This window comes from Puma concolor, chromosome A2 (genome assembly GCF_028749965.1).
Source record: "Puma concolor isolate L17-30 chromosome A2, mPumCon1.1.hap2, whole genome shotgun sequence".
NCBI lineage: Eukaryota > Metazoa > Chordata > Mammalia > Carnivora > Felidae > Puma > Puma concolor.
This window is the reverse complement of record NC_141668.1, coordinates 161,082,763-161,154,851: the sequence shown is the minus strand read 5'-3', so window position 1 is coordinate 161,154,851 and position 72,089 is coordinate 161,082,763. Positions and strand designations below refer to the sequence as shown.

At 42.8% G+C, this 72,089-nt stretch overlaps 4 protein-coding genes and 4 pseudogenes across 4 annotated transcripts; 4 read left to right on the top strand and 4 right to left on the bottom strand.

The window, feature by feature from the left end:
- Positions 1–1,096: 1,096 nt before the first annotated feature.
- On the bottom strand, positions 1,097–1,925 carry LOC147583710 (olfactory receptor-like protein OLF4; annotated as a pseudogene).
- An 8,972-nt stretch (positions 1,926–10,897) lies between these two features.
- Positions 10,898–11,726, bottom strand: LOC147583709 (olfactory receptor-like protein OLF4; annotated as a pseudogene).
- Positions 11,727–22,118: 10,392 nt separating this feature from the next.
- On the top strand, positions 22,119–23,045 carry LOC147583708 (olfactory receptor-like protein OLF4). The gene has a single exon (XM_086684776.1). It carries the CDS (start codon positions 22,119–22,121, stop codon positions 23,043–23,045), a length of 927 nt encoding a protein of 308 aa, XP_086540902.1.
- Positions 23,046–28,195: 5,150 nt separating this feature from the next.
- LOC147583707 (olfactory receptor 7A17-like) lies at positions 28,196–29,167 on the top strand. Its single transcript, XM_086682709.1, has one exon. It carries the CDS (start codon positions 28,196–28,198, stop codon positions 29,165–29,167), a length of 972 nt encoding a protein of 323 aa, XP_086538835.1.
- Positions 29,168–43,611: 14,444 nt separating this feature from the next.
- LOC112851459 (olfactory receptor 7A17-like) lies at positions 43,612–44,565 on the top strand. Its single transcript, XM_025914970.2, has one exon. It carries the CDS (start codon positions 43,633–43,635, stop codon positions 44,563–44,565), a length of 933 nt encoding a protein of 310 aa, XP_025770755.2. The 5' UTR covers positions 43,612–43,632.
- Positions 44,566–50,102: 5,537 nt separating this feature from the next.
- LOC112852330 (olfactory receptor 7A5-like) lies at positions 50,103–51,035 on the top strand. Its single transcript, XM_025915819.2, has one exon. It carries the CDS (start codon positions 50,103–50,105, stop codon positions 51,033–51,035), a length of 933 nt encoding a protein of 310 aa, XP_025771604.2.
- A 9,264-nt stretch (positions 51,036–60,299) lies between these two features.
- LOC147583706 (olfactory receptor-like protein OLF4) lies at positions 60,300–61,128 on the bottom strand (annotated as a pseudogene).
- Positions 61,129–70,219: 9,091 nt separating this feature from the next.
- Positions 70,220–71,048, bottom strand: LOC147583705 (olfactory receptor-like protein OLF4; annotated as a pseudogene).
- Positions 71,049–72,089: the final 1,041 nt, after the last annotated feature.

The following is a 72,089-nucleotide window of genomic DNA, read 5'->3' as shown; positions in this document are numbered from 1 at the left end:
AATTTCTGTTTCCGTGTAGACTCCACTGGCAGACAAGTTTTTGATAATCAGTGTTGCCAGTGACTAATGTAAGCACTGGGGACATAGAGCCTGAGAAAAGAACAGAATCCTAATTTGGAAAAAAAACCTAATGGCCCATTATGAAACACACTGGTTTGTTCATCAGGAAAAACAGTTAAGGCAGTGATAAAGGAATGACAGACTCAAAATGAAAAACTGTGGTCCCAGACTTAGAATAGAATAGAATAGAATAGAATAGAATAGAATAGATAGAATAGAGAATAGAATAGAATAGAGAATAGAATAGAATAGAATAGAATAGAAATGGCCTATTTACCTAATTGAATTTATTCTAACAGAGAGGTAACAAATGAGTATTCTTTTAGCAAAACTGAAAACATTATTTTGTGGAGTGATTTTGTCATTGGTGAAGAAATTATTCTTTTTTCTTTAAAAAATTTTTAATTTTTTTTTTTTTTTTGAGGGAGAGAGACAGAGATGAAACATGACTGGGGGCGGGGGGAGAGACAGAGGGAGAGACACAAATCTGAAACAGGCTCCAGGCTCTGAGCTATCAGCACAGAGCCCAATGTGAGGCTCGAACTCGGGAACCAGGAACCTGAGCCGAAGTCAGATGCTAAACCAACTGAGCCAGCCAGGTGCCCCTGTGAAGAAATTATTCTTAAGAAATCCAGGCAGTTCCATGAGACAAATGAGAACTCTTAATTTTCTCATATCACAGCTTGCGAATCAATTTAGAAATAAAAGAAAAAGATGAAGGAAAAAAGATGTGGATCACACAGAGGGAAAAACTTAATAAAATGAGGAACTAAATTGTACTGAGTGGTTGAAAAGATAAAAATTCCGGGAAATAAATGAGAGACACAAACTCTATGCATACAATCTGCTTAAAAAAACAAAACAAATTTCTGACGCTAAGACTTTGAGGCTTGCAATCCTGGGAAATTCTTCAACCGCAGGACAACTGGACCTTTTCTAACTGCCATCGCAGAGAATCTCCTCAGAGCCCCCTTTATATCTTTGTTCCTCAGGCTGTAGATGAAGGGGTTCAGCATGGGCGTGACCACCGTGTACATCACCGAGGCTGTGGCACTTGAGTGGGAGCTCTGGGTTGCAGCAGAGCTAAAGTACACACCTAGGCTGGTACAATAAAATAAAGACACAACCGACAGGTGAGATGCACAGGTGGAAAATGCCTTATGCTTGCGCTGAGCTGATGAGATCCCACGTATGGAGGAAAGTATCTTGCAGTAAGAGTAAAGGATCCCAACGAAAGGACCACCACCCACTAGGATAGCTACAAAATACATCACCAAGTTATTAAGAAAGGTGTCAGAACAGGCAAGTTGGATCATCTGATTGAGTTCACAGAAAAAATGGGGGATTTCCACGACTGTACAGAAGGACAGCCGCAACACCATTGAAGTTTGCAACAAGGAATGCAGGACACTCGTGATCCAGGACACCAGGACCAGCAGTCCACAGAGCCGGGGGTTCATGATGACTGTGTAGTGTAAGGGGTGACAGATGGCCACAAACCTGTCATAGGCCATAATGGCCAGGAGGCAGATGTCCAATCCTGAAAAGGTAATGAAAAAGTTCACCTGTGTGATGCAGTCCTCATAGGTTATGACTTTGCTCTGGGTCTGGATGTTCCAGAGCATCTTCGGGACGGTGGTGGAGGTGATGCAGATGTCTACAAAGGACAGGTTGGCCAGGAAGAAGTACATGGGGGTGTGGAGGCGGGAGTCAGAGCTGACGGCCAGGAGGATGAGCAGGTTGCCAAACACAGTGATCAGGTACATGGAGACGAAAAGCCCAAATACGAGGGGCTGCAGTTCTGGACCCTCTGAAAATCCCAGAAGCAGAAATTCTGATGTCCATGTATCATTTCCTGATTCCATGAGGTTGCACTGACCATGAGGAAAGACGATGGGAGACATCATTAATTTTCACCTGAACAGCATTACTCACATTGTTGCAATGGTACGATTTATATTTTGCTGTCAAGAAGTTGTAGTGAGGGTCAAACATATTCCAGGCATTGTGGAGGCAATGAGTCTGGGAAAAGCAAAAGCCAGTATAATCCAGTGATGGAGAAGGAACAGAAGGAAATCAAAATATCAATAGGACATCAGAGGGTGTCAAGTGCTGTGAAGAGAACAAGAGTAGGTGTAAAGGAGAGTGTGGATACAAGTGTCATTTTCTAATTGGTGTTCAGTCAAGAACAGTGAACAAGGCGACATCTGAACGGAGACCTCAGGGAAAGGAAGGCAGGAGCCACGAGGGAAGTGTGTGCTGGCTGAGGGAATGGCCTCTGCTAAGGCCCTGAGGATGATCCTACTTTGAGCTATGTGGGTCCCAAACAGGAAGCATGTGTAGGAAGGGGAGTGAACAGGAGGGAAATCAGAGACGGCGTGAGGCAGTTTCAAGGAAATGGGCTCTGCTGGTTAACCCGCAAGAAAACAGAGTCATTCACCCACACTATGTACTGCTTGTATTTTAGACTCTCCTTGCAAAGTCTCCTGTAAATTGACATCGAGCCCTCCTGAGTACTGTGTGTTGATTGAGTTCTGGCTTCTGTATTCACCTTAGAACATATTAGACCGTGTACCCCTGTTCTGAGGATGAATCCCACTCCAAAAAGCACGCACACACACACACACACACACACACCACAAATGATTGTTTCTCTGGCTGTGTTCTTACCATGACTTCTCACCCCCAGCCCCCGTGATTAAGTTTGGAGGGAGTATAACTCAAGCTGGCCAGATCCATAATCATTCCCCTAAACAATGTAAAATGTTACCTGAATTCCAATGAACAAGCTTCCCGTGAAGAAATAACATTGACAAGTCAGACTGGCATGTTCATTTTCTTTCCTGTATTTAAATTTTTTAACATTTATTGATTATTGAGAGGGAGAGAGACAGAGCGTGAGTGGGGGAGGGGAGGTGAGAGAGGGAGACACAGAATCCGCAGCAGGCTCCAGGCTCCGAGATGTCAGCACAGAGCCCGACGCGGGGCTCAAACTCATGGACTGCGAGATCATGACCTGAGCTGAAGTCAGACACACACCCGTCAGCCTTTTATAATACAGAAAATCCCACGCAGGCTCCACGCTCGGCATGGAGACTGATGCATGGTTTGATCTCACGAACCATGAGATCATGACCTGAGTCGAAAGCAAGAGTCAGATGCTCACGGACTGAGCCACCCAGGCACCACTGTATTCCAATTTAGTTGGTGAAGGTTGTTTCCTAAAGGCTGCCACAGGTGGCTATCCATCTGAAAGAAAATAAAGTTTCCCTAGTATGCACATCTTAAACAATTCAGAGGGATTAGAGATCATGAAGTAAATGGAAACAGTACATTTTCAGTGAACGTGCATAAAAACGCAGATACAAGCCATAGGTGAGCAAAATCATTGTAATTAAGGCAGGAAAGTCAGAAGTAAGAAGATAGATACATTTAGCTATATAAAATTTAAATCATTTTGTGGACATAATATCCAACCCAAGGCAATAAACTGTAATCCGTGAACTTCATGTGAAATGCTGCTAGCTGCGGAATAGGCATAGACTTTATGGACATATAATAACAACAGACATGTAACAATGAACCTGGTGATCAAACACGTACATATTGGCTCAAATTCAGTAACGGTTGATGAAAAGAAGATCTCTCGAGCTGACTGGGTTGAAATTTTTAAACAGGTAGAAAAAAGAGATTCTCTAATTTTTCTGGGAGGAATGTGAACCACTGCGATGTTGAGAAAACAACTGAAGACAGCGACAAATGTGAAAACACAGATATGCTTTAACTCAGAGATTCTCAGTCTTGGCACCCTTGACGTTCTGATCCAGGTTGGTCTCTGTGCTGTGTGTCCTGGGCTTTGAATGTGTTTAGAGCATCCCTGGCCCTTCATGAGCCCACCCCCCCAACCATGTGACACCCAAATAAGTCGTGTCCTCCTGAGGGACAGTGTTTCCTCCAGTGGAGAACCAGATTTTTCACATAACAATCTCAAAATATTTTTGTAGAATTGTCATAAGAGCAATGCATCGAGAAAAGCTAGGAAAAGCTTTCCAAGTGTGAGTAGCACAGCCGTATCATGAGATATTATGCAGACATTGAAATAAAGAATCAGCATTTCCCTAGTTGGTTGGAGACAAGTCCATGAGGTAGTTTTGAGGAAGAAGGAAGAGTGGACGCACGTAGAAGAAAAGACTACCCTAAAACCTAAAGAGCGTTTATGTTGCCCACAGCCCGCCTTTCATTCATCCGTCTGGTTATGAATGTGTATGTGCGCCTAAGATAGGAAGAGAAGCTTTATGAGAACTTCAAGAATAAAGACTTCCAGGAGGAGTGAAATTAGGGCAAGTTTCAAAACAACTGTGTGAAACAAAATTATGTGAGACTCTAAAACCGACTTACAAAAGGCATAAAATAATTTAGTGGTATCGAGGTGGGCCACTGATTTCAGATCACACTTCCAAACACATGGAAAGAAAAGAATGCGATAGAATCACCTTTATCACTGGGGAAGGAGCCGTATGTAAATGATAAATATATTCTTGTAAAGATACATGGATACAAATATGCTTATGGAGAGTAAGGTGATGTTCAGTCAAATGTAAAGCAGCCGTGGTAGTCAGAGATAACGCAACTTCCAGAAATAGACCATTTCACAACGGGCCAAAAGGAACTGCAGGGAATAACAGAGATGGGAAGGCACGTGGAAATGTGTACAGACAGTGATTTGTGAGCAATGTACAAATTACCACGTATACACCTTTTTGTTTATAGCAAGAATTTGCAAGTGAAGAGTATTAATGACAGCTCAGTATAGGATAATGAAGTCAGGCAAATAAATAAATATGTAAGTAAGTAAATAAATAAATAAATAAATAACAAGAGAGAACACAGTATAACCGAGTGACAGATTTGACCCCATATTACTAATGAACACAGTCCTATATGTCTATGTCACAGTGCATATATGTCTACATGTACACAATAGAACTCAATGGTAAAGGGCAAAGTGGGGAAAATAACACCGAACACCTCATCCACTTCCTTTTTAGAAAGAATGCAATCAGAAATGGAAGTAGCACCTCCTCGACTCCACTGTACAAATGCAAAGACCCGTTAGAGACAATGCGTAAATGAGGCAACCAAGGAATAACTAACCACAAATATAGTCAACGTCGTAGATAATGAAATCACTGCAAAGCAAAGCTAGGTAACCATAGTTTTTACTTATCACATCATGGCGGTCATACGAATACCCAGAGCAAGAGCACGCTGTGAAAAATATGTCTCATGAATTAATGTTGCGAGGTCGTATATGCAAGCAGTAAATTGGTCTAGATATGTCTCATCAATATGGAAAAGTAGCCCAGTATGCCCCATTTGTTTAATGTTTTGTTATTTATTTTGAGACAGCGTGTGTGACCGGGGGAGAGGCAGAGAGGGAGAGAGACACAGAATCCAAAGCAGGTTCCAGTCTCTGAGCTGTCAGCCAGAGCCCGATGCAGGGTGGACCTCACAAACCATAAGATCATGACCTGACCCGAAATCAAGAGTTTGCAGCTTAACCCACTGAGCCACCCAGGCACCCCCCAGGATTCCTCATTTACACACAAAAGAGAAATGTCCTGACTTCACTGCGCATCCCTCCATCCCTAATTTTCCTACTCCCTTCAACTGCAAAACTCATTGGACGTGTTCTACTTTTACTGGAAGTATTTCCTGCCTCCCCTCCCATCACTTCACTGGCAACAATCACCCATGTGTGGCTGAGTTCAATGTGCAATCCTTTCTATAACATCATCCACGAGGTCATTAAGTAATCAGGCAAGCAAATGACCATAGAGATCTCCAGGTTCTGGGCTAGGCTGGTGGCTGTGTGGTGACCTTAGGTAAATGCACCTGGCTTTGATTCTCCCTAATCTTTTCCTGAAGATCCTGCCGGGTCTCAGACTCACCTGGATGGGAGCTCTGAGGGAGAGGTCTCCTTGTGGCTGTCTGAATTCCCTCCAGATGGTTATTGGTGGCGACTAAACTCTGTCCCCACACAAGATGACAGGAAGGAGGCTAGCATGAATCTCCCAGCCAAGCTTCAGACTCCAGAAGCAACAACAGGGTCCCATCAGCCCAAGGTTGTACAGGCAGAGGGACGGCACACAGGAGATATTTATAGTTTCCTCTGTCTGTTCATGAGGCACGTTCCTCTCCTGCCTCTCCAACCTACAGCACATGATTTCCCTGGAGGACACTGGTCTGGAGACAAAGGAAAGATTTTTGGAGATTCCATATTCCCAATAGACTGTGACCCCAGTGTTAATCACTCCTTGCTCTTGAACTCTGCTCCTCCCAGAGGGCAGACATCCCCGCATCTCATCCCAACCCTGATTTCAGCTTTTCCCTCAAGTCTAGAACTGAACAATCTTTGTGGATTAGATGCCTTGGATGTCCAAACACATGGCCTGTGGTGGAGACACAGCTCCATTATCTATGGAACATTCCTATTTCCATTTCAACGAGTTCCTTTGATATGAACCCCAAGTACTACATACCTCAGCTTCATGACACATTTTCCAAACATTTAGGAATTCCATAATATGTCACAAGTTAACAGCTGCCATGTAGCCCCTCTGTGTGAAGCATTTGTCAGTTATATAAAATATATTTAGATCATATTTTGCACTATGATATGAGCTTGGGATAGAAAAGTAAACAGATTCTTCCCTGTAGCTTCCAGAAGGAACCAAGCCTTGCAAACATCTTCATTTGAGACCCATGAGAACGACATCAGGCTTTTGAGCCCCAGAATTGTAAGAGCATACATGTGTTTTAAAACACTAATGTAGTCATTGTACATTAGCATTAGGACTTGAACACAAACTTTTGTCCAATAAAATTTTGTTAAGAACCTGAGACTAAGCTTCTCCTTTCATGCACTATAGCTCCCCCTGGGTAAAGGCATTTTGTGTTGTAATCCCATCTTTAAGTAGAAGAATTTTAAAATCAATTGGGAGATATTCGTCCTCTTTAGCTGGTAGAGAATTTCTCAGGGCATAAATACAAACGTGCTCCAGATTTTATTGTCTTTGACGCATTAGCAGAAGAAAAGTAATTCATCATTTGAATGTATGTCTATTGTTTATACTAAATTCTTGTGTCTACATGTCTACATTCTCTCAATTGCATATTAACTCAAACATTTATTCTTTTTATGTCAACACTCTTCAAATTTCACTCATTTCCTTTCAACATAAAATAAGAGGTCATAAATGAGTCTGTGTTCAGTTTTTAAATTTTTGTTTGAGAGTAAGAACATGTGTGAGTGGAGGAGGGTCAGAGGGATAGATTGAGAGAGAGAGAGAGAGAGAAAGAGAGAGAGAGAGGATCCTAAGCAAGTTCCATGCTCAGTGTGGCGGGGAACCCAATTCCACGACCCTAGGGGAAATCAAGAGTCAGACATTCAGCCAAGTGAGCCACTCAGGTGCCCCACTGAGTCTGCTTAAAATGAATAAACAAGCATGCAAAACACCAGAATCCGATCCATAAATACAGAGAATAAACTCGTGGTTGTCAGAGGGGGGTGGGGAGGATGGGTGAAGGGCAGTGGGAGGTACAGGCTTCCAGTGGTGGAATAAATGAGTCACGGATATCAAAGGCACAGCAGACAGAATATAGTCAATGATATTGCAATGGCCCAGTTGGCTGACAGCCAACAGCTGCCTTTGTGCTGAGACCGCATAATCTACGGAGAAGTTGAATCTCTACGTCCTACACATAAAACTCGTGTAACATTGTGTGCCAAGTACACTCAGATAATAATATTTTTAAAAATGATTCTGTGTTGGATACCCATGTGTAGGTGTGTTTATTTGAAATAGAAATGTATACAGAGAAACACATATATGCATAATACAACTTTACAGCTGAGCATTTTCTTCGGACTCAACGAAATATGTCCGCACACTTCATTTATTTCTTGCAATATCCATTTGAAGTTACGTTTACAGTCCCAAGTTACTTTCAGAAATAAAGAAGCTAAGGCCAAGCGAGATTACATTTTAACAGTTGGATTAAGAAGTCATCAAGGTTGTGCATTTTCTTGAAGAACATCAAATAGGAATGTGCAGTAGGTACTTTAGTTTTTGTATGGCTCCCTTAATTCATCAAATCATACGTTCCGAATAGATGCAGTTTATAGCACATGATTATACCCCCACTAAATTGGTTAGAAGGGAAAAAAATCTAGCAGCGTACGCATCAGTGTGAAATATAGAGCGGAGGTAGCTGATTCATACTGAGTCGTGACAGGAGCTTTTTCTTCTCAGTAGGAAGAAAGCAAAGTGTCATGTATGAATACAGGAACAGTAGATGTAAATTAAAATCATTCACTTTTGATATTCTTTTTTTTTCCCTGTAAAACAGAAGATAAAAATGCACTCGGAAATCGAGTTAACTGATCATATACTTGTTCAAAAGAGAAGTGCCCCATGGTCACACATGACATCATGGATGAGCCTTTGGAACAATGTAGAGTCGGGGCGCCTGAGTGGCTCAGTCGGTTGAGCGTCCACCTTCGGCTCAGGTCATGATCTCACAGCTTGTGGGTTCAAGCCCTGTGTCCGGCTCAGTGCTGCCAGCTCGGAGCCTGGAGCCTGCTTCGGATTCTGTGTCTCCCTCTCTCTCTCTCTGCCCCTAACCCACTCGCATCCTGTCTGCCTCTCTCAAAAAAAATAAACTTTAAGAAAAAATTTAAAAAAAGAAAAGAAACAGTGTGAAGTCTCACAGCTCACTATAGACTCGCGAGGAGACAAGCACAGCTCAGAACAATCCCCAACATACAATATCATTTGGCAGTAAAAGCATTATATTAAATCATTTTCTTTTAAATGGCTTGTTATGCAGCCATGGCTAACTGATTCAACCATCACGGTGAACAGAGGTAAGGATAATTATCATAATCTGCTGCTGACTGTTCTTGGTATTTATTCTTGTATTTGAAGCCTGCATTCATGGTACCTCTGTTATTTCAGTTTAGTTCACACAACTGCGTATAAAACCTCTCACTGAGAAACACCTTAGTGGCTCAGTCGGTCGAGTCTCCAACTCTTGATTTTGGCTCAGGTTGTGATCTCACAGTCATGAGATCAAGCCCCGTTCAACTTGGAGCCTGCTTAAGATTCTGTCTCTGTCTCCCTCTCTGCCTCTTCCCCTCTCTCCTGCTCACTCCCCCTCTCCCTCTCTCTCTCTCTCTAAAAAACAAACAAACAAATAACAACAACAAAAACAACAACAAAACAACTACCTCTCATTGAGGGTATTTCCCCATAGCCAGGAAAGATTGAAAATGTATGCATTATTGTGTTGGAAAACTCGTGTCCCTGATTCACATGACCAGACAGGAATGCAAGCTCCCTCTTATGTCGTCCCTTGAACATAGAAGATGAATAGAATCCTGAGCCTGAGAAACATGTATAATGGAGGATAATGACCATTCGACACCCCTTTCATGGTTATGACAAAATTTAGAAGGAAGGGGGATAGATTTCTTTTACAACAATGAAAGCAGTCATACCAAAGGCAGCGTAAAGATTTCAGGAAGAAACAAGGAGATAATTCAATAAAAGTAGAAAAATGTCAATCAGTCCTTCCCCCATTTGGATAAGCCGCCTTACACATGGCCACCAATCCTCCATACTCCAATGAATAGCCGTACAGCATGAAGAATAAATATTTTAAAGAGCACAATGTGCGATTTAAAATAAAATAAAATTTTGCTTCATCATATTAAAGGGCATCTGGAGTCTAAGGTCATATTCTAAAGTCAATCTATCTATTAAAGTTTGTTGTTCCATGAAGACTTCTCTTGGAGACGCGTATTTGGTGAATGCTTGCGTAAGGAAGTGACTGTCGTACACATTGTGGACAACAAGGTACTAAGAGACCAGGATCCTAATGAGGAGAATAAAACCGATCTAGAAGACACATTAATATATTAAGTGTCCACTTTTAAGAAGAACAGTTAAGATACTGATATACAAAGGAACTTCAGACATATAAGTGAAAAAACGTAGCCTCAGATATTTTTCTACTTTAAAATCATACATATTTGTCATAAAGTGTGGTTGCTTCCATAGGTGGCGTATCAATCATGACAGTTCTTTGTGTTTGTTTGTTTCAAGTTTTTATTTAAATTCTAGTTAGTGAGCATGTAGTGTAGTGTTGATGTCAGGAGTAGAATTTAGTGATTCATCACTTACATACAACACCCAGTGCTCACCCCAACAAGTGCCCTCCCTAATGCCCATTGCCCATTTAGCCCATCACCCACCCAATTCCGCCCACCAATCCTAAGACATACAGAGAGCTAACCAGTGGTAATCGTGGCAGTAAAAAAACACGTATGAAAGAAAAATTATTTGGTGTGACGCAGTTGTTTGAGAAAGATTATTTTTAAAAACATCTATGTTGCCTCAAGGTAAATGAACATTTCCAAATATTTCAGATCCATGGTTGGAAATACAATGCAGAAAGTGGGAAATATAAGGGAAAAAATCTGTAGGATATCAGAGAGAGAAGAGCTTCATAGAGTGAGTTACATACATGGCATATGGAAGTTGAGGACAAGGAAATAAACGGGAAGAGGAATACTACATCTACAGTCTGAATAAAGACCACAATCTCTGACCCAGAGGCTTTGACCCCTGCAATCAGAGGCACTTCTTCAATCTTATGACGATTGGCCATGTAAGGGTCTCCTTCCCAAAGAATGCTTTCAGAGCCCTTTTCATGTCTTTGTTCCTCAAGCTGTAGATGAAGGGGTTCAGCATGGGCGTGACCACCGTGTACATCACCGAGGCTGTGGCACTTGACCGTGAGCTCTGGGTAGCAGCAGAGCTAAGGTACACGCCGAGCATCGTACAGTAAAATAAGGAGACAACCGATAGATGAGACGCACAGGTGGAAAACGTTTTATACTTGCCCTTAGCTGATGCAATCCCACGTATAGAGGAAAGTATCTTGGAATAAGAGTAAAGGATCCCAGCAAAAGGACCACCACCCAGCAGGACAGCTGCAAGATATATCACCATGTTATTAAGAAAGGTATCAGAACAGGCCAGTTGGAGCATCTGATTGAGTTCACAGAAAAAGTGGGGGATATGCAAGTGTGTACAGAAGGACAGCCGCAACATCATTAAACTTTGTAACAGGGAATTCAGGACACACATGATCCAGGACACCAGAACCAGCAGCCCACAGAGCTGGGGGTTCATGATGATCGTGTAGTGCAGGGGGTGACAGATGGCCACAAACCGGTCATAGGCCATCACACTCAGCAGAAAGGTGTCCAAAACACCAAAGAGTATGAGAAAATAAATCTGTGTGATACAGCCTGCATAGGTTATGACTTTGCTCTGAGTCCGGATGTTCACCAGCATCTTCGGGACAGTGGTGGAGGTGAAGCAGATGTCTACAAAGGACATGTTGGCCAGGAAGAAGTACATGGGCGTGTGGAGGTTGGGGTCTGTGCGGATGGCCAAGATAATGAGCAGGTTCCCAAACACAGTGATCAGGTACATGGAGAGGAAAAGCCCAAATATGAGGGGCTGAAGTTCTGGTTCCTCTGAAAATCCCAGAAGAAGAAACTTTGAAATTTGTGTTTCATTACTTGGTTCCATGTGGTGGAGGTGGCTTCTGGGAAAGAGGGAAATAAAATAACATAAATTTGTGTTACTCACAAAATTGAAATGCGACTGTTTTTTATTTTGCAGTCCAGAAATTCCTTTTAATATGTCGTGTACGGATATGGTCCCTTTTAGGGAATCATCGCTGCCACATCTGATATACTTTTTATTGTCAATCAGCTTCTTTCCTAAGAAATCATGTATTTCATCCTTTTCCTGAGAAATGCTTCAAGTATTCAGGAATCTAAATTGAGTGCTGACCAGCTTTCAGCCACTATCTACGCAATGAGTATAGAGTGCTGAAGAACAAAAATCCCTACAGCGAAGGAGAAAAAATATGTAAGCAAAGAAGATAATTATTCAACTACCTTTGTGCTACAATTATTTTTTGATTATCTCACCTTTTTGATGGTGAGGTGTGCTGTGAAGAAATGGAAAACAGGGATAAAGCAGAGAGCAAATAGGGCATTCTATTTTAATGGCATTTAGGCAAATTCTGTACACAGGTGGCATTGGAACCCAGACGTCATGTAAGACAGAGACATAGACACAGGATTCTGGGGGAAGTGTGTGCCTGGCAGAGGGAATGGCCAGAGCAAAGGCCCTGAGGAAGGTACTTGTTTCAAATGTTCAAGCGAAAAAGCAAAGCCAGCGCTGCAAGGGGAATGATCTTGAGGGACACTGATGACAGATTCTGTCACACATGTGAGGAGGGATGTGGCCTCTCTGCGACAACTGTGACCTCCAGGCACAGGGCCGTCCTTGTCCACACTTCCTCTCCCTCGGTATTCATCGTGCTGCAAAGCCTTCCCATGAATTGACACAGATCCCCGTCTTGGTGCCTGCTCTTGACTGAGTTCTGGCCTGTCTATGCTGTCAACTTGGGATTGAGGAGTCCTGGCCCCTGTTGTGAGGACTGCTCACCCTCTACAAGTCACACACACACTAGACACCGTGGTCTTCTGGGTTGTGAATTTCCCTGTCCTCACAGCCCCCACATTCCTGGTTATGCTGGGAATGGATACAACCCAAGGAGACCCGATCAGCCATCTTTCCCCTGCAAAGTGTAGAAATGGTTCCCAGAAATGCTAATTCTTAATTTTTTTTTTTCAACGTTTATTTATTTTTGGGACAGAGAGAGACAGAGCATGAACGGGGGAGGAGCAGAGAGAGAGGGAGACACAGAATCGGAAACAGGCTCCAGGCTCTGAGCCATCAGCCCAGAGCCTGATGCGGGGCTCGAACTCACGGACCGTGAGATCGTGACCTGGCTGAAATCGGACTCTTAACCGACTGCGCCACCCAGGCGCCCCCAGAAATGCTAATTCTTAAGCCTCCCATGGACCAATCACCATGGAACTCCATACTGGAATGTTAATTTTCCGCTGTGATTTACACCAGTGTAACAAAGTCTGCTCAATAAATGAAAGAGACAGAGAGTGAGATACAGAGGGAATGAAATCGATGAGGGAGATCAAGGATCTCATAAGCTGGGGTGGTCCCTGAGAGACTGTGAGGAAGAACTATCTCCCTTGCCTCTCCCCTGGTTACATCCCCTGGTGCCCAGCAAAAATAATAAGAGAATGAAACAAACTTGTTTAAAAGACAGATAGTGATATATTCATGGTGTACTTGTACAAAACTATATAGATAAAAATAAAAATAGATACAAATATTAACATATCCGTTTTTATTATACATCAAGAAAAACAAGCAGAGGGATAAACCAGTACAATCAAAGTCGGGCATTTTTATATCAAGCCTAGAAGACATTTTCCTGTACCTCCTGCATCATTATATGACTGATTTATTTCTACGTGATTGATAGGGGATGGGGTTAGCTCCTTTCTCCCTCTTCTTATGTGGCACCTTTTCATTGATATTCCTGGGCTTTGAGTAAAGATCTCTCTTTCTCAAACCCAATGGACACCCTCTAATCCTCATTCGGGATCTCATCCAACAGGCAAAGGACTCCCCAGACCGTGCTCTGTAAATCCTGCCGACATCATGACAGTCTCAATGCTACACTGTAACATCCAGAAGAGCAGGGACTTTCCTCTCTGTTCATTTCTGTTTTTCTCCAACTTAGTTGAATATATGTTTAGTATAAAAAGATAAAGACTATGAGAAGTTATAGAATGGAAAGAATGAAAGGATCTGGAAACCAGGCTAAAATAGTAGCTTGAAAACAACTGTCATAAGCAAAGTTGTATGAAAAATAAAAGCAAACTAGAACAGGTAAAAATAGCAATCATTAGTAATACCGACACGGATTAATAACTAAATTGTGAAACACCATGAAAGAATATGACATATAATGTGTCTAGAATGTTCTGGCCCATGGCAGATGCTCAGTTATTATTTGTTGAATGAATCAGGAATTAGGTCTCAGTGTTAAGGACATTTCCTATATGGCAAGGTCGTATTTCAGTTTCGTTGGAAAAAGATGAATTGCTAAGTAACAGCTAGAATAAATGGATATCTATCTGGACAAACATTAAACTGGTCCCCTCCCTCAGACACATTACCGACACCAGAGGGATAATGACTTCAGTGGAAATGTAACCATACGATATATCGAACATCAAGAAAACTGCATATAACATTTACAGGTGGGAAAAACCACTAAAATAAAGCAAGAAACTCAGCAGTAACAAGATAGGAATATTCAAATCAAGTTAAACATTTTTATGGTCAAAGAATGTTTCCAAAGTCGACTGAGAAGCAATGATCTGAGGAAATCTTTTGAAATGCTAAAAAAAAGCAGGGGTGGGGAAATAGCATATGGCCATATAATAACCAGAAAGGTCATCAAATATATGACATTTGCTGAAACTGAGGGATAGATTAAGAAACAACAGGAAATGTCTTCTTCACCCAGGAACCTGGGGAAAAAACTTAGCAGTGTTACATTGTGTGTGGTTGGAACTTGTCTTTTAATGTTTATTTATTTTTGAGAGAGAGAGAGAGAGACAGAGTGCAATTGGGGAGGGGCAGAGAGAGAGGGAGACAGAATCCGAAGCAGGTTCCAGGCTCTGAGCTGTCAACATAGAGCCTGGTGCGGGGCTCGAACTCATGGACTGTCAAATCATGACCTGAGCCAAAGTCGCACGCTTAACCGACTGAGCCTCCCAGGCGCCCCTGTGGTTGGACTCTTAAGCGGGTAGTCTTGGGGTTATACTGAATTTGCTGGTGGAAAAGTGGGTGTTACAGGTTGAAGGCAGGACCTGAAAGCAGCTATATTACAAATATTCATATTTTTAATGCAGGGTTTCTACGTCTCTGCCTATGGACATCCTGACCAGAGCCTGCCCAGTGCTGAGGTCTGTGTATCTTAGGATGTTTAGAGCATCCCTTTCATGGTAAAGAATATGAAGGACTCTCAAAAGTGTTCGTAGCAGCCATTCTGCGAAACTGGCACAGTCACTGAATAAATACATTCATTACTTATGCAAGCAAATAAACACAGTGATCACTTGCTATGGACCTTGTTGAATTGGCCCCAGGTGATGATGGATTAATGTTCTCGGACAACCCTGTCATCCACGGTGCCCGGGGCTGTTGGACTCACCTGGCTGGGTGTCTGACAGGAAGGTCTCCGTGTGGAACGGAATTGCTCCCAGCACAGCAGGTAACAGGGACGAAGGCTCTGTCCTCAGCGGAGACAGCAGGGGGGACTGAAGCGTCAGTCCCCAGCCAGAATTAGGACTCAGAACAAACAGACAAAACCCACTCGCCTTCCTGTCCAAGGTCGCACAGGCTGACAGGAGACCAGAGGGTATTTACACCTCCCTGTAGCTGCTCATTAGGCGCATTTCCCTCTTGTTACTCCAACCTCTAAGCCTATGATTCCCAATGGAAAGCTGCTCTGGACATAAAGGATTTCTTCCTGATGAATCTCAGTTCCCAAAAGACTAGGTTAGAGATCAAGTGAATCCAGTTCTTTTCTTCTTTCTCCTTGTCCCTGAACTTGCCCTCTTCCTGTTATGTAAATCTCCTAGCACGTTATCTCAGCTGGGAGTTACACTTTTCTCCAGCTCTAAGAAGGAAGAACACACCGGGATTAGGTCTCTCTAACTTCAAAACCTTGACTGGTCTTGGGGATCCAGCCCTGCCATCTCCAGTGTCTGCTCTTGTCCTTCCCCTCCCCCTCTCCCTCTTCCTCCTCCTCCTCCTTCTTCTTCCTCTTCTGCTTCTTCTCCTCCTCCTTCTTCTCTTTCTTCTTCTCCTCTTCTTCTTCTCCTTCTCCTTCTCCTTCTCCTCCTCTTCCTCTTCTTCTTCTTCTTCTTCTTCTTCTTCTTCTTCTCCTTCTCCCTCTCCCCCCTCCCCTTCCTCCTCCTCCTCCTTCTTCTTCTTCTTCTTCTTCTTCCTTTTCTTCTTCTTCTTCATCTCCTCCTCCTCCTCCTCCTCCTCCTCTTCTTCTCCTCCTCCTCCTTCTCCATCTCCATCTCCCCCTCCCCCTCCTCCTTTTCCTCCTCCTCCTCCTTCTTCTCCTCCTCCTTCTTCTCCTTCTCCTCTTCCTTCTTATTCTTCCTCTTCCTCTTCTTCTTCTTCTGCTTCTTCTTCTTCTTCTCCTCCTCCTCCTTCTTCATCTTCTTTTCATCCTCCTCTTCTTCCTCTTCTCCTCCTCCTCCTCCTCCTTCTACCTTCTGGTAGAGTGAATTCCTGGGGCATAAATGTGAGGGTGGTCTGACTATGATGCTTTTGAGGTAGCGAGATAGGCAAGCAACTCATGATCAAAATTTAGGTCACTCACATCTTCTTTATCCATTCATCAATCCACGGACATTTGGGCTCTTTCCATAACTGGCTATTGTTAATAACACTGCTATGAACATTGGGGTACATATGCCCCTTTAATGGATCAAGAGGATGTGGCATATATATATATATATATATATATATATATATATATATATAATGGAATATTACTCAGTGATCAAAAAGAATGAAATCTTCCATTTGCAACAACGTGGCTGGAACTAGAGTGTATTATGCTAAGCAAAATAAGTCAATCAATGAAAGATAAATATCATACGATTTCACTCATGTGTGAAACTAAAGAAACAAAACTGATGAACATAGGGGAAGGGAAGGAAAACTAAGATGAAAACAGAGAGGGAGGCAATTTATAAGAGACTCAAAAATACAGAGAAGAAATTCAGGGTTGCTGGAGAGGAAGTGGGTGGGAGGAGGGGCTAAATGGGTGATGGGCATTAAGGAGGGCACTTGTTGGGACGAACACTGGGAGTTATATGTGAGTGATATATCACTGGGTTGTACTCGTGAAACCAACACTCCACTGTATGTTAACTAACTTGAATTGAAATAAATAAATGTAAGGTGTGCTTGGGTGGCTCAGTCAGTTAAGCATCCGACTTCGGCTCAGGTCATGATCTCACAGCTCTTGAGTTCAAGCCCCATGTCGGGCTCTGTGCTGACAGCTTAAATTCTATGTCTCTGCCTCTCTTTGCCCCTCCCCAGCTCAGGCCATCTCTCTCTCTCTCTCTCTCCCCTCTTAAAAATAAATAAAAATATTTAAAAATACAAATTATTTGGTTTTGTATCTGTAATATTTTATTATGTGTCTCTAAAAGAACTCTAGTTTTGGCATGCCTGGGTGGCTCAGTGGGTTGAGGGTCCAACTTTGGCTCAGGTCATGATCTTGCAGTTGACAATTTCAAGTACCTCATCAGGCTCTGTGAGACTATGTTTCTTTCACTTATATGTCCAAAGTTCCTTTGTATATCAGTATCTTCACTGCTCTTCTTAATAGTGGACACTTAATATATTAATGTGTCATATAGATGGGTTTTATTCTCCTCATTAGGATCCTGGTCTCTTAGTACCTTGTTGTCCACAATGTGTACAACAGTCACTTCCTTACTCCAAGGAAGTCCAAGTGTTCACCAAATATGCATCTCCAAGAAAAGTTTTCATGGAGCAACAAACTTTAATAAATAGATTGACTTTAGAATATGATCTCAGACTCTAGATCTCCTTTAATATGATGAAGCAAAATTGTATTTTATTTTATTACTTTTTTAAATTTAAATTATAGTTAGCTTTGTTGAGTCCAAAGAAAATGTTCACAGGCAAAGTTGTACATATATATTGCATGTGTTTTTTCAAATAAACACATATACGCCTATGTACATAAACACAAACTCACTTAAAAGAAATCTTATCTGAGTATAGTTGGCAAGAATGTTGCCTTAGTTTCGGGTGCACAACGTAGTGATTCAACTTCTCTGCCCATTACGCGGTGCTCGCCACAAAGGTAACTCCTGTCTGTTATCATACAGACCCATCCAGTATCATTGACTGTATTCCATACCCCGTGCCTTTTTTCCCCAACACTCATTAATTCCATAACTGGAAGCCTGTATCTCCCACTGCCCTTCACCCATTCTGCCCATGCCCCCACAACCCTCAGGCAAACCATGAGGTTTTTTTCTCTGTATTTGTAGGTCTCATTCTGTTTTTTGTGTGTTTGTTTATTCACTTAAATTTTTTTTAATGTTTATGCATTTAATTTTGAGAGGGAGGTGTGGGGAGAGGCTGAGAGAGGGAAAGACAGAGAATACCAAGCAGCCTCATGTCAACACAGACCCTGACATGGGGGTTGAACTCACAAAATGTGAGATTGTGACTTGAGCCAAAATCAAGAGGCAGGTGCTTAACCAACTGACCCATCCAAGAGCCCCCTATTTATTCATTTTAAATGCAGACTCATACATAATCTCTTATTTTATGTTGAAAGGAAACTTAAGAGAAAGTTGTAGGTGTAGGTATTAAAAGAGTAAATGTTTGAATTAATATGCATTTAAAAGAATGAAGATGTGTAGACACAAAGATTTCAAGACAGACATAAATGATAGACATACATTTAAAGGATGAATACCATTTCCTGTCATAATGCCTCCAAGACGTCAAAATCTGAAGCATGCATGCAGTTACGTACTGAGAAATTCTCTACTAGCTAAAGAGGATGAATGTCTGTAAATTGATTTTAAATCTCCTTTCCTACTTAGAGATGAGATTACGATGCAAAATGCCTTTACCCAGGGGAAACTCCGTGAATGAAGGGAAAACCCCAATCTCAGATTCTTTTTTTTTATTTATTTTTTAATTTTTTTTAATGTTTATTTATTTTTGAGACAGAGAGAGACGGAGCATGAGCAGGGAAGGGGCAGAGAAAGAGGGAGACACAGAATGTGAAGCAGGCTCCAGGCTCTGAGTTGTCAGCACAGAGCCTGACGCGGGGCACGAACTGACGAACTGTGTGATCATGACCTGAGCCGAAGTCGGACGCTTAACCGACTGAGCCCCCCAGGTGCCCCTCTAATCTCAGACTCTTAACAAAATTTCATTGGAACAACATTTGTCGTTTTAAGTCCTAACGCTGATGTAAAATAACTACATTGGTGTTTTAAAACGCATTTATGTTCTTACATTCGATGGATCAGAAGCCCGAAGTGGCTCACATTGGTCTAAAATGAAAATGATTGCAAGGCCTGATTTCTTCTCAAAGCTACCGGGAAGAACCTGTTTACTTTTCTATTCCAAGCTCATATTATACTGCAAGAAAAAAAAATCTCACCATATTTCATATAATTAAAACATTCTTTACAAAGAGGGGCTGAACAGCAGCTCTTAATTGTGATGTGGAATGAAAGTCCTAAAGGTGTGCAAATGTGTCATGAAGCTGCGGTATGTAGGGCTCAGGGTTCGTATCAAGGTGCTGTTTTCTCCTCCTTGTTGAAAAGGAAAACCGGAATGTTGTGTAGATGGCAGGACTGTATCTCCAACACAGGCCAACAGCTTGCAGATCCAAGGGAACTAATCCACACAGATTGCTCAGTCCTAGACTTGGGCGAAACATTGACATAAGCATTGATGGTCGCTGCTGGGAGGTCTGAACTCTGAGAGCAGCGGAGTTTATGAGGAAGGAATACTCAACACTGGGGTCATGCAGGTATAACCTGGTCTATTGGGAACACAGAACCTCCAGAAAAGTTCCTTCGTGTCCAGACCAGTGTCCCCCAGGGAAATCATGTGCTGCTCCAAAGAGGAGGAGGAGGGGAACGTGCCTCATGAACAGACAGAGGAAACTATAAATCCCTCCTGTGCACACCCACTGCCTGTGCCACTGTGGGCTGACGGGACCAGGTTGTTGCTGTGGAGTCGAAAGCTTGACTGGGAGACTCATGCTAGCCTCCGTTCTGCCGTCTTGTGTGGGGACAGAGTTTAGTCACCACCAATAACCATCCGGGAGGAATCCAGACGGCCACATGGACACCTCTCCCTCAGAGCTCCCAGCCAGGTGAGTCTGAGAGCTTGGCAAGACCCGGAGGAAAGGGTCAGAGAGAATCAAAGCCAGGCGCATTTACCTGAGGTCACCTGACAGCCACCAGCCTAGCCCAGAACGTGGAGATCTCTATGGCCATGTACTTGCCTGATCACGCCCTTCTGAAAACCTACAGTGAACAAGGTCAGAGAGGGCCCCGCTCCTTTGGTACTTGCCTTATAATGGTGGAGTCACAGGACTATGAAAACAGTTTGTGTGGTGTAAGAGCCTCAGGCAGAAATCTTACGGAGATGGTGACTTAGAGTCAGAACAATTGTCATGGTATGTGCAGAATTTTGTAGCGCAAGGTCTGGACAGAACTTTGCATGTTGTGCAAACCAGAAACAGGACCAGAGTGTGCCCAACACTCGGCCAAAAGATCACAGCACAAAGCCCAGGAAAAACAGAGGAAAGATGCCACGTCTAAAGAGTGAAAGGGACTTGTCCCACCTTCTCTAAGATCACAGGACATCCAGTTAGTCAAAGAAATAGCAAAGTCTCAAGGTGCTTTTTCAAAGAAAAAGCAAGTCTCTTACCTTCCATTATAACCTGCCCAACTTTTGCTTTGCTTTGCATATTTCCTGTACCGAAGGGTTGATTTATTCCCTTAGCACACTTTTCTCTTGGAGCATTCACTCTGTAAGACGATGCACACCCTGAAGATCCCACTAATGTCGTCTCCTATGAATTTAATTTTGCTCCTTACTCTTTTTGCTGGGCATCAGGGTGGTAACAAAGGTTGGAATGTTGTCAGAACCAGGGATGCTCTTTTTCTTCATGGCCACTCAGATTTCAGCGACCACCTGAGCCATTAGATCTTTTCTGCCACTTCCATTTTATTTCACTTTCTTGTTTCTCTCTCTCTCTCTGATTTTGAGAAGATTGTTTGTGTTTCGTTAAATACAGGAAAGAAAATGAGCATGCCAGTCTGACTTGTCAATTTTATTTGTTCATGGAAAACTTACGTCACTTGCAGGAATGATACTGGATCTGCGCATCTTGAGTTATACCCACTCCGAACTTAATTGTTGGGGTTGGAGTGAGAAGTCATGGTAAAAACACAGCCCAGGGATCACTAATTTGGTGTGTGTGTGTGTGTGTGCCTTGCAAAATGACATCCGTCATCAGAGCAGGGGACATGGTCCAATGTATTCCAAGGTGATTCTTATAATATAGAAGCCAGAACTCAATCAACACACCATGTTCTAGAGAGCTCTATGTCAACTTACAGCAGACTTTGCAGGTAGATTCTAAAATACAAGCAGTACATACTGTGGGTGAGTGACTCCTTTCTCTTGAAGGGGAACCAGCAAGGAGGCCACCTATTTCTTTGAAATTGCCTGACACGATCTCTGATCATTTTCCTGCTCATTCCCCTTCCCATACATGCTTCCTGTTTTGGAGTCAAATAGCTCAAAGTAGTTTCATCCTCAGGGCCTTAGCTGAGGCCATTCCCTCTACCATCACACACTTCCCCACACAGGCTCTGGGCTCCTGCCTTCCTTCCCTGCAGGTCTCTGATCAAATGTCACCTGGTTTACTGGTCTTGACCAAACACTGATTACAAAATAGCACTCATATCCACGCTCTCCTTTATATCTGCTTTTGTCTCTTCATAGCACTTGACACCCTGTGATGTCTTATTAATATTTGGATTTGATTCTATTCATTCTCCATCACTAGATTATAGTAGCTTTTGGTTCTCAGTATCCTGTGCTCATGGCCTAGACAATACCTGGGACATGTTTGACCCTCAGTACATATTCCTCCAATGCAGGGAAGATATTCTTAGTAAAACAGTAAAATACATGACCTCTGCTGGGGAGTGTGGAGAATGAGACCAAAACACCTAATCTGAGATGAAACAGGAGGGAATCTCTTCAAAAGGACAATCCTTTGGGGACAAAAAGGACAAGATACGGAAATGAACTTCTTGACTGCACAATATAAATGGTAGCATTTCAACTATATGAGTAAACTGTTGATGTGAAAATTAATGATGCCCTTTGCCTCTTTCTGGGGGTCAGTGCAACCTCATGGAACCAGGAAATATCACATGGATATCAAAATTTCTTCTCCTGGGATTTTCAGAGAGACCAGAACTGCAGCCCCTCATATTTGGGCTTTTCCTCTCCACGTACCTGATCACTGTGTTTGGCAACCTGCTCATCATCCTGGTCGTCAGCTCTGACTCCCACCTCCACACCCCCATGTACTTCTTCCTGGCCAACCTGTCCTTTGTAGACATCTGCTTCACCTGCACCACCGTCCCGAAGATGCTCTGGAACATCCAGACCCAGACCAAAGTCATAACCTATGAGGACTGTATCACACAAATGAACTTTTTCATAACCTTTGTGGGGATGGACGACTTTCTCCTAGCTGTGATGGCCTATGACAGGTTTGTGGCCATCTGTCACCCCCTAAACTACATGGTCATCATGAATCCCCGGCTCTGTGGGCTGCTGGTTCTGGTGTCCTGGATCACGAGTGTCCTGTATTCCTTGGTACACACCTTAATGGTGTTGCGGCTGTCCTTCTGTACAGAAGTAGTGATCCCCCACTTTTTCTGTGAACTCAATCAGATGATCCAACTTGCCTGTTCTGACACCCTTCTTAATAACGTGGTGATGTATCTTGCAGCTATGCTGCTGGGTGGTGGTCTGCTTGTCTGGATCCTTTACTCTTATTCTAAGATAGTTTCCTCCATACGTGGGATCTCATCAGCTCAGGGCAAGTATAAAGCATTTTCCACCTGTGCGTTTCACCTATCGGTTGTCTCCTTATTTTATTGTACGAGCCTAGGAGTGTACCTCAGCTCTGCTGCTACCCAGAGCTCACGGTCAAGTGCCACAGCCTCGGTGATGTACACGGTGGTCACGCCCATGCTGAACCCCTTCATCTACAGCCTGAGGAACAGAGACATAAAGAGGGCTCTGAAAAGAATCCTTGGGATCCAGTGATATAAGAACCAATCATCCAAAGGCTGGAGACATGACCATGATTGAAGGGCTCAAATCCTCAGAGCCAGGAACTGCCACTCTTTGATCAGACTGTGGAAGTAGAATCTACTCCTTCTATTTCTTTCTTGGCATTTCCATTTGTTTGATCAACTTCTCTCTACATTTAAGGAACTCACTTCATTAAGCTTCTGCTGTGACTGAAATACAGACGGTTTCTCCTTTGTCTATTTTCAGGTGTCCCCAAAGTTTACCCCAACCTTGGGTCACGAATGCCTGAAGTTTCTGTATCTCACATGGGACTAGTTGGATTTCTTAAAATTAATTACATCTCAAATACTTATACCATGCCAGGTAAATTTCCCCTAGATTTCCTGAGATCATTATCATGAATTATACGCTTCATACGGAATAAAGGTACACTTGATCAGTAAGCCATTTCCATCATTTTACTGTCAAGGAGAATACAAAAGCACAGTTTCCACCTTGAGTCTCAGTCTTTTCCTTCACTTCTTTTAGGACTCCACCCGATGATGTGGACTCTAACATTGTTCCATTTAAGCCTCAGTCTATTGACACCCCGCTCTGGCTAGGAAAGCCCAAGGACACACCTGCGCCAATGTGCTTTCCACACTCCCACAGACCTTTCCCGGACCACAGCCTATGCTGTGGCTGCACCAGCCCTTGGGTTCTTATTGTGACTGCAGGACATAGGTCAGCAACATCTATCAGAGAACTCTAATAACCCCAGGTTTATTACTCATGTATGCCGGAGGGCACATGGGATGGTCAAAAGCCATTCTGGGAGGTGTCAGAAGGGGAGAGAGAGTCAAGAGGAAGAGAGAGAGAGAGGAAGCTGTTGAGGGATCTGGCTTTCTCAAAGACCATGGCCAGGGTGGGTAGCTGGTGTTGGGCTCACACGTTCTTGGAGAATTGTACTGAGTACAATGTGTGGGCTGAAGGGTAAAAGCTGATTCACTCATGTGTCAGTCTCTAGTCTATAAAGACTACGCTTTCTGAAGCGGTTCTTCGTGACTGGGGGTAGCCGAGGGCTTATCTGGTGATTGTGGAACACATCTGACGATATGTTTATTCAACATGGTTGTGTTCGAAATGGACCCAAGGAAAATACATCATTTCAGTCCCTTGCACTAAACATGCCCTTATGCTTTGTCAGCGGTCTCTTGGTTTTATTCTGTTATTCAGCTCGGGGTCCAGAAATTCTACCATAGTCACTGGGAAAACCTGATTAGCTAATCTAGATCTCCCAGTGCAGTGTACTTAGAAAGACAAATTTGAATAAACATTCGACCTGTTAAGTTCTTCGTATCGGCCTGACCAGAAATATGAGGAGGCAAACATTCCAAACACTCATTTCGTGACACACACAATATTTCTCTCATTTTTTAAAAAAATCACAGTTCGTGCTATGCACCTATTTATTAAAGCATGGAAGATGGTGTTCACCACTGAGGGAGTTTGTTCATCGAGGCGCAGGATTGCTTAGTGTCTTCTACGTTTCATCACTGAATTATCTTCCTGTTTCTGCTTGAAAACTTCTAATGCGATCCGCTCATATGATTCTTTCTGTTGTCACACGAAATAGCTTCCTTTTCCTGATATATGTCACAAATCCCACGCGATGGTGAATGCACAGTATCAGCACCATCTATAAAATACGTCCTTTCTGCTCTGAAATCTTTTCCATCTGCTTGATCAGAGGACGCTTCACGCAAGAACTGCATGTCCTGCTGGGGTGTGGTTCAGGGTTACCAGTTCTTCTGCACAAATGGGCACGTCCTTCAAAGTCGCCCAAGCTGACGAGCAGCCCTGTTCATTCTGCTGCATAAATCCCTCTTTGTTCTAAAAAAAATAATAACATGTGAAAGGGACTGGAGATTAGGATGTGGGCATATCTGATGGTGCCTTATTCTCCTTAGTGTAAAGCCTTGTTCATCAGGGTATTATTTTGGTCACTTATAAAAGCAATAAACACAGATTTCTCACAGCCTGAAGAATGAGCGAATACACGATCCTTTCACAATTACAGGCACGCAAGGACAAGATTTGGTGCAGAAGCCTTCACGCTACCTACACTTATCTCTAACACAAGATCATCTTCTTGCTAATCAAACAGTGGTCCACAGACCAGACTTGCACATCAGCCTCACCCAGGAGCTTGGAGAAATGCAGAATCGCTAAGATTTTGCACTTGTAGTGGGATCCGGATGGATTCACAGGCACAGTGAAGTTGGAGACATGCTGGTCTAGCTGGGATTCTCACCGTTTATGGTGGACATTGGTGGCAGGATAACAGTATTTTGGGGGTGCTTTCCTGGGGACTGTAGGTGTTTGGCAGGTTCCCTTCAGATTTTGACAGACGTCCCAGGGGAAAATTCATTTCTGGCTGAGAACCACGGCCCCAGGTTTGAGAACCAGAAGCATCCTGACAGAATCAAACTCAAGGGACACCACATACTCAGATCTTAAATTTAGACAGATGACTAGACATCACCAAGCACCATTTATACATCGTAAAATGTAGTTCATCATCTCAGGGATAAGATTTTATAAAGATTAAATCCAAACTCCCTGTGAGATGTTAAGCTCACATTGTAGTACATAACTAGATCTCAATACATCTGTTATATTTAAGGACCATTTTATAACAAGGGACCAAATGACAGCTTTTAACGACTTATAAAACAAGTGACAGAAAAAGTGTCTGGAGGACAAGCTCTGTGGCACCCAAGTTTTATTATCAGAAGTCATTTCTCTGCTGTATTATTTTTTCTTTTGTTTAATATATGAAATTTATTGTCAAAATGGTTTGCATACAACACCCAGTGCTCATCCCAACAAGTGCCCTCCTCCCTGCCCATCACCCACTTTCCCATCTCCCCCACCCCCCACCTACCCTGGGTTTGTTCTCAGTCCTCAAGAGTCTCTTATGGTTTGCCTCCTTCCCTGTAAATCTCTGTTCCCCTTCCCCTCCACATGCTCTTCTCTTTAGTTTCTCAAGATCCACCTATGAGTGAAAACATATGGTATCTGTCTTTCTCTGCCTGACTCCTTTCACTTAGCATAACACTCTCTAGTTCCATCACGTTGCTGCAAATGGCAGGATTTCATTCTTCCTCATTGCCAAGTAGGATTCCATTGTGTATATAAACCACAACTTCTGTATCCATTTGTCAGTTGATGGACATTTAGGCTGTTTACATAATTTGGCTGTTGCTGAAAGTGCTGCTCTAAACATTGGGGTGTACGTGCCCCTGTGCATCAGCACTCCTGTGTCCTTGGGTAGATTCCCAGCGGTGCTGTTGAGAACGACAGTAGACACTGGGTCACCTCGTTGGCTCAGTGGGTTCATCTTCCGTGTCTTGATTGCGGCTTAGGACATGACCCCATGGTCTGGAGATGAGCCCCCAGATTGCTTCTGCACTGAGCATAGAGATTTCTTGGGATTCTCTCTCTCCCTCTTTCTCTGACTCTCTCTCTCTTAATATAAATAAATAAACATTAAAAAAGCTTCTCTCTGTCCCTCTCTCCCTCCCTTCCACTCCCCCACTCATGCTTTCTCTCTCCTTCTCTCTCAAAAACAAAGAGACAGACAGACATACAGTACTAGAAATGCTACAGCTGGGTCCCTAGGATAGGCAATGCTTGGAAGACAAAGAGGACTAATCCCGGAGGGTTCCTTGGTCTTAGACTTGGAGGGAAGTGTGTCCCAGCTGAGATAAGGTGCCAGACGATTTAGACATCAGGAAGGGGACAAGTTCAGGGAAAAGGGGAGGCAAAAAAGAACTGCATTCACTTGGTCTCTGACCTAGTCTTTTGGGAACAGAGATTCATTAGGAAAAAATACTTGTGTCCAGAACAGTTTTCCACTTGGGAATATGAGATCAGAGGCTGGGGTACCAAGAGGGAAATGAGCCTAATGAGCGGATACGGGGAGCTGTAAATACTCTCCGGTCTCCTGTCAGCCTGTGCGACCTTGGATGGGAAGGGACAAGGTCTCCCTCTGTTCTTCCAAGCCCTAATTACGGCTGAGGGCTCATGCTTTACTCCGTCCTGCTGTCTCAGCTGAGAACAGAGCTTTAGTCCCTACCATCTGCAGTCCAGGGAGGCATTCAGACTTGTCACAGGGAGACCTTGTCAGACACCCCAGCCAGGTGAGCCCAACAGCCCGGTGCGCCGTGGATGAGAGGGTTAGAGGAATGGAAGTCAAGTTCATTAACCTGCCTTCACCTGAGAGCCAATTCAACTTAGTGCAGGACAGGCGATCACTGTGTTCATTTGTTTGTTTGATTAAGTGATGTATTTATTCAGTGGCTGTGTCAATTTCACAGAGTGGATGCTCCCACTTTCGTTGATCTTCCATATTCTATTCCTTTAACTTACTATTAAGGCAATGGCAGTTTATTTTACCACCCGGTGTCTCAGGAACCTCATGAGTTTCTTAGATAATTGCTCTGCCTCATCTGTTTCATTCACCACCACCCCCACGCTCTGCCTCGATGTCTGTTGAACAGACTTTTTTATGTTTGTGTAAATCACAGCAGAAACTTGCCATTCCAATATGGAGCCTCAAATTCATTTGTCCAAGGGAGGCTTCAGAACTGGCATTTCTGGGAACCATTTGTATACTTTGCAGGGAAAGGATGGCTGATCTGGCCTCCTTGGGTCGTGTCCATTCCCAGCGTAACCGGGATGGTGAGGTCTGTAAAGATAGGGAAAAACACAACCCAGGAGGACATGGTGTCTTGTGACTGGTGAAGGGTGAGCAATCTTCAAAAAAGTTAGAGAGGGAGGGAGCCAAACCAGAAGAGACTCTTAAAAACTGAGGACAATCTGAGAGTTGATGGGGGGCAAGAGGAGGGGGAGGCTGGGTGATGGGTATTGAGGAAAACACCTGTGGGGATTAGCACTGGGTGGATGAGCACCGGGTGTTGTGACCAAAACACCTAATCTGAGATGAAACAGGAGGGAATCTCTTCATAGGGACACTCCTTTGGGGCAAAAGGGACAAGATACTGAAATGAACTTCTTGACTGTGCAATATAAATGGTAGCGTTTCAACTATGTGAGTAAACTGTTCATGTGAAAATTAATGATGTCCTTTGCCTCTTTCCGGGGGTCAGTGCAACCTCATGGAACCAGGAAATACTACACGGATATCAAAATTTCTTCTCCTGGGATTTTCAGAGAGACCAGAATTGCAGCCCCTTTTATTTGGGCTTTTCCTCTCCATGTACGTGATCACTGTGTTTGGAAACCTGCTCATCCTCCTGGCCATCAGCTCTGACTCCCACCTCCACACCCCCATGTACTTCTTCCTGGCCAACCTGTCCTTTGTAGACATCTGCTTCACCTCCACCACCGTCCCGAAGATGCTCTGGAACATCCAGACTCAGAAAAAAGTAATAACCTATGCAGGATGCATCACACAAATGAACTTTTTCATAACCTTTGCAGGGATGGACGACATTCTCCTGAGTGTGATGGCCTATGACAGGTTCGTGGCCATCTGTCACCCCCTGCACTACATGGTCATCATGAAACCCAGGCTCTGTGGGCTGCTGGTTCTGGTGTCCTGGATGACGAGTGTCCTGTATTCCTTGGTACACACCTTAATGCTGTTGGGGCTGTCCTTCTGTACAGAGGTAGAGATCCCCCACTTTTTCTGTGAACTCAATCAGATGATCCAACTTGCCTGTTCTGACACCCTTCTTAATAACATGGTGATGTATCTTGCAGCTATGCTGCTGGGTGGTGGTCTGCTTGTCTGGATCCTTTACTCTTATTCTAAGATAGTTTCCTCCATACGTGGGATCTCATCAGCTCAGGGCAAGTATAAAGCGTTTTCCACCTGTGCATCTCACCTGTCAGTTGTCTCCCTATTATATTGTACGATGCTTGGTGTGTACCTTAGCTCTGCTGCTACCCAGAACTCACGGTCAAGTGCCACAGCCTCGGTGATGTACACGGTGGTCACGCCCATGCTGAACCCCTTCATCTACAGCCTGAGGAACAGAGACATAAAGAGGGCTCTGAAAAGAATCCTTGGGATCCAGTATTATAAGAACCAATCATCCAAAGGCTGGAAGCATGCCCATGATTGAAGGACTCAAATCCTCAGAGTCAGGAACTGCCAATCTTTGATCAGACTGTGGAAGTAGGATCTACTCCTTCTATTTCTTTCTTGGCATTTCCATTTGTTTGATCAACTTCTCTCTACGTTTAAGGAACTCACTTTATTAAGTTTCTACTGTGACTGAAATACAGACTGTTTCTCCGTTGTCTATCTTCAGACGTCCCCAAAGTTTACCCCAACCTGGGTCACAAATTCCTGAAATTTCTGTATCTCACATGGGACTAGTTGGATTTCTTAAAATTAATTTCATCTCAAATGTCTTATACCACGCCGGGTATATTTCCCCTAGATTTCCTGAGATCATTATCATGAGTTATACGCTTCATACGAAATAAAGGTACACTTGATCAGTAAGCCATTTCCATCATTTTACTGTCAAGGAGAATACAAAAGCACAGTTTCCACCTTGTGTCTCAGTCTTTTCCTTCACTTCCTTTAGGACTCCACCTGATGATGTGGACTCTAACATTGTTCCATTCAAGCCTCAGGCAATTCACACCCCGCTCTGGCTAGGAAAGCCCAAGCACTCACCCGCACCCATGAGCTTGCCCACACTCCCACAGACCTTTCCCGGACCACAGCCTATGCTGTGGCTGCACCAGCCCTTGGGTTCTTATTGTGACTGCAGGACTCACATCAGCAACATCTATCAGAGGACTCTAATAACCCCAGGTTTATTACTCATGTATGCTGGAGGGCACATGGGATGCTCAAAAGTCATTCTGGGAGGTCTCAGAACGGGAGAGAGAGTCAAGAGGAAGAGAGAGAGAGAGGGAGCCACTGAGGGATCTGGATTTATGAAGGACCATGGCCAGGGTGGGTAGCGGGTGTTGGGTTCACACGTTCTTGGAGAATTGTACTGAGTACAATGTGTGGGCTGAAGGGGAAAACCTGATTCACTCATGTGTCAGCCTCTAGTTTATAAAGGGCTTTCTGAAGAGGTACTTCATGACTGGGGGTAGCCGAGGGCTTATCTGGTGATTGTGGAACACATCTGATGATATGTTTATTCAACATGGTTGTGTTCGAAATGGACCCAGGGAAAATACGTCATTTCAGTCCCTTGCACTAAACATGCCCTTATGCTTTGTCAGCGTCTCTTGGTTTTATTCTGTTATTCAGCTCGAGGTCCAGAAACCCTACCATAATCACTGGGAAAACCTAATTAGCTAATATAGATCTCCCAGTGGAGCGTAGTTAGAAAGGCAAATTTGAATAAGCCGTTCGACCTGATGTGTTCTTCATATCGGCCTGACCATAAATATGAGGAGGCAAACTTTTGAAACACTCATTTCGTGACACACACAATATTTCTCTCATTTTTTAAAAAAAATCACAGTTCGTGCTATGCACCTATTTATTAAAGCATGGAAGATGGTGTTCACCACTGAGGGAGTTTGTTCATCGAGGCGCAGGATTGCTTAGTGTCTTCTACGTTTCATCACTGAATTATCTTCTGTTTCTGCTTGAAAACTTCTAATGCGATCCGCTCATATGATTCTTTCCGTTGTTACACGAAATAGCTTCCTTTTCCTGATATATGTCACAAATCCCACGCGATGGAGAATGCACAGTATCAGCAACATGTATTTAATACGTCCTTTCTGCTCTGAACTCTCTTCCACCTGCTTGACCAGAGGACGCTTCACCCAAGAACTGCATGTCCTGCTGGGGTGTGGTTCAGGGTTACCAGTTCTTCTGCACAAATGGGCACGTCATTCAGAGTCACCCAAGCTGACAAGCAGCCCTGTTCAATCTGCTGCATAAATCCTTCTTTGTTCTAAAAAATATAATAACATGTGAAAGGGCCTGGAGATTAGGATGTGGGCATATCTGATGGTGCCTTATTCTCCTTAGTGTAAAGCCTTGTTCATCAGGGTATTATTTTGGTCACTTATAAAAGCAATAAACACAGATTTCTCACAGCCTGAAGAATGAGCGAATACACGATCCTTTCACAATTACAGGCACGCAAGGACAAGATTTGGTGCAGAAGCCTTCACGCTACCTACACTTATCTCTAACACAAGATCATCTTCTTGCTGATCAAACAGTGGTCCGTAGACTCAGACCTGCACTTCAGCATCACCCAGGAGCTTGGAGAAACGCAGAATTGCTAAGATTTTGCACTTGTAGTGGGATCCGTGTGGCTTCACAGGCACAGTGAAGTTGGAGACATGCTGGTCCAGCTGGGTTTCTCACCGTTTATGGTGAGACATTGGTGGCAGGATAACAGTATTTTGGGGGTGCTTTCCTGGGGATTGTAGGTGTTTGGCAGGTTCCCTTCAGATTTTGACAGACGTCCCAGGGGAAAATTTATTTCTGGCTGAGAACCACGGCCCCAGGTTTGAGAACCAGAAGCATCCTGACAGAATCAAACTCCAGGGACACCACGTACTCAAATATTAAATTTGGACAGATGACAAGACATGACCAAGCACCATTTAGACATCATAAAATGTAGTTCATAACCTCAGGGATAAGATTTTATAAAGATTAAATCCAAACTCCCTGTGAGATGTTAAGCTCACATTGTAGTACATAACTAGATCGCAATACATCTGTTATATTTAAGGACCATTTTATAACAAGGGACCAAATGACAGCTTTTAACGACTTATAAAACAAGTGACAGAAAAAGTGTCTGGAGGCCAAGCTCTGTGGCACCCAAGTTTTATTGTCAGAAGTGATTTCTCTGCTGTATTATTTTTTCTTTTGTTTAATATATGAAATTTATTGTCAAAATGGTTTGCATACAACACCCAGTGCTCATCCCAACAAGTGCCCTCCTCCCTGCCCATCACCCACTTTCCCATCTCCCCCACCCCCCACCTACCCTGGGTTTGTTCTCAGTCCTCAAGAGTCTCTTATGGTTTGCCTCCCTCCCTGTAAATCTCTTTTCCCCTTCCCCTCCACATGCTCTTCTCTTCAGTTTCTCAAGATCCACCTATGAGTGAAAACATACGGTATCTGTCTTTCTCTGCCTGACTCCTTTCACTTAGCATAGCACTCTCTAGTTCCATCACGTTGCTGCAAATGGCAGGATTTCATTCTTCCTCATTGCCAAGTAGGATTCCATTGTGTATATAAACCACAACTTCTGTATCCTTTCGTCAGTTGATGGACATTTGGGCTCTTTACATAATTTGGCTGTTGCTGAAAGCACTGCTCTAAACATTGGGGTGTACGTGCCCCTGTGCATCAGCACTCCTGTGTCCTTGGGTAAATTCCTAGCGGCGCTGTTGATAAGAACAGTAGACACTGGGTCGCCTCGTGGGCTCAGTGGGTTCATCTTCTGTGTCTTGAGGCGGCTTAGGACATGACCCCATAGCCATGGAACTGAGCCCCCAGATTGCTTCTGCAGTGAGTGTGGAGACTGCTTGGGATTCTCTCTCTCCCTCTTTCTCTGACTCTCTCTCTCTTAATATAAATAAATGAACATTAAAAAAGCTTCTCTCTGTCCCTCTCTCCCTCCCTTCCACTCCCCCACTCATGCTGTCTCTCTCCCTCTGTCTCAAAAACAAACAAAGAGACAGACAGACAGCACCAGAAATGCTACATCTGGGTCCCTAGGATAGGCAATGCTTGGAAGACAAAGAGGACTAATCCCGGAGGGTTCCTTGGTCTTAGACTTGGAGGGAAGTGTGTCTTAGCTGAGATAAGGTGCCAGATGATTTAGACATCAGGAAGGGGACAAGTTCAGGGAAAAGGGGAGGCAAAAAAGAACTGCATTCACTTGGTCTCTGACCTAGTCTTTTGGGAACAGAGATTCATTAGGAAAAAATACTTGTGTCCAGAGCAGTTTTCCACTTGGGAATATGAGATCAGAGGCTGGGGTACCAAGAGGGAAATGAGCCTAATGAGCGGATACGGGGAGCTGTAAATACTCTCCGGTCTCCTGTCAGCCTGTGTGACCTTGGATGGGAAGGGACAAGGTCTCCCTCTGTTCTTCCAAGCCCTAATTACGGCTGAGGGCTCATGCTTTACTCCGTCCTGCTGTCTCAGCTGAGAACAGAGCTTTAGTCCCTACCATCTGCAGTCCAGGGAGGCATTCAGACTTGTCACAAGGAGACCTTGTCAGACACCCCAGCCAGGTGAGCCCAACAGCCCGGTGCGCCGTGGATGAGAGGGTTAGAGGAATGGAAGTCAAGTTCATTAACCTGCCTTCACCTGAGAGCCAATTCAACTTAGTGCAGGACAGGCGATCACTGTGTTCATTTGTTTGTTTGATTAAGTGATGTATTTATTCAGTGGCTGTGTCAATTTCACAGAGTGGATGCTCCCACTTTCGTTGATCTTCCATATTCTATTCCTTTAACTTACTATTAAGGCAATGGCAGTTTATTTTACCACCCGGTGTCTCAGGAACCTCACGAGTTTCTTAGATAATTGCTCTGCCTCATCCGTTTCATTCACCACCACCACCACTCTCTGCCTTGCTGTCTGTTGAACAGACTTTTTTATGTTTGTGTAAATCACAGCAGAAACTTGCCATTCCAATATGGAGCCTCAAATTCATTTGTCCAAGAGAGGCTTCAGAACTGGCATTTCTGGGAACCATTTCTATACTTTGCAGGTAAAAGGTCACTGATCTGTCCTCACTGGCTTATTTCTTTTTCGGGTGTGGAGTTTGGAGAGTTCTTTATAGATTTTGGATACTAGCCCTTTGTCTGATATGTCATTTGCAAGTATCTTTTCCCATTGTGTCAGTTGCCTTTTAGTTTTGTTGATTGTTCCCTTTGCAGTGCAGAAGCTTTTTATCTTCATGAGCTCCCAATAGTTAATTTTTGCTTTTAATCCCCTTGCCTTTGGAGATAGAGACACAGAATCTGAAGCAGGCTCCAGGCTCCAAGATGTCAACACAGAGCCCAATGCACAGATCCCAATGTGGGGCTCAAACTCATGAACCATGAGATTATGACCTGAGCTGAAGTGGGAAACCCAACCAACTGAGCCACCCAAATGCCCCATCTGCAAGGCATTTAACAAAGAGTTCGTATCTATTCTCTTCAACCTTCTCCAAAATATTGAATAGGAGGGAAAGCTTCCAAATACATCAAACAGCCCAACATTACCCTGATGCTGGAACCAGACAACGACACCCCCAAAAAGAAAACTATAGACCAGTATCCTTGATGAAGATAGATGCAAAAATCCTCAGGAAAATCCTAGCAAACCACACACGACAGTATATTAAAAAGATCGTTCACCACGATCAGGTAGGATTTATTTCAGGGATACAAGGGTGTTTCAATATTTTGAAAATCAATGTTATTCACATCAACAAAATGAAGGATAAAAATCATATGATCATCTCAATAGATGAAGAAAAATCATTTGACAAAATTCAACATTCATTCATGATAAAACCTCAGTAAAGTGGGGTTAGAGGCAACATACTTCCACATAATAAAGGCCACCTATGAAAATCGCATAGGTAGCATCATACTCAATGGTGAAAAGTGGGGAGCTTTTCCCCCAATGTCAAGAAGAAGAAAATATGTCCACTCACACTTATTCAACATAGTACTGGAAGTCCTAGCCACAGCAATCAGACAAGAAAAAGAAATAAGGGATATCCATATTGGTAAAGAAGTTAAACTGTCACTATTTGCAGATGACATGATACTATACATGGTAAATCCAAAAGAATCTACCAAAACCTTCCTAGAAGTATGGATAAAGAAGATGTGGTATATATACATACAATGGAATAATATTCAGTGATCAAAGAGAATGAAATCTTGCCATTTGAAAGAATGTGGATGGAACTAGAGTGTATTATGCTAAGCAAAATAAGTCAGTCAGAAAAAGACAAATATATCATTTCACTCATATGTGGAATTTAAGAAACAAAACAGACGAACATGGGGAAGTGAGGGAAAATAAGTTAATAACAGAAGAAGTAAAACCATAAGAGACTCTTGAATACAGAGATAGGCTGGGGGTTCCTGGAGGGGAGGTGGATTGGGGGTTAGCTAAATGGGTGATGGGCATTTATTTAAGGAGGGCACTTATTGGAATGAGCACTGAGTGTTCTATAGAAGTGATGAATCACTGGGTTCTACTCATGAAACCAATACTACAGTGCATGTTAACTAACTTGATTTCACATACATACATACATACATATAAAATTACCAGATGTATTACATTAATTCAGTAAAGTACAAGATACAAAATAAATACCCAGTAATCAGCAACGTTTCTGTACCTTAACAACAAAGCAGCTGAAAGAAAAACATTTAAAAACACCATTTACAATTGCACCAAAAAGAATAAAATATTTAGGAATCAACTTAGCCAAAAAGTGAAAGACCTATGCTCCAAAAACTCTAATACACTGGTGAAAGAAATTGAAGGTAACATAAATAAATGGAAAGATATTCCATGCTCATGGATTGGAAGAATTATTCTTGTGAAAATGTCCATATTACCCAAAGCAAAGCAATCGACAGATTCAATGCAATCTCTATCAAAATACCAACAGCAGTTTTCACAAAACTAGAACAAATAATACTAACATTTGTATGGAACTATAGAAGACCCTGCATAGCCAAAGCAATCCTGAGAAAAAAGAACAGACCTACCAGGTTTCAAGATATACTCCAAAGCTGTAGTAATCAAGACAGTATGCTTTTGGCACAGAAATAGACACATAGGTCAGTGGGACAGAATAAAGACCCCAGAAATAAAAGATGACTAAATGGGTTTAATCTATTACTTGGATGTAAATTTTTTAAAAAATTTAAAAAGGTGAGACTATGGGGAAAAGACAGTCTTTTCAATAAATGGTGCTGGGAAAACTGGGCAGAGACATGTAAAACAATGAAACAGGACAACATTCTTACACCATACGCAAAAACAAAAATGGATTAAAAACCTAAATGTGAGACATGAAACTGCCTGAAAAGAACACAGGCAGTAATTTCTCTGACATCAGCTATAGCAACATTTTTCTAGACAAGTCCCCTAAGGCTAGGGAAACAAAAATAAAAATGAACTGTTGGGATTCCATCAAAATTAAAAGCTTTTACACAGCAACGGAGACAAGAAAACAAAACAAAACAAAACAAAACAAACCTGATCTATTGAATGGGAGAAGGTATTTGCAAATGATATATCTGATAAAAGGTTAATATCTAAAATACACAAAGAATTCATACAACTAAACAACAACAAAAAAACCCAAACAATCCACTTAAAAATTGGGCAGAGGTTCTGAATTGACATGTCTCTAAAGAAGACATCCGGATGGCCAACAGACAAATGAAAAGATGTTCATCATCACTCATCATCAGGGAAATGTAAATCAAAACCACAAGGAGATACCACCTCACACAGGTCAGAAGGACTAAAATCAGAAACACAACAAACAAGTGCTGGTGATGAAGTGGAGAAAAAGGCACCCTCACACACTGCTGGTGGGAATGCAGCCACTGTGGAAAACAGTATGGAGGGTCCTCAAAACTTGGAAATAGAACGACAACATGATCCAATAAGTCCATTACTGTTTCCAAAGAAAAGAAAAACGCCAATTTGAAAACATATATGCACCCCTATGTTTATTGCAGTATTCTTTACAACAGACAAGATATGGAAGCAACCTATGTGTCTGTCAATAGAGGAATGAATAAAGAAAATGTGGCACACACACACACACACACACACACATACACACACACACATGTTTATCTGATGTGTCTTTACAAACATCTTCTCCCATTCTGTAGGAAGCCTTTTAATTCTTTTGTTTTCTTCACTGTGCAGAAGCTTTTTACATTGGTGAGGTCCCAATAGTTCATGTTCGCTTTTGTTTCTCTTGCCTACGGCAACATGGGTAACAAGAAGTTGCCGTATTTGAGGTCAAAGAGATAGCTGCCTGTGTTCTCCTCTAGGATTTGGGTGGTTTCCTATCTCACATTTAGGTCTTTCATCCATTTTGAATTCATTTCTGTGAATGGTGTATGGTGTAAGAGAGTGGTCCAGTTTCACTGGCATGTTGCTCTCCATTTTGCCAATACCATTGTTTAAGAAACTGCCTTTTTCCCATTGGACACTTTTGTCCAAGTTTTTTGTCGAAGATTGACCATATTGTTTTGGGTCCATTTCTGGGTTTTCTATTCTATTCCATTGTTCTATGGGTCCGTTTTTGTGTCAGTACCATACTGTCTTGATGACTACAGCTTTGTAATACACCTAGAATTACCCAATGTTTTATAAACGTCAACTTTAACCTGTATTAAACATATGAAACTCCTAGATGATTTGTCAAAAGGATATCAAATCCAAGGATTATTAAACCCATGGTTGTATAGCAAAGGAACACACTTTTTCTTGTTGAAGAAAGAATAGGTATTTTCTAGACTATCAGGAGTTGTGTTCCCACCACAACTCAATGTTTCGGAGAGCCAAGGGGCATAGTCAAGACAGGTTCCTGAGTCCTAGATTTGGAAAAAGAAACTTTCACTCAGGTCTGTGAAAAGTTTCAATGTTAGACAAGCCAGGGAAGTTTGAGGAGGAGTAATAAAAATTGGATATGCCTGAATTCTAATCTGATCTCTTGGGAACAGGGAAACTACAGAAAAAAAATTCCATTCTGTCCAGATAAGTTCCCATGGGGAGATGGGCTCAGGGGTTGGAGTAACAATGGGAAATGTGTCTAACGTTTCAGACACATTTTGCTGTGTCAGATGCAGCAAACATAAAGAGCTGTAAATATCTCCTCGGCTGCAGATCCAGAACATGTTTAATCCGAAGCCGGAGGAGACATGGTTTTTGCATTTGGATTCTTAAGTCTGGTTTGGGGACCAATGCTTCACTCCTTCCTGTTCTGGGAATAGAGCTTGCTTTCCATCATCAACAAACAGGGAGGAATTCTGACTTCCACCTGGAGACCTTCCTCTCAGAGACCCCATCTAGGTGAGTCTCAGAACTCAGCAGGTATTCCAGGGAAGGTTCCGAGAGAATGCAATCTGAAAGCTTTCCTCTGAGGTCACCTGACAGCCTAACCATCTTGGTCTCGGAGCCAAAAGAGCATTGTGTTTGATGGCACGCTGAACTCTTTCATTTTTTTAAGGTTTACTTATATTTGAGAGAGATAGACAGAGACAGAGTAAGAGTGCATGAGGGGCACAGAGAGAGGGGGACACAGAATCTGAAGCAGACTCCAGGCTCTGAGCTGTCAGCACAGAGCCTGATGTGGGGCTTGAATTCATGAACTGGGAGATCATGACCTGAGATCATGATTTTGAGAGAAAGAGAGAGAGAGGCAGAGTGTGAGTGGGGAGGACCAGAGAGAGAGGGAGACATAGATATGAGGCAGCTTCCAGGCTCTGAGCCATCAGCACAGAGCCTTATGTGGGGTTGGAACTAACCAACTGCGAGATCATGACCTGAGCTGAAGTCGGACGCTTAACCGACTGAACTACCCAGGTGCCCAACCCACTCATTTATAATCTATTTAAGATGTGAAAAAAAGGAAATGTCTGTTGAAATTAGCAATATAAGGATTATTGTTGACAATTAAGTGGTGGGAATAAAAGATCAGTTGGATGCGACTAACGAGGGAACGCCGGGTACTGTCTTCCAGGATAATCTGAACATTTCCCAAGAGTTTTGCAGTTAAAGGAAATATGAAAATACACTATTAGGTATGGAAGGAGGTGCAGTGAGGGAATTTAAACAATATTTTTAAGATGGGGTATTTTGGAGCATATTCTGTATCTTTTAGAAAGGTCCAGACCAATGGAGGGAGCCACGACCTGGCAACTGCAGTTCTGGAGACACACATTTCACAGAATCTTTTCTCCATTACGTCACTTAAAAAGTTTATTTAAAACGCAAACAGGCATATGCTAGAGGGTTTTATTTTGCACTTAGTTCATTACCTGGAGGAAGAATTTATGTTGGGGTTTATTGGCCACTTACTTTCGCTGTCGTAAATTATCAGTGTAATTTCTTTGCCTTTTACATTGAGTCTGAGTGTTCTTATTCTTTTCTTTGTTGCTCCTGCTGAATCATTTTCTTCCGTCCTCTTGATTGCATTTTTTCACACAAATAATTCTACTCCTGAAACCAATATTACACTATATTTTAACCAACTAGAATTTAAATAAAAATTTAAAAAAACAAAAAAAATTTGCAAATTTTAAGCCAAGTGTACTATTTGCTGTTTAATTCTTGTATGTATGTACAGGTATATTTTCTGGGTGGTGTGAGAGTTTATAAACTTTGGTCAAATCTACTAGTTGGCCATACTTTCTCCCCCACCCATTGCTTTCTATGTGCCTTGTAGTCATAAACTGCCTTTTGTATGTATTGCCACCTACCTCCCATCTGTGCTTCCTCGCTGCTGCCTTTTGTTTTGTGATTGGATCTATTTTCTAAACTAGCAATCGTCCTTCTGCCGTCCTGTGGAATCATGAATTTGTCTTGCATTCAACTTATATCTTTTCTCAAGTGTGTGTGACCCCACTTATGTTTGTATAGGATGAAATTATAATTTTATAGTCTGCTCCCTGCATTATTTTTAAAGTCAGTTATAATCATAATTCTCGTTTTCCTATTCTTTTTTAAGGTTTTTGCCTATTCCATTTTGATTTTGAGACGTGTTAATGTGATGAAATTGTTATTTTATATCTTTTCCTACAGAAGAGTATTTTTTTTTATTAATTTATTTTTTCAACGTTTATTTATTTTTGGGACAGAGAGAGACAGAGCATGAACGGGGGAGGGGCAGAGAGAGAGGGAGACACAGAATCGGAAACAGGCTCCAGGCTCTGAGCCATCAGCCCAGAGCCTGACGCGGGGCTCAAACTCATGGACCGCGAGATCGTGACCTGGCTGTGGTCGGACGCTTAACCGACTGCGCCACCCAGGCGCCCCCAGAAGAGTATTTTTAACTCAATGTTAATTAATAAGTTTATTTTGAATTCACTATTTATCCCAGTTTTCTTCTCTCTGCTATTCCTTGTATTTTATAAATTCCATTTTCTAAAAATGTGTTACTATATAAATGCACACCTTTATGAAACAGCAAAAAAATGAATTAAAGAAGTGAGGTCCTGCTCATTTGGATCTTACATTCAATGAGGAAAGCAGAGTGGGGGAAATAAATGTGTATCTGACACAATGTTCTCAGGGATAGACATATGAAGAAAGGAAACACGTTTTTGCACACTCACGTGCACACACATATAACTCAACAAGGACAACCACGAGTGATTGGTCTGCACCCTGACCACATACGATGTGCTCTGATATTTTCTATTGTGCCTTAGTTTTTCTATTCTAGTTTATTCTTGCAAACCACACCCTGACCCCACAAATGGTCCCAGTCTAAGAATATGGAAAACATTCCTCTCCCTGGTTCTCTGTTCCTGTGCTGGTAGCTCCCTGTTTGTGTTCTCTCTCTTTTCATTGACAACTCCTGTGAGCACAATCTCTCATTTGTTCATGCAATATGTATTTATTACTACTGTCCCCAACCAAACTATGTCTGGGGTAAAGGATGGGAGTAAGTATAACATGCCCAGGGCACCCACAGTCTAGCAGGGAAACATATATGGAATTAAATAAAAATTACAGTGATAACACCACATCTAAATTATCACAAAAGAAACTCTTTTTTTTCTTGTGGGAATGTCAAAACACACACGCACACACACACACTCACACACACACACACATTCATGAAGGAGATGACTCCTTGCTGTCTGAAAGAGGAGGTGGGAGTTTCAAGACAGAAGAGGTGAGAATTTCCAAATAGACCAGTGGATGATTCCAACCAGAGGGGAAGCAGGTGTGTAGGGGCTCGGAGTCTTGAGACTGGGGCTTGAGATGAAGCTACAACTCAAGTTCAGTGTCGGTAGAATTGATGTGGGTGAGGCAGCATGAGTGCAAAGCTGTTGGGTCAGTCAGGAGAGGCAAGCCAAGTGTTGGAAATATGGATGTGGGGTTCATTCTCCAGGGGGAGTCAGATGAAAGCATTAAATCAGGAAGGTGGACAGTAACGTAATCGTAATATAGACAGATCTCTCGGGGGTAAATGTGAATATTGGCTAGAGGGGTGCTAGCCTGTGATGGGTGGAGAGAGGAAGCAAACTGAAATAGGGCTGTGTAACTGGGGCCCCAGAAGTGGGGAAGTGATGGGGACTTTGAGAGAAGAAAAAGTCGGTCAAATCTCCTCACCAGTAAGAAGCAGTCATGAGCCATTGAGGGAACTATGCTAAGTTCTTTATGGCGTATTCACTAAATCTGCCAACCACCTGAGCAGGATAGATACTTCTAGCCCTACTATTTGGGGAAGGATATTAGCATTTACAATAGTTTGGTTGGGAAGGTGGGGGAAGAGAAGAGAGGGAAACAAACCACAGGAGATTCATAGGGGTAGAGAGCAAACTCAGGGTTGATGGAGCAGGTGGGTGGGGATGGGCTAGATGGGTCATGGGGATTAAGGAGGGTAATTGCTGTGATGACAACTGGGTGTTGTCAGTGATGATTCACTGAATTCTACTCCTGAAAACAATATGTTGCACTGTATGTTACCTGAGTAGAATTTAAATGAAAAAAAAAAAAGAGTAGTTTGCTTCATTCTTCAAATTCAAAAAGCAAACATATGTAGATCCAAAATTCAAAACTCGAGTCTCTGATGATGAAGGTTTTGCATTTTATATCACTTATAAGAGGTGAGGTTTTGTTAGCAAATAATCTTTTGAAATACGCCACTTTTGTTGTACTCTGTGTATTATCCTTAGAGAATTGTGGGGGTTTTCCCTTGCTTGTCATTTAGCGGGATGTCTTGATAACTTAGACATCCTAACTTTTCCTTTTAGATACATTGCTTTTTGCTGTTTCATTATTCTGGGCTTGAAGGAGACGTACCTGGGGTTGGGGTGTTGCCGGAACAAAAGACACATTCTCATCCCGCTGCTAGGGGCCGCCTCAACTCATAGATCTTTCTCCCCACTTTTCTTGCTCTCAGTTTTTGAAAATGATATTTTAATTTCTTTAAACACTGGCTATGAAAAGTTCATATTAATGCGGAGACCCTTGTTTACATGCTCATAGAAGACTTAACTACTGGAACTTGGATGGATTTTCACATCTTTAGAGGAAAGAAAATCTCTTGTATCAGTGTTTACTTAATTAATGTGCCTCGCGGTGAGAATAGTCTGGTTGTGACATGGTCCTAGGAGACTAGGGGGCATGCACGTGTGTGTGTGTGTGTGTGTGTGTGTGTGTGTGTGTGCCATGAGCGGTTCTCAAAGCAGAGGTCCTGGAAACCATAGTTCCATAATGTGACCCTTAATATACAGATGCCAGATTATTACCCAACACATGAAGATAAGAGGGGGGCCCATTTCTATCCAAAGATTCTTTGGAAACAAAATCAATAAAGTGCAAGGGACGCTATGTGAAGGAGGGATTCCTTGTGCCGTGAAGTTTCATCAGTACTGGGGAGGCCATCTTGTTCCTCAACATTCCCTGCCACCATCCGTCACCACTCTTCCTCTTGCTCATTCCCCTCAACGCAATGGCTTTGGTTGACCATTGAATGACCAATGAATATTGGTTTTTAAAACAACAAGCAACCCAACAAAAGGAAAAATGGTGAAAGGGAGTGGGAGATACTGGCTTCCAGTTAAGGAACGAAGGACACACAGGACTAAAAGGCACAGCAAAGGGAATATAGTCAGTGATACTATCACAGCATTGTGTGGTGACAAATGGCGGCTCCACGTGTGGTGAGCATGGTGTGATGTGTAAAACTGTTGGATTGTACACCCCAAACTGCTGTAACATGGTGCATCAACCACCCTCAGGTTTTAAAAATTGATTAAAAAAAATGACTTTTCTCAGAGCCTCTGCACTGGTCGTTCCCTCTGATTGGTGTCCTTTTCCCCAGAGGACTTTGTGTCTCCTTCTGTCTCCTTGAGGCCTCTGTTTAGATGTGTTTTGGTATGCCCGAATAACCAGTAAAAAGTAACGTCTCCACCTGCTCTTTCCTTTACACAGGCTTTGCTTTTCTTCATAGCACCTGTCACCTTCTCATATTTTATGCACTCTTTCATTTGCTTATCCTCTGTCTCCATCACTGAACCTTACAGACTTTTATTTTTTTGACACCTGTACTCTTTGCCTGGAGATGAGTCAGTGCTCAAGGGTATTCCTCAAATGGGTGACAGAATTTCTCATTAAAACTATAGAATCCATGAGTATTAGGGGAAAAAGCTAAGTGTGGGATGTGAATTCCTATTCAAAGCTGGCATGAGGGAGTCCCCAGAGGGGGCAAGTTCTATCCAAAAAACTATGGATATTGAATTTTTGAAAGAAAAATAAAAATTATAGAATTTCAATGATATTTGCAATGTTCATTGTTGAGAAACTCGGTCATGCTATTTTTTGTTCCCTGATAGTCCCCTCTAGCCCATGGAACCGGGAAATGATTCACAAATTTCAGAATTTTTTCTTCTGGGACTATCAAAGGAACCAGAGCTGCAGCTCCTCATTTTTGGGCTTTTCCTCTCCATGTACCTGATCACTGTGTTTGGGAACCTGCTCATCCTGCTGGCCGTCAGCTCTGACTCCCACCTCCACACGCCCATGTACTTCTTCCTGGCCAACCTGTCCTTTGTAGACATCTGCTTCACCTGCACCACCATCCCGAAGATGCTCTGGAACATCCAGACCCAGAACAAAGTCATAACTTATGCAGGCTGCATCACACAGATGTATTTTTTCCTACTCTTTGCTGGATTGGACAATTTTCTACTGTCTGTGATGGCCTATGACCGGTTCGTGGCCATCTGTCAACCCTTGCACTACATGCTGATCATGAAACCCACCTACTGTGGGCTGCTTGTTCTGGTGTCCTGGATGATGAGCACCCTGAACTCCTTATTACAAACCTTAATGATGTTGTGGCTGTCCTACTGTACAGAGGTGGAAATCTCCCACTTTTTCTGTGAAATCAATCAGGTGGTCCTGCTTGCCTGTTCTGATAGCTTTCTTAATGACATGCTGATGTATTTTGCAGCTGGATTGTTGGGTGGTGCTTCCCTAGCTGGGATCCTTTACTCTTATTCTAAGATAGTTTCTTTTGTATGTGGAATCTCATCAGCTCAGGGCAAGTATAAGGCATTTTCCACCTGTGCGTCTCACCTCTCGGTTGTCTCCCTATTTTATTGTACTGGCCTGGGAGTGTACCTTAACTCTGCTGCTACCCAGAGCTCCCACTCGAGTGCAACAGCCTCAGTGATGTACGCAGTGGTCACACCCATGCTGAACCCCTTCATCTACAGCCTGAGGAACAAAGACATAAAGAGGGCTCTGAAGAGAATCGTTGGGGTTCCAGTGTTGTAAAGGTCAATTGTCCTGGGGCTGCAGACATGCCATGATTGCAGAGCTCAAAGCATCAGAGCCAGGAACTGCTATTCTTTGATCAGACTGTGGGAGTAGAATCTGCTCCTTCTATTTATTTCTTGGAATTCCCATTTGTTTGATTTCAACTTCTCCATACATTTCAATAACTCACTTTATTAAGCTTCTGATCTGTCTGATATACGGTTTCTCCTTTGTCCACTCTCATACGTTCCCAATGTTTTCCCAAATGTTGGATCACAAATGCCTGTACATTTCTGTATCTTGCAATGGGCAAGTTGGATTTTCTTTTATTTCTTTCCAAGATTTTATTTAAATTTACATAATTAGCATATAGTGTAGAATTGGTTCAGTAGTATAGTTTAGTGATTCTTCACTTACCCAGTTCCCATCACAAGCACCCTTCTTTTTTATTTTTTTTTATTTTTTTAAACGTTTATATATTTTTGAGACAGAGAAAGACAGAGCATGAACATGGAGGGGCAGAGAGAGAGGGAGACACAAAATCTGAAACAGGCTCCAGGCTCTGAGCTGTCAGCACAGAGCCCGACGCGGGGCTCGAACTCACGGATGGCGAGATCGTGACCTGAGCCGAAGGTGGCCGCTTAACTGACTGAGCCATGTAAATAACTGAGATATGTAAATAACTCATACAACTAAACAGCAACAAAAAACAATGGGCAGAGAATCTGAATAGACATTTCTCTAAAGGAGACATCCAGGGGCGCCTGGGTGGCTCAGTCGGTTAAGCATCCGACTTCAGCTCAGGTCACCATCTCGCGGTCCGTGGGTTCGAGCCCCGCGTCAGGCTCTGGGCTGATGGCTCAGAGCCTGGAGCCTGCTTCCGATTCTCTGTCTCCCTCTCTCTGTGCCCCTCCTCCGTTCATGCTCTGTCTCTCTCTGTCTCAAAAATAAATAAAAAACGTTAAAAAACATTTTTAAAAAAATAAAAAATAAATAAAAAATAAAAAAAATAAAGGAGACATCCAGATGGCCAACAGACAAATGAAAATATGCTCAGCATTTCTCATCATCAAGGAAATGTAAATCAAAACCACAATTGAGATACCAACTCACACATGTCGGAATGGCTAAAATCAAAAGCACAACAAACAACAAATGCCGGTGACAATGTGGAGAAAAAGGTACCTTGCACACTTTGGGTCGGAACGCAAACTGGTGCAGCCGCTGTGGAAAACGGTGTGGAGGGGCCTCAAAATTTAAAAATAGGACTACCTTACGATCCAAGAATTCCACTACTGTTTCCAAAGAAAACAAAAATGCTACATTGAAAAGATATACGCACCCCTAGGTTTATTGCAGCATTCTTTACAACAGACAAGATATAGAAGCAACCTAAGTGTCTATCAATAAATGAATGGATAAGGAAAATGTGGAACACAAACACACACACACACACACACACACACACACACACACGAATATTGATCTGATGTGTCATTGACAAACATCTTCTCCCATTCTTTGGGCAGCCTTTTAATTCTCTTGCTTGCAGAAGATTTTTACTTCGGTGAAGGTCCAATAGTTCATGTTTGCTTTTGCTTCCCTTGCCTCCTGCGACATGTCTAATAACAAGTTGCTAAATCCGAGGCCAAAGAAATAGCTACCTGTGTTCTCCTCCAGGATTTTGATGGTTTCCTGCCTCACGTTTAGGTCTTTTGTCCATTTTGAATTTATTTTTGTGTACGGTGTAAGCAAGTGATCCAGCTGACTTTGCCTGTTGTTACCCAATTTTCCAGCATCATTTTTGAAGAGACCGCCTTTTTTCCATTGGATATTCTTTCCTGCTTTGGGGAAGATTGCCCGTATCATTGTGGGTCCATTTCTGGGTTCTCTATTGTGTTTCATTGATCTGTGTGTCTGTTTTTGTGTCAGTACCATACTGTCTTGATGACTACAGCTTTGTAATACACCTAGAATTACCAAATGTTTTATAAATGTCAACTTTTAACCTGTATTAAAAATACAAAACTCCTAGTTGATTTGTCAAAAGAATTATGAATCCAAGGATTATTGTAGCCATGGTTTTACAGCAAATGAGCACATCTTTGCTTGGTGGAGAGGGAATAGGTATTTTCTAGACTATCAGGATTTGTGTTCCCACCACAACCCATGTTTTAAAGAACCAAGGGTCATAGTCAACACAGGTTCCTGAGCCATAGATTTGGAAAACAACTTTCACTCAGGTCTGTGAAAAGTTTCAATGTTAGAGCTCTGGAAGCCAGGAAAGTTCGAGGAGGAGTAATAAAAATCGGATATGCCTGAATTCTAACCTGTATCTTGGGAACAGAGAATCTACAGGAAAAAATTCCATGCTGTCCAGATATGTTCCCATGGGGAGATGGGCTCAGGGGTTGGGGTAATGATGGGAAACGTGTCTAAGGAGTTGGTGCAGAGAACAGATACAGCAAACATAAGGAGCTATAAATATTTCCTCCGCTGCAGATCCAGACATGGTTAACCCGAAGCTGGAGGAGACGTGGGTTTTGCATTTGGATTCTCAAGCCTGGCTTGAATGCTTCACTCCTCCCTGCTCTGGGAATACAGCTTCACTCTCCATCATCAACCAACAGGAAGGAATTCAGACTTCCACCTGGAGACGTTCCTCTCACAGACCCCATCCAGGTGAGGCTCAGAGCTCAGCAGGTATTTCAGGAAAGGTTCAGAGAGATTGGTAGCTGGAAGCTATTTAATAGACTATTTAGTAGACTATTTAATAGTCTGTGAGAATATTAAAAGGAACTACACCCACGAAGACTCATGAGGGAGAGGACTCCTTGCTTCAGAAAGAGGAGATAGGATTTTCAGGATAGAGAAGAGATGAAAAACTCCAAACGGACCAGGGGGTGACTCCAAGCAGAGGGAAGCAGGGGTGTAGAGGCTCCGAGACCTGAGCCGGGCCTTCCGGAGAAGCTACAACTCAGGCTCGGTGTGTGTGAGATCGAAGGGGTGAGGCGGTGTGAGTGTAAAGCTGGTGGGTCGGTCAAGGGAGGCAAGCCAAGTGTTGGAAGGTATGGGATTGGGGGTTCATTCTCCAGGGGGGAGTCACTGGGAAGGGGTTAAGGTGGACAGTCGTGTAATTGCAATATTAGAAAGACCTCTTGGGTAATTGTGACTATTGGCTAGAGAGGTGTCAGTCCATGATAGGTGGAGACAGGACAAGGAACTGAAATAAGGCGGTGGATTTGGGACCCCAGAGGTGGGGAAGCGATGGGGACTTTGAGAGAAGAAAAAAAATCAGCCAAATCTCCTCACCAGTGAGAAGCACTCATTGTCAACACAGGGAGCTGTGCTAAGCTCTATATGGCGTATTCACTAAATCTGCCAACTACCTGAGCAGGATAGATACCTCTAGCCCTACCATTTGGGGAAGGATATTAGCATTCACAATAGTTTGGTTGGGAAGGTGGGGGAAAAGAAGGGAGGGAAACAAACCACAGGAGATTCATAGGGGTAGAGAGCAAACTCAAGGTTGATGGAGGCAGGTGGGTGGGGATGGGCTAGATGGGAGGTGGGGATTAAGGAGGGCAATTGCTGCCATGAGCACTGGGTGTGGTAAGTGATGAATCACTGAATTCTGCTCCTGAGACCAATATTACACTGTATGTTACCTGACTAGAGTTTACAGGGGGGAGAAAAAGAATAGTTTGGTTGGTTCTCCAAGTCCAAATAGCAAATGTGGAGATCCCCGATTCAAAACCGGTTTCTGATTGTAAAAGTTTAGCATTTTATATCATTTAGAAAAGTTGGTCTTTAGCAAATAATTTTCTAAAACCCCCCACTTTTCTTGTACCCTGTGTATTTCCTTTTGTGAATTGTGGGTGTCTTCCCTTGTTATTCTGGTGGGATGTCTTGATAACATGAAGACATTCCTACTTTTTCTTTTGGATAAATTGCTTTTTGCCGCTTTATTATTCTGGGCATCAAGGAGATGTACCTGGGGTTGGGGTGTCCCCAGAACCAAGGACACTTTCTCGTCATCACCACCAGGGGCCACCTGAGCTCATTAGATCGTTCTCCCCACTTTTCTTGCTCTCAGTTTTTGAATTTGATTTTTGTTTCTGTAAATACTGGACACAAAATGATCACCTTAAAATCGAGACCCATATCTACATGCTCACGGGAGACTTATCTACTAGAATTTGGATGTTTTTGCAACTTATAGGAAAGACAATCTGATATTGAACAGCTTGCCTTATATCATTGTTTGCCTAATTATTGTGACTGGAGGTGAGAATAGTCTGGTTGTGACATGGTCCAAGGAGGCTATAGAGCGTGTGTGTGTGTGTGTGTGTGTGTGTGTGTGTGTGTGTGATGAGCAGGTCTCAAGACAGAGGTCCTGGAACCCATACCTCCAATACATGACCCTTAAAATAGAGGTGCCAGATTACTACCAACATATGAAGCTAAGAAGGCCCATTTCTATTCAAAGATTCCTTGGAGAGGAAATTAATAAAGTGCAAGGAACACCATGTGAAGGAGGGGTTCCTTGTGCAGGGAAGTTTCGTCAGTGTCCGGGAGGCCACCGCATTCCTCCACATTCCCTGCCACCACCTCTCATCAGTCTTCCTCTCGCTCCTTCCCCTGGACACACTGGCTTTCTTTTGAGCCTGGGTCTTTAACACAATATGCAAACAACAAAAGGCAGGATGGTGAAGGGGAGTGGGAGACACTGGCTTCCGGTTAAGGAATTCCTTCCAGGTTCAGGAAGGGGAGACTCAGAGGAGGTAAAGGCCCAATGGAGGGAATACTGTCAGTGATGCTGTCACAGGCTGTGTGGTGACAGATGGCAACTCCGTGCCTGGTGAGCAGGGCGTGATGTTGACACTTGTTGAATCACTGTGTGGCGCCCCCCAAACTAACGTGACCTGGTGTGTCGGCCACCCTCATGCTTTAAAAAATTTAGAAAAACCCACGTCTTTCCTCAGAGCCGTCGCACTCATAGTTCCCTCCGATGGGCACGCTCTTCCCCAGAGGACCTTGTGTCTCCTGTCTCCTCGAGGGCTCTGTTTACATGTGTGCCGGTGTGCCCGAACAACCAGGAAGAGCCATCCCTCCATCCACGCTTCCCTTTACACAGGCTTTGTTTTTCTTCACGGCACCTGTCACCTCCTGATATTTTATCTGGTCTCATTTGCTTATCCCCTTTCTCCATCACTGAGCCCTCCAGGCTTTTGTTTCTAGACACTTAGACACTTTGCGTGAAGGTTAGTCAGTGCTCAAGGTTATTCCTCAAATGCGTGACAGAATTTCTCATTACAAGTAAAGAAAACATGAGCACTTGGGGAAAATGTTAAGTGTGGGAAGTGAATACCTATTCAGAGGTGGCATGGAGATGCTGAGAGGGGACAAGTCCATACAAAAACGATGGATATTCACTTTTGAATGCAAAATAAGAATTGTAGCATTTCAATGACATTTGCAAAGTTCATTATTGAGAAAATCAGTCATGTTATTTATTTATTTTTTTTTTTGTTCCCTGGTAGTCACTCCAGCACATGAATCCAGGAAATGATACACAAATTTCAGAATTTTTTCTTCTGGGATTTTCAGAGGGTCCAGAACTGCAGCCCCTCATATTTGGGCTTTTCCTCTCCATGTACCTGATCACTGTGTTTGGGAACCTGCTCATCCTCTGGGCCGTCAGCTCTGACTCCCACCTCCACACGCCCATGTACTTCTTCCTGGCCAACCTGTCCTTTGGTGACATCTGTGTCACCTCCACCACCATCCCAAAGATGCTCTGGAACATCCAGACACAGAGCAAAGTCATAACCTATGAGAACTGCATCACACAGATGTATTTTTTCCTGCTCTTTGCAGGATTAGACATCTTTCTTCTGACAGTGATGGCCTATGACCGCTTTGTGGCCATCTGTCATCCCCTACACTACATGGTCATCATGAATCCCCGGCTCTGTGGACTGCTGGTTCTGGTGTCCTGGATCATGTGTGTCCTGAATTCCTTGTTACAAACCTTAATGGTGTTGGGGCTGTCCTTCTGTACAACCTTGGAAATCTCCCACTTTTTCTGTGAACTCAATCAGATGATCCAACTTGCCTGTTCTGACACCTCTATTAATAACTTGGTGATGTATCTTGCAGCTATGCTGCTGGGTGGTGCTTCCCTGGCCGGGATCCTTTACTCTTACTCTAAGATAGTTTCCTCCATACGTGGGATCTCATCAGCTCAGGGCAAGTATAAAGCATTTTCCACCTGTGCATCTCACCTGTCAGTTGTCTCCTTATTTTACTGTACAGTCCTAGGAGTGTACCTCAGCTCTGCTGCTACCCAGAGCTCACTCTCAAGTGCCACAGCCTCGGTGATGTACACGGTGGTCACGCCCATGCTGAACCCCTTCATCTACAGCCTGAGGAACAGAGACATAAAGAGGGCTCTGAAAAGAATCGTTGGGGTTCCAGGGACGTAAGGGCCAATTGTCCTGGGGCTGAAGATGTGCCCATGATTGCAGGGCTCAGTGACAGGAACTGCTATCCCTTTATCAGACTGTGGAAGTAGAATCTGATCTTTCTTTTTCTTTCCTGGAATTTCCATTTGTTTGATTTCAACTTCTCTATACATTTAAGTAAATCATTTTATTAAGCTTCTGCTCTGTCTGATGTACAGTTTATCCTTTGTCCATTTTCATATGTTCCCAATGTTTTCCCCATCCTTGGGTCACAAAGGCCTAGAAATTTCTGTATCTTACAATGGGAAAGTTGGATTTCTTTTTCTTTTTCTTTCCAAGATTTTATTTAAATTCATGTTAGTTGACATATCGTGTAGTATTGGTTTCAGGAGTAGAACTTAGTGATTCATCATTTACATGCAACACCTACCACTCATTACAAGTGCCCTCGTTCATGCCCATCACACATTTAACCCATCCCCCCACTCACCTCCCTCCAGCAACCCTCACTTTCTTCCCTATCATTAAGAGTCTCTTATGGTTTGCCTCCCTCTCATTTCTATTTTATTTTTCAGAAGCTGGATTTCTTAAAAATCTTTTCATTTCAAATGACTTCTATCATGCCAAGTAGATTTCCCCAAGATTTCCCAAAAGAATAATCGTTCCTCATATGGGAGAAAACTACACTTGGCCACTAAGCTCTTTACATAATTCTATTGTGCAGGAGAATACAACACCACAGTGTTCACCTTGAGTCTGTCAATCTTTTTATATCATTACCTTAACTACTCTTCCTGAGAATGTGGACTCTAACAGTGTTCCTTAAAATGAACAGGCTAAATGTCAGGCTATTGACATCGATGTCTAACGTAGGAAAGCCCAGGCACTCACCTAAGCCCATGAACATTCCCACAGACATTTCCCTGACCAGAGCCTATGCTGTGACTGCACTGGCCCTTGGGGTACCTACTGTGGTTGCAAGGCACACCTCCACAACACCCATCTGGGAACTCTAAAAACGCAAGGTTCATTACTCACAAACGCTGAGGGCACATGGGATTCCCGAAGGCCATACAAGGAGGTCTCAGAGAGGGAGAGACTTTAACAGGGAAGGAAAGAGAGCACTATGAAGGATCTGGCTTTTGGGGGGTCCATGGGGGGAGTGACTATGTTTTTCTGGGCTCATTTTTTTTTTTATATATTTTTTTTCAACGTTTATTTATTTTTGGGACAGAGAGAGACAGAGCATGAACGGGGGAGGGGCAGAGAGAGTGGGAGACACAGAATCAGAAACAGGCTCCAGGCTCTGAGCCATCAGCCCAGAGCCTGACGCGGCGCTGGAACTCCCGGACCGCGAGATCGTGACCTGGCTGAAGTCGGACGCTTAACCGACTGAGTCACCCGGGCGCCCCTGGGCTCATTTTTTATGGATGAATTTAAAACACGAGTGGAGTTGGAGGATGGGCCGAATGGGCCAAGGAGAGGGGGAATGGAGTGATGGAAAGATCAATAATGAGAATGGAAAACACAGTGTGTGGAATATAGTCATCCATGATGTACTAGCGGTATAATGGGACAGGTGTCAGTACACCTGTGTGAGCCCCGCGTAATGTACAGAGAAGTTGAATCACTGTATGGCAGACCTGAAACTAAGGTAACATCGTGTGTCAACTACACTCATGTAAACAGTTAAAGAAAAAGAATAATAAAATATTATCCCCCAGTACTCAAAAATAACAACAGCAAAAACCAGACAAAAAGCCCAGTAACGGAATGTGGGCACTGAACGGGAAAAGCGGGGTCACTCACAGTTGTTACCTAGATTACCAGGGCTTTCTAATGGGGGGATTTGTGGGACGGGGGGCCTGCATGTTTGTATAGTAACTGAATCATACGCCTGGCAGTGTGTTAATATGAATGGTGATCTTTGAAATGGGTGCCTCAGAAGTGAAAAGCCTAATGTCAGGCAATTACTGTACAAACACGCTTCTGTGTCTCATAACTGGACTCTGTTGTTGTTGTTGTTGTTGTTTTTCTGTTATTCAGCCCAGTGTCCAGAGGCCTATCATAGCCACTGGCAAAAACTGATGAGCAAATGAAATGTGTACCTCCCCTGGAGTCAACATGGAAAGACAGATTGGAATAAACAGATTGATCTAATATGTTCTTGGTGTCAGAGGAGACCATAAACCCGAGGAAGCAAAACACCCATTGTGTTCCTATGCAAAATATTTCTTTTTCATGTGCTGCCTCTGTTTATTGAAGCATGGAGGCTTTTGTCCGCAGCTGAGGTGGTTTGTTCACTGAGGTAAGGGGTTGCTTAGTGTCTTCTGTTTTATCTCCGAATTCGCTTCCCGTTTCTTCTGAAAGCTTTGCAACGCTACCTGCTATCATGAGTCTTCCTACCGTCGCATGAAATAGGTTCCTTTTCCCAGTATTTGTCACAAATGATGGCAAATGAACAGTATGAGCCCCACCCATTTCGTGCCTCTATCCCTCTCTGAAATCTCTCCCACCTGCATGACCAGAGGATGCTTCACACGAGACTGGATGTCCTGCTGGCATGTGGCTCAGGGTCCCCAGTTCTTCTGCACAAACGTGCATGTCCTTCAAACTCTCCCAGTTACCCAGAAGGGAGCCCACTTGTTCGTAACGTTGTGGGAAATAAACTTGAATCAGAGAACGATCATGAGTGCTCTCTTTAACGTCAGATCATTTGCCACAAATAAAAATCAGCATATTTTCTAAGTGTCTAAGGTCCGTTCGCTTGGGTTATTGTGTCAGTCAGCTATTGCAGTATAACAGGCGGTCCTTGTCAAATGAGATATCATAATACCTTTACAATCAAATGGAATCATGTGTGGGGAAGCGTTTCTGATCTCTGCTGGGCTCCTCGTGGGTCTGGGGTCAGGTGTGAATCTCTACATTGTGTTTCTCAGGCTCATGCGTGTGTTGGGCTTGGCTGTAGTGCTCTTCTGTCCTCAACCAATTTATGGTCAGATACGGTTCCCATATGGAGGTTAATCTTTTCTTTATGGAAACAAACTGCTTTATCATGTGAATTACTTAAATGTAATTCCATCGTTCATACATCCATATTAACATTTGGCTTCCTTCCCCATTAGAAGTGCTATCTCCCAGCTCTCTTAAGTGAGAATCAGCTACCCGTTCTCTAGATCCTAACCTTAGCCATGACCCATTCGATTTTTTCCACTGAATTAAATCATCGGAGTGTAATTACACACTATAACCTGCATATGTAAAGTGTGCACTTTGGTGAATTAAAGGAGCCACATGCAAATGAACAGGAGATATTTCGAGTTTCTATTTCTGTATATTTTAATACTGTCACATAAGCTTTAACTGCTTTGTTGGAGAGTTTCTTTTCTAAGTTTATTTATTTATTTTGAGAGAGAGAGAGGAGAGAGAGAGAGAGGGATGGGGGAGGGGCAGAGACAGGGAGAATCCCAAGCAGGCTCCACAGTGTCAGCCCTGATGCAGGGCTCAGTGCCGTGATGTTAGGTAACTTCTAAACACTCAAGCATCCTGAGACTTTGCTGACTTCATGTATCACCTCTAGCAGTTTTTTGGTGGAGTCTTTCGAGTTTTCCATGTACAGTGTCATGTCATCTGCAAAAAGTGAATGTTTGACTTCTTTGCCAATTTGGATGCCTTTATTTCATTTTGTTGTCTGATTGCTGAGGCTAGGACCCCCAACACTATGTTAAACAGCAGCGGTGAGAATGGACATCCCTGTCATGCTCCTGATCTTTGGGGGAAATCTCTCAATCTTTTCCCATGGAGGGTGATCATTAGCTGTGGGCCTTTTTTGTATGGCTTTTATGGTGTTAAGGGGTGTTCCTTCTGTCCCGACTTTCTTGAGCATTTTTATCAAGAAAGATTCTGTATTCTGTTGAATGCTTTTTCTGCATCCACTGACAGGATCATATGGTTCTTGTCCTTTCTTCTATTAATGTGATGTATCACATTGATTTGCAAACATTGAACCAGACTTGCAGCTCAGGAATCAATCCCATGTGATCATGGTGAATAATTCTTTGGATTCACTGTTGAATTCAATTTGCTAGTATCTTGTTAAGAATTTTTGCAGGATATACAATCAATGTACAGAAATCGGTTGCATTTCTATACAGCAATAATGAAGCAACAGAAAGAGAAATCAAGGAATTGATCCCATATACATAGACCTGGAGGAAACTGTAACTCACAGTGGTGCTGTGAGCTTACTCATCAGGAAGGGGTCACATTCATGGAAAAGGAATAACAAAAAACCTAACTGCAGTTACTACTTCCAAACTGGTCTCTTGGGATCAGAGATTCATTAGAGAAATGTCCTTTGTGTGCCAAAGGGTTGTCCACTTGGGAGCCATGCTGGAGTAAGAAGAGAGACATGTACCTAACGAGCAGATACAGGGTGCCGAAAATGCCTCCTAGTCTCCTGTCTGTCCGTGTGTGCACCTTAGACAGGAAGGGGTGTGGTTTTCGTCTGGTCTTCTGAGTACTCATATTGGCTGGGGGCTGATGCTTCTCTGACCTTCCTGCTTTCTCCATTGAGGAGAAAATGATCTATAATCTAGCATCCAGGGAGGAATTCAGCATCCAGGGAGGGATTCAGACTTCCACAAGGAGACCTTCCTGTCAGACAACTCAGCCTGGTCCATGGATGAGAGGGTCAGAGAGAGTGAAAGTCGAGAACATTAAATGTCATCTCCTGAGGGCCAATCCAATTTAGCCCAGAGCATATTGCTGTGTCTCTGTGTTTGCTCGTTTAAGTTATAATGTATTTATTCAGTGCTAATGTCAGTTTCACCGAATGACTGCCGTTCACACTTTTGAAGATCTTTCTTATTCTACCATTCAATTGCTATTATGGCCATGCTGCACAAAATATGTTGAGATTGTTCAATTCAATGTGTGGTTCTAATCAGGTGTAATTTTGTCCCCCAGGGGACATTGATCAATGTCTGGAGACACTTTGTCTGTCACGCTGGAGAGGGGTGCACAGAGGTCAGGGATGCTCTGAACATCTTACAGGGCACAGGACACTCCCCACCACAGGGCAGGCTCTGGGCAGGATGGGTGCAGAGACTGGGAAACTCCTGGTGACAGAATGTCTGTATATGTAATACAGCTGCTTTCAGGTTCTGCCTTCAACCTTGTAACACTTGCTCTTAGGCCAACAAATTGAGAATAACCCTTTGGCTCCTTTTTGAAAGTTTCAACCACAAACAATGTAACAGTCCTGTAAGGTTTTTTCCAGGCTGCTGGGTTAAAGAGGCAGTTCTTGTTATTTTCCTAAACCATCCCTCAGTTTCAGCCAAGGTCATATGTTTGATGACCATTCTGATTGGTTTTATTATCATTATATGCCCATAGGTTTTTCTCTCTCTCTCTTTTATTTTTAAAACATTATCAACATTTCAAATGATTTCCTGAGATCATTGTTTCTCAATTGATTTTTGCAATATATTTTGATCATAAAAATTTTTAATTTTATTTAAACAAATCTATCTTCTTACTTCTGAGATTATGGCTTTATTTAGTGGGTTTGCTCACCTGTGAATGTTATATGTAGTTTCCTTGATGTTCTGCTATATTGTATGGTTCCACTTACACTGAGGTCATAATCCCTCTGATGTTGGTAACATGTCTGCGGGATAGGACTAGTTTCATATTCTTCCAGATAGATATCCATTGATGCCAGTATTAGTTTAGATATCCCTTCATTCTAGATGTTATTTAGCAATTCAACCTTTTCCAAGGAAATGAAATACAACCTTGCCAAATGGTCAATGTCCTTATACTTTGAGACCTAATTTCTGACTCATCCCACAAATACAAACTGAGCGTTGTAGGAACATTATACATTACATTTTTCGCGTGTAGGCCATTGACAACTTAATTATGAATCCATGTTGACATCATTAACAATTTCTTTTTTATAGCCAATTTCAGTTAGTTTTTAGTTTTCACATAATTTTGCTGTGGACAGTTGTTTGGAAACTAGTCATTTTAACCTGGTTTCATTATCCCTTATTTTTTAAATTCTATAATTTTTCATATCCTTGGTTTTTTCATACTAACCATATATTCATATACATTGTGACAAAAACAAAAGTGAACAAAGAAGGTGAAATCCCTTCACTAGCGTATGTTTCTGTGTAGCACCAAGGACAGAGAACAATAATATAAATATACGGATGGCATCACGCGGTCAAGCATAATCATATGAAACAAGTTATTTGGTACGAAACTGGACTGTCGTGATGTCGGGAGTATTTACAGAGCATGGTCTGGGGAAGCCTCTGTCCACTGGCTGACATACAGAATGAGGATTCGAGGTGCCCCTTGGGTTTGTGAAAAAGAGACCAATACCCAGAGTCCAAGAGTATCGACGAGAGGACGTCACATAGGGAAGGGAGATGAGCGCCTGGGTGGCTCAGTGGGTTAAGAGACATCTTCTTGGTTTCGGCTCAGCTCAGATCTCACCGTTCGTGAGATCCAGCCCCTTGTTGGGCTCTGTGCCCACAGCATGGAGCCTGCTTGGGACTCTCTCTGTCCTTCCCCTGCTTTGTGCTCTCTCTCTCTCACCCTCCCTCCCCTGCTTGTGCTCTCTCTCTCTCAAAGAAATAAATACTAAAAAGCAAAAGGGATAACAGGGCTGCCCTCACCTGCTGTCAGGCCCCATGAAGACGAATTGCCCAAGTAATGATGCGAGAGGCACGTGAAAGCGAAGTCTTCCGTGGTTGACCTTGTAACTGGGCACCTTGCAGCCAATCGTGTGTGCTTCCTTTTGTGAAGTGTTGGCTTATCCCCTTGCTCATTTTTTCCCTTGGCCCCGCCATATGTAAGGTGTTTGACATTAGGAAGATATCGGCACTTTCGTCTTTGGGGGGAGGCAAATGTGTTCTCGCATGGTTTTTGCTGGGCATCGGGGAAGGTGGTCGGGTGCAAAGCTGCCAGAAGCAAGGAGGTTACTGTTCGTCACAGTCCCTCGGGGACCCTCTGAGCTCTTGGATCCTTGAATTTCAATAAATACATTTTAAAAAGTTGGGGTACTAACCTCTTTGGTTGTGTAATAGTTTAGCAGAAACAAGTAGGAATTTCATTATTAGATCACAAGTTACAAACTGGCATTTTTCCCTCCTAATGAAGTGTTTATTAATTATAAGATACATTTCAATTTTCTGCAGCATAGACTAGCTTAGCACACTAAAGGGATTCTATGGTTTAATTTTTACAAAAGTATAATCTATTATGTAGTACTTTCATGAGCTGTTTCTCTATTGTAGAAATGGGCTCAGAGGAATTCAATGTGCTGCTCAAAGGCACAAACCAATCAGCATATAGTCTTCATTGGAATGATGTTGGGATGTTTCCAGTTCAGAAACTCTGGGAAGTGGTTCCCACCAGAGTTGCTCTTGGGATTTTTGTCCATGTCTGAAGAGGTGCTTCTGAATATCATCAGCCACAGGACAGCACTCAACAAAAATAGTTATCCAGCTCCAAGGGTCAATCGCGAGAAGGTGAGGAAACCTGTTCCACACTAAGGTTCTCCACTTCACTGTGCACACAATTCACCAGGGACGGTAGTTGAAATGCAAATTCTGATTCCTCAGGTCTCCAGGGGCCCCGAGGATCCTGCTTGTCTAACAAACTCCCTGGTGGGTTTGATGCTGCGGGTCCTGGATGTGGAGCCCAGACTGAGAACAAAGCTGTGGTCCCTCGTTAGGAGAAATTTAAGTTAGAATTAAAGTTGTGAAGATGGCAATACTACCCCGAAGATGTACAGATTCAATGATAATTTGAAAATAACAAAAATGGGGTATTCTTGGAAAACATTTTTAAAACCATCCTAAAATTAAATAAAAAATCTTCCAAGCATGAGCACAGGAGGCCATCCCATTTATTTTTGTATTCTTTAATTTCTTTCAGGACCATTTTATTGTTTTTATTTATGAGTCTTTTGATGGCAATAAGTAACGAATCATTCACCCCAGCGAATAAATCCCCTTAAACACTGCCACTGCTCTTCCATACTTGATTGAGAGAGTACAGCTTGAGAAGAAATGTAGAGCATAGTAATACAAAGGAGAGTTTAAAATTTGCTTTATCATAGTCGAGGTCATCTTTGACTCCAGAGCCGTATTAAGTCATTCTACTTTTTTGAATTTCTGTTTCCGTGTAGACTCCACTGGCAGACAAGTTTTTGATAATCAGTGTTGCCAGTGACTAATGTAAGCACTGGGGACATAGAGCCTGAGAAAAGAACAGAATCCTAATTTGGAAAAAAAAGCTAATGGCCCATTATGAAACACACGGGTTTGTTCATCAGGAAAAACAGTTAAGGCAGTGATAAAGGAATGACAGACTCAAAATGAAAAACTGTGGTCCCAGAGTTAATAGAATAGAATAGAATAGAACAGAATAGATAGAATAGAGAATAGAATAGAATAGAATAGAGAATAGAATAGAATAGAATAGAATAGAAATGGCCTATTTACCTAATTGAATTTATTCTAACAGAGAGGTAACAAATGAGTATTCTTTTAGCAAAACTTAAAACATTATTTTGTGGAGTGATTTTGTCATTGGTGAAGAAATTATTCTTTTTTTCTTTAAAAATTTTTTAATGTTTTTTTTTTTTTTGAGGGAGAGAGACAGAGATGAAACATGACTCGGGGCGGGGGGAGAGACAGAGGGAGAGACACAAATCTGAAACAGGCTCCAGGCTCTGAGCTATCAGCACAGAGCCCAATGCGAGGCTCGAACTCGGGAACCAGGAACCTGAGCCGAAGTCAGATGCTTAACCAACTGAGCCACCCAGGTGCCCCTGTGAAGAAATTATTCTTAAGAAATCCAGGCAGTTCCATGAGACAAATGAGAACTCTTAATTTTCTCATATCACAGCTTGCGAATCAATTTAGAAATAAGAGAAAAAGATGAAGGAAAAAAGATGTGGATCACACAGAGGGAAAAACTTAATAAAATGAGGAACTAAATTGTACTGAGTGGTTGAAAAAATAAAAATTCCGGGAAATAAATGAGAGACACAAACTCTATGTCTACAATCTGCTTAAAAAAACAAAACAAATTTCTGACGCTAAGACTTTGAGGCTTGCAATCCTGGGAAATTCTTCAACCGCAGGACAATTGGACCTTTTCTAACTGCCATCGCAGAGAATCTCCTCAGAGCCCCCTTTATATCTTTGTTCCTCAGGCTGTAGATGAAGGGGTTCAGCATGGGCGTGACCACCGTGTACATCACCGAGGCTGTGGCACTTGAGTGGGAGCTCTGGGTTGCAGCAGAGCTAAAGTACACACCTAGGCTGGTACAATAAAATAAAGACACAACCGACAGGTGAGATGCACAGGTGGAAAATGCTTTATACTTGCCCTGAGCTGATGAGATCCCACGTATGGAGGAAAGTATCTTGCAGTAAGAGTAAAGGATCCCAACGAAAGGACCGCCACCCACTAGGATAGCTACAAAATACATCACCAAGTTATTAAGAAAGGTGTCCGAACAGGCAAGTTGGATCATCTGATTGAGTTCACAGAAAAAATGGGGGATTTCCACGACTGTACAGAAGGACAGCCGCAACACCATTGAAGTTTGCAACAAGGAATGCAGGACACTCATGATCCAGGACACCAGGACCAGCAGTCCACAGAGCCGGGGGTTCATGATGACTGTGTAGTGTAAGGGGTGACAGATGGCCACAAACCTGTCATAGGCCATAATGGCCAGGAGGCAGATGTCCAATCCTGAAAAGGTAATGAAAAAGTTCACCTGTGTGATGCAGTCCTCATAGGTTATGACTTTGCTCTGGGTCTGGATGTTCCAGAGCATCTTCGGGACGGTGGTGGAGGTGATGCAGATGTCTACAAAGGACAGGTTGGCCAGGAAGAAGTACATGGGGGTGTGGAGGCGGGAGTCAGAGCTGACGGCCAGGAGGATGAGCAGGTTGCCAAACACAGTGATCAGGTACATGGAGACGAAAAGCCCAAATACGAGGGGCTGCAGTTCTGGACCCTCTGAAAATCCCAGAAGCAGAAATTCTGATGTCCGTGTATCATTTCCTGGTTCCATGAGGTTGCACTGACCACGAGGAAAGACGAGGGGAGACACCATTAATTTTCAACTGAACAGTATCACTCACATTGTTGCAATGCTACGATTTGTATTTTGCTGTCAAGAAGTTGTAGTGAGGGTCAAACATATTCCAGGCATTGTGGAGGCAATGAGTCCGGGAAAATCAAAAGCCAGTATAATCCAGTGATGGAGAAGGAACAGAAGGAAATCAAAATATCAATAGGACATCAGAGGGTGTCAAGTGCTGTGAAGAGAACAAGAGTAGGTGTAAAGGAGAGCGTGGATACAAGTGTCATTTTGTAATTGGTGTTCAGTCAAGAACAGTGAACAAGGCGACATCTGAACGGAGACCTCAGGGAAAGGAAGGCAGGAGCCACGAGCATCTCTGGGGAAGTGTGTGCTGGCTGAGGGAATGGCCTCTGCTAAGGCCCTGAGGATGATCCTACTTTGAGCTATGTGGGTCCCAAACAGGAAGCATGTGTAGGAAGGGGAGTGAACAGGAGGGAAATCAGAGACGGCGTGAGGCAGTTTCAAGGAAATGGGCTCTGCTGGTTAACCCTCAAGAAAACAGAGTCACTCACCCACACTATGTACTGCTTGTATTTTAGACTCTACTTGCAAAGTATCCTGTAAATTGACATCGAGCCCTCCTGAGTACTGTGTGTTGATTGAGTTCTGGCTTCTGTATTCACCTTAGAACATATTAGACTGTGTACCCCTGTTCTGAGAATGAATCCCACTCCAAAAAGCATGCACACACACACACACACACACACACACACCACAAATGATTGTTTCTCTGGCTGTGTTCTTACCATGACTTCTCACCCCCAGCCCCCGTGATTAAGTTTGGAGGGAGTATAACTCAAGCTGGCCAGATCCATAATCATTCCCCTAAACAATGTAAAATGTTACCTGAATTCCAATGAACAAGCTTCCCGTGAAGAAATAACATTGACAAGTCAGACTGGCATGTTCATTTTCTTTCCTGTATTTAAATTTTTTAACATTTATTGATTATTGAGAGGGAGAGAGACAGAGCGTGAGTGGGGGAGGGGAGGTGAGAGAGGGAGACACAGAATCCGCAGCAGGCTCCAGGCTCCGAGATGTCAGCACAGAGCCCGACGCGGGGCTCGAACTCATGGACTGCGAGATCATGACCTGAGCTGAAGTCAGACACACACCCGTCAGCCTTTTATAATACAGAAAATCCCACGCAGGCTCCACGCTCGGCATGGAGACTGATGCATGGTTTGATCTCACGAACCATGAGATCATGACCTGAGTCGAAAGCAAGAGTCAGATGCTCAACTGACTGAGCCACCCAGGGACCACTGTACTCCATTTAGTTGGTGAAGGTTGTTTCCTAAAGGCTGGCACAGGTGGCTATCCATCTGAAAGAAAATAAAGTGTCCCTAGTACACACATCTTAAACAATTCAGAGGGATTAGAGATCTTGAAGTAAATGGAAACAGTACATTTTCAGTGAACGTGCATAAAAACGCAGATACAAGCCACAGGTGAGCAAAATCATTGTAATTAAGGCAGGAAAGTCAGAAGTAAGAAGATAGATACATTTAGCTATATAAAATTTAAATCATTTTGTGGACATAATATCCAACCCAAGGCAATAAACTGTAATCCGTGAACTTCATGTGAAATGCTGCTAGCTGTGGAATAGGCATAGACTTTATGGACATATAATAACAACAGACATGTAACAATGAACCTGGTGATCAAACATGTACATATTGGCTCAAATTCAGTAACGGTTGAAGAAAACAAGATCTCTCGAGCTGACTGGGTTGAAATTTTTAAACAGGTAGAAAAAAGAGATTCTCTAATTATTCTGGGAGGAATGTGAACCACTGTGATGTTGAGAAAACAACTGAAGACAGCTACAAATGTGAAAACACAGATATGCTTTATCTCAGAGATTCTCAGTCTTGGCACCCTTGACGTTCTGATCCAGGTTGGTCTCTGTGCTGTGTGTCCTGGGCTTTGAATGTGTTTAGAGCATCCCTGGCCCTTCATGAGCCCACCCCCCCAACCATGTGACACCCAAATAAGTCGTGTCCCCCTGAGGGACAGTGTTTCCTCCAGTGGAGAACCAGATTTTTCACATAACAATCTCAAAATATTTTTGCAGAATTGTTATAATAGCAATGCATCGAGAAAAGCTAGGAAAAGCTTTCCAAGTGTGAGTAGCACAGCCGTATCATGAGATATTATGCAGACATTGAAATAAAGAATCAGCATTTCCCTAGTTGGTTGGAGACAAGTCCATGAGGTAGTTTTGAGGAAGAAGGAAGAGTGGACGCACGTAGAAGAAAAGACTACCCTAAAACCTAAAGAGCGTTTATGTTGTCCTCAGGCCGCTATTCATTCATCCGTCTGGTTATGAATGTGTATGTGCGCCTAAGATAGGAAGAGAAGCTTTATGAGAACTTCAAGAATAAAGACTTCCAGGAGGAGTGAAATTAGGGCAAGTTTCAAAACAACTGTGTGAAACAAAATTATGTGAGACTCTAAAACCAACTTACAAAAGGCATAAAATAATTTAGTGGTATCGAGGTGGGCCACTGATTTCAGATCACACTTCCAAACACGTGGAAAGAAAAGAATGCAATAGAATCACCTTTATCACTGGGGAAGGAGCCGTATGTAAATGATAAATATATTCTTGTAAAGATACATGGATACAAATATGCTTATGGAGAGTAAGGTGATGTTCAGTCAAATGTAAAGCAACCGTGGTAGTCAGAGATAACGCAACTTCCAGAAATAGACCTTTTCACAACGGGCCAAAAGGAACTGCAGGGAATAACAGAGATGGGAAGGCACGTGGAAATGTGTACAGACAGTGATTTGTGAGCAATGTACAAATTACCACGTATACACCTTTTTGTTTATAGCAAGAATTTGCAAGTGAAGAGTATTAATGACAGCTCAGTATAGGATAATGAAGGAAGACAAATAAATAAATAAATACTTAAGTAAATAAATAAATAACAAGAGAGAACACACTATAACCGAGTGACAGATTTGACCCCATATTACTAATGAACACAGTCCTATATGTCTATGTCACAGTGCGTATATGTCTACATGTACACAATAGAACTCAATGGTAAAGGGCAAAGTGAGGAAAATAACACCGAACACCTCATCCACTTCCTTTTTAGAAAGAATGCAATCAGAAATGGAAGTAGCACCTCCTCGACTCCACTGTACAAATGCAAAGACCCGTTAGAGACAATGCGTAAATGAGGCAACCAAGGAATAACTAACCACAAATATAGTCAACTTCGTAGATAATGAAATCACTGCAAAGCAAAGCTAGGTAACCATAGTTTTTACTTATCACATCATGGCGGTCATACGAATACCCAGAGCAAAGGCACGCTGTGAAAAATATGTCTCATGAATTAATGTTGCGAGGTCGTATATGCAAGCAGTAAATTGGTCTAGATATGTCTCATCAATATGGAAAAGTAGCCCAGTATGCCCCATTTGTTTAATGTTTTGTTATTTATTTTGAGACAGGGTGTGTGAACGGGGAAGAGGCAGAGAGGGAGAGAGACACAGAATCCAAAGCAGGTTCCAGTCTCTGAGCTGTCAGCCAGAGCCCGATGCAGGGCTGGACCTCACAAACCATAAGATCATGACCTGACCCGAAATCAAGAGTTTGCAGCTTAACCCACTGAGCCACCCAGGCACCCCCCAGGATTCCTCATTTACACACAAAAAAGAAATGTCCTGACTTCACTGCGCATCCCTCCATCCCTAATTTTCCTACTCCCTTCAACTGCAAAACTCATTGGACGTGTTCTACTTTTACTGGAAGTATTTCCTACCTCCCCTCCCATCACTTCACTGGCAACAATCACCCATGTGTGGCTGAGTTCAATGTGCAATCCTTTCTGTAACATCATCCACGAGGTCATTAAGTAATCAGGTAACCAAATGACCATAGAGATCTCCAGGTTCTGGGCTAGGCTGGTGACTGTGTGGTGACCTTAGATAAATGCACCTGGGTTTGATTCTCCCTAATCTTTTCCTGAAGATCCTGCTGGGTCTCAGACTCACCTGGATGGGAGCTCTGAGGGAGAGGTCTCCTTGTGGCTGTCTGAATTCCCTCCAGATGGTTATGTGGCGACTAAAGTCTGTCCCCACACAAGATGACAGGAAGGAGGCTAGCATGAATCTCCCAGCCAAGCTTCAGACTCCAGAAGCAACAACCAGGTCCCATCAGCCCAAGGTTGCACAGGCAGAGGGATGGCACACAGGAGGTATTTATAGTTTCCTCTGTCTGTTCATGAGGCACGTTCCCCTCCTGCCTCTCCAACCTACAGCACATGATTTCCTTGGAGGACACTGGTCTGGAGACAAAGGAAAGATTTTTGGAGATTCCATATTCCCAATAGACTGTGACCCCAGTGTTAATCACTCCTTGCTCTTGAACTCTGCTCCTCCCAGAGGGCAGACATCCCCGCATCTCATTCCAACCCTGATTTCAGCTTTTCCCCCAAGTCTAGAACTGAACAATCTTTGTGGATTAGATGCCTTGGATGTCCAAACACTTGGCTTGTGGTGGAGACACAGCTCTGCTATCTATGGAACATTCCTATTTCCTTTTCAACGAGTTCCTTTGATATGAACCCCAAGCACTACATAGCTCAGCTTCATGACACATTTTCCAAACATTTAGGAATTCCATAATATGTCACAAGTTAACAGCTGCCATGTAGCCCCTCTGTGTGAAGCATTTGTCAGTTATATAAAATATATTTAGATCATATTTTGCACTATGATATGAGCTTGGGATAGAAAAGTAAACAGATTCTTCCCTGTAGCTTCCAGAAGGAACCAAGCCTTGCAAACATCTTCATTTGAGACCCATGAGAACGACTTCAGGCTTTTGAGCCCCAGAATTGTAAGAGCATACATGTGTTTTAAAACACTAATGTAGTCATTGTACATTAGCATTAGGACTTGAACACAAACATTTGTCCAATAAAATTTTGTTAAGAACCTGAGACTAAGCTTCTCCTTTCATTCACTATAGCTCCCCCGGGTAAAGGCATTTTGTGTTGTAATCCCATCTTTAAGTAGAAGAATTTTAAAATCAATTTGGAGATATTCGTCCTCTTTAGCGGGTAGAGAATTTCTCAGGGCATAAATACAAACGTGCTCCAGATTTTATTGTCTTTGACGCATTAGCAGAAGAAAAGTAATTCATCATTTGAATGTATGTCTATTGTTTATACTAAATTGTTGTGTCTACATGTCTACATTCTCTCAATTGCATATTAACTCAAACACTTATTCTTTTTATATCAACACTCTTCAAATTTCACTCATTTCCTTTCAACATAAAATAAGAGGTCATAAATGAGTCTGTGTTCATTTTTTAAATTTTTGTTTGAGAGTAAGAGCATGTGTGAGTGGAGGAGGGGCAGAGGGAGAGATTGAGAGAGAGAGAGGGAGAGAGAGAGAGAGAGAGAGAGAATCCTAAGCAAGTTCCATGCTCAGTGTGGCGGGAAACCCAATTCCACGACCCCAGGGGAAATCAAGAGTCAGACATTCAGCCAAGTGAGCCACTCGGGTGCCGCATTGAGTCTGCTTAAAATGAATAAACAAACACACAAAACAGCAGAATCCGAACCATAAATATAGAGAATAAACTCGTGGTTGTCAGAGGGGGTGGGGAGGATGGGTGAAGGGCAGTGGGAGGTACAGGCTTCCAGTTGTGGAATAAATGAGTCACGGAAATCAAAGGCACAGCGGACAGAATATAGTCAATGATATTGCAATGGCCTGGTAGGCTGACAGCCAGAGGCTGCCTTTGTGCTGAGCACCGCATAATGTACGGAGAAGTTCAATCTCTACGTCCTACACATGAAACTCGTGTAACATTGTGTGCCAAGCACACTCAGATAATAATATTCTTAAAAATGATTCTGTGTTGGGGTACCCATGTGTAGGTGTGTTTATTTGAAATAAAAATGTATACAGAGAAACACACATATATGCATACATACAACTTTACAGCTGAGCATTTTCTTCGGACTCAACGAAATATGTCCGCACACGTCATTTATTTCTTGCAATATCCATTTGAAATTATGTTTACGGTCCCAAGTTACTTTTGGAAATAAAGAAGCTGAGGCCAAGGGAGATTACATTTTAACAATTGGATTAAGAAGTCATCAAGGTTGTGCATTTTCTTGAAGAACATCAAATAGGAATGTGCAGTAGGTACTTTAGTTTTTGTATGTCTCCCTTAATTCATCAAATTATACGTTCCGAATAGATGCAGTTTATAGCACATGATTATACCCCCACTAAACTGGTTAGAAGGGAAAAAAATCTAGCAGCGTACGGATCAGTGTGAAATATAGAGCAGAGGTAGCTGATTCATACTGAGTCGTGACAGGAGCTTTTTGTTCTCAGTAGGAAGAAAGCAAAGTGTCATGTATGAATACAGGAACAGTAGATGTAAATTAAAATCTTTCACTTTTGATATTCTTTTTTTCCCTGTAAAACAGAAGATAAAAATGCACTCGGAAATCGAGTTAACTGATCATATACTTGTTCAGAAGAGAAGTGCCCCGTGGTCACACATGACATCATGGATGAGCCTTAGGAACAATGTAGAGTCGGGACGCCTGAGTGGCTCAGTCGATTGAGTGTCCAACTTCGGCTCAGGTCATGATCTCACAGCTGGTGGGTTCAAGCCCTGCGTCAGGCTCGGTGCTGCCAGCTCGGAGCCTGGAGCCTGCTTCGGATTCTGTGTCTCCCTCTCTCTCTCTGCCCATAACCCACTCGCATCCTGTCTCTGCCTCTCTCAAAAACAAATAAACTTTAACAAAAAATTTAAAAAAAAGAAACAGTGTAGAGTCACAGCTCACTATAGACTCACGAGGAGACAGACAGAGCTCAAAACAATCCCCAACATACAATATCATTTGGTAATAAAAGCATTATATTAAATCATTTTCTTTTAAATGGCTTGTTATGCAGCAATGGCTAACTGATTCAATGATCACGGTGAACAGAAGTAAGGACAATTATCATAATCTGCTGCTGACTGTTCTTGGTATTTATTCTTGTATTTGAAGCCTGCATTCATGGTACCTCTGTTATTTCAGTTTAGTTCAGACACCTGCATATAAAACCTGTCACTGAGAAGCACCTTAGTGGCTCAGTCGGTCGAGTCTCCAACTCTTGATTTTGGCTCAGGTTGTGATCTCACAGTCATGAGATCAAGCCCCGTTCAAGTTGGAGCCTGCTTAAGATTCTATCTCTGTCTCCCTCTCTGCCTCTTCCCCTCTCTCCTGCTGACTTCCCCTCTCACTCTCTCTCTCTCTAAAAAACAAACAAACAAACAAACAAACAACAACAAAAACAACAACAAAACAACTACCTCTCATTGAGGGTCATTTCCCCATAGCCAGGAAAGACTGAAAATGTATGCATTATTGTGTTCGAAAACTGGTGTCCCTGATTCACATGACCAGACAGGAATGTAAGCTCCCTCTTATGTCGTCCCTTGAACATAGAAGATGAATAGAATCCTGAGCCTGAGAAACATGTATAATGGAGGATAATGACCATTCGACACCCCTTTCATGGTTATGACAAAATTTAGAAGGAAGGGGGGTATTTCTTTTACAACAATGAAAGGAGTCATACCAAAGGCAGCGTAAAGATTTCAGGAAGAAACAAGGAGATAATTCAATAAAAGTAGAAAAATGTCAATCAGTCCTTCCCCCATTTGGATAAGCCCCCTTACACATGGCCACCAATCCTCCATACTCCAATGAATAGCCGTACAGCATGAAGAATAAATATTTTAAAGAGCACAATGTGTGATTTAAAACTCCGCTTCATTGGGATGGGTGCTAGATGTTGTATGTAAGTGATGAATCACGGAATTCACTCCTGAAACCAATATTGCGTGGTATATTAACTAACTAAAATTTAAATTGAACAAAACATAAAATAAAATTTTGCTTCATCATATTAAAGGGCATCTAGAGTCTAAGATCATATTCTAAAGTCAATCTATCTAAGTTTGTTGTTCCATGAAGACCTCTCTTGGAGACGCGTATTTGGTGAAAGCTTGAGTAAGGAAGTGACTATTGTACACATTGTGGACAACAAGGTACTAAGAGACCAGGAACCTAATGAGGAGAATAAAACCGATCTAGAAGACACATTAATATATTAAGTGTCCACTTTTAAGAAGAACAGTTAAGATACTGATATACAACGGAACTTCAGACATATAAGCGAAAAAACGTAGCCTCAGATATTGTACTACTTTAAAATCATATATATTTGTCATAAAGTGTGGTTGTTTCCATAGGTGGCATATCAATCATGACAGATCTTTTTGTTTGTTTGTTTCAAGTTTTTATTTAAATTCTAGTTAGTGAACATGTAGTGTAGTGTTGATGTCAGGAGTAGAATTTAGTGATTCATCACTTACATACAACACCCAGTGCTCACCCCAACAAGTGCCCTCCCTAATGCCCATTGCCCATTTAGCCCATCACCCACCCAATTCTGCCCACCAATCCTAAGACATACAGAGAGCTAACCAGTGGTAATCATGGCATTAAAAAAAACACGTATGAAAGAAAAATTATTTGGTGTGACACAATTGTTTGAGAAAGATTATTTTTTAAAAACATCTATGTTGCCTCAAGGTAAATGAACATTTCCAAATATTTCAGATCCATGGTTGGAAACAAAATTCAGAAAGTGGGAAATACAAGGGAAAAATCTGTAGGATATCAGAGACAGAAGAGCTTCATAGAGTGACTTACATACATGGCATATGGAAGTTGAGGACAAGGAAATAAACAGAAAGAGGAATACTACATCTACAGTCTGAATAAAGATCACAATCTCTGATCCAGAGGCTTTGACCCTTGCAATCATAGGCACTTCTTCAATCTTATGACGATTGGCCATGTAAGGGTCTCCTTCCCAAAGAATGCTTTCAGAGCCCTTTTCATGTCTTTGTTCCTCAAGCTGTAGATGAAGGGGTTCAGCATGGGCGTGACCACCGTGTACATCACCGAGGCTGTGGCACTTGACCGTGAGCTCTGGGTAGCAGCAGAGCTAAGGTACACGCCGAGCATCGTACAGTAAAATAAGGAGACAACCGATAGATGAGACGCACAGGTGGAAAACGTTTTATACTTGCCCTTAGCTGATGCAATCCCACGTATAGAGGAAAGTATCTTAGAGTAAGAGTAAAGGATCCCAGCAAAAGGACCACCACCCAGCAGGACAGCTGCAAGATATATCACCATGTTATTAAGAAAGGTATCAGAACAGGCCAGTTGGAGCATCTGATTGAGTTCACAGAAAAAGTGGGGGATATGCAAGTGTGTACAGAAGGACAGCCGCAACATCATTAAACTTTGTAACAGGGAATTCAGGACACACATGATCCAGGACACCAGTACCAGCAGCCCACAGAGCCGGGGGTTCATGATGATCGTGTAGTGCAGGGGGTGACAGATGGCCACAAACCGGTCATAGGCCATCACACTCAGGAGGAAGACGTCCATCACAGCAAAGAGTATGAGAAAATAAATCTGTGTGATACAGCCTGCATAGGTTATGACTTTGCTCTGAGTCCGGATGTTCACCAGCATCTTCGGGACGGTGGTGGAGGTGAAGCAGATGTCTACAAAGGACAGGTTGGCCAGGAAGAAGTACATGGGCGTGTGGAGGTTGGGGTCTGTGCTGATGGCCAAGATGATGAGCAGGTTCCCAAACACAGTGATCAGGTACATGGAGAGGAAAAGCCCAAATATGAGAGGCTGCAGTCCTGGTTCCTCTGAAAATCCCAGAAGAAGAAACTTTGAAATTTGTGTTTCATTACTTGGTTCCATCTGATGGAGGTGACCTCTGAGAAAGAGGGAAATAAAAAAACACAAATTTGTATTACTCACAAAATTGAAATGCGACTGTTTTTTTTTTTTCGTTTGCAGTCCAGAAATTCCTTTTAATATGTTGTGCACGGATATGGTCCCCTTTAGGGAATCATCGCTGCCACATCTGATATATTTTTATTATCAATCAGCTTCTTTCCTAAGAAATCATGTATTTTATCCTTTTCCTGAGAAATGCTTCAAGTATTCAGGAATCTAAATTGAGTGCTGACCAGCTTTCAGCCACTATCTACGCAATGAGTATAGAGTGCTGAAGAACAAAAATCCCTACAGCGATGGAGAAAAAATATGTAAGCAAAGAAGATAATTATTCAACTATCTTTGTGCTACAATTATCTTTTGATTATCTCACCTTTTTGATGGTGAGGTGTGCTGTGAAGAAATGGAAAACAGGGATAAAGCAGAGAGCAAATAGGGCATTCTATTTTAATGGCATTTAGGCAAATTCTGTACACAGGTGGCATTGGGACACAGACGTCATGTAAGACAGACATAGACACAGGATTCTGGGGGAAGTGTGTGCCTGGCAGGGGGAATGGCCAGTGCAAAGGCCCTGAGGAAGGTACTTGTTTCAAATGTTCAAGCGAAAAAGCAAAGCCAGCGCTGCAAGGGGAATGATCTTGAGGGACACAGATGACAGATTCTGTCACACATGTGAGGAGGGATGTGGCCTCTCTGCGACAACTGTGACCTCCAGGCACAGGGCCGTCCTTGTCCACACTGCCTCTCCCTCGATATTCATCGTGCTGCAAAGCCTTCCCATGAATTGACACAGATCCCCGTCTTGGTGCCTGCTCTTGACTGAGTTCTGGCCTATCTATGGTGTCAACTTGGGATTGAGGAGTCCTGGCCCTTGTTGTGAGGACTGCTCACCCTCTACAAGTCACACACGCACAAGACACCATGGTCTTCTGGGTTGTGAATTTCCCTGTCCTCACAGCCCCCACATTCCTGGTTATGCTGGGAATGGATACAACCCAA

Coding starts and splice junctions, on each gene's coding strand:
- LOC147583708 (XM_086684776.1), top strand. CDS start 22,119: ATGGAACCAGGAAATATCACATGGATATCAAAATTTCTTCTCCTGGGA.
- LOC147583707 (XM_086682709.1), top strand. CDS start 28,196: ATGGAACCAGGAAATACTACACGGATATCAAAATTTCTTCTCCTGGGA.
- LOC112851459 (XM_025914970.2), top strand. CDS start 43,633: ATGGAACCGGGAAATGATTCACAAATTTCAGAATTTTTTCTTCTGGGA.
- LOC112852330 (XM_025915819.2), top strand. CDS start 50,103: ATGAATCCAGGAAATGATACACAAATTTCAGAATTTTTTCTTCTGGGA.